This window comes from Schistocerca cancellata, chromosome 9 (genome assembly GCF_023864275.1).
Source record: "Schistocerca cancellata isolate TAMUIC-IGC-003103 chromosome 9, iqSchCanc2.1, whole genome shotgun sequence".
Lineage (NCBI taxonomy): Eukaryota > Metazoa > Arthropoda > Insecta > Orthoptera > Acrididae > Schistocerca > Schistocerca cancellata.
The window spans coordinates 464,081,448-464,153,536 of record NC_064634.1 but is presented as its reverse complement, the minus strand read 5'-3'; positions in this window follow the sequence as shown (position 1 = coordinate 464,153,536).

Sequence of the window (72,089 nt, the reverse complement as noted above, 5' to 3'; positions counted from 1 at the left end):
CTTGGAGCTTCTTATTGAAGATGAAACACAGAAATTGCATCAGGATTTAATATAGTCAGCATAATGCTGACTTACGTCCAGGGGGAGTAATGCTACAGACAGTCTGTATATGAGACGTTACTGAGAGGCCAGTATTAGATTGCAACGCACCACTGGGTGTTTACTGTAACCCTTGGAGCTTCACATTGACGATGAAACACAGAAATTGAATCGGGATTGAATATAGTAGGCACAATGCCGACTTACGTCCAGGGGGAGTAATGCTTCGAACACTCTGTATACGTGCCGTTACTCAGAGGCCAGTATTAGATTGCGACGCACCAATGAGTGTTTACTGTAACCCTTGGATCTTCATATTGACGATGAAACACAGAAATTGCATCGGGATTGAATGTAGTATTCACAATGCCGACTTATGTCCAGGGAGAGTAATGCTTCAAAGAGTCTGTATATGTGCCGTTACTGAGAGGCCAGTATTAGATTGCGACGCACCACTGGGTGTATACTGTAACCCTTGGAGCTTCATAAGGACGATGAAACACAGAAATTGCATCGGGATTGAATATAGTAGGCACAATGCCGACATCCGTCCAGGTGATGTAATGCTTCAAACTGTCTGTATATGTGCCGCTACTGAGAGGCCAGTATTAGATTTCGACGCACCACTGGGTCTTTACTGTAACCCTTGGAGCTTCATATTGACGATGAAACACAGAAATTGCATTGGGATTGAATATAGTAGGCACAATGCAGACTTACGTCCAAGGGGAGTAATGCTTCAAACAATCTGTGTATGTGCCATTACTGAGAGGCCAGTAGTAGATTGCGACGCACCACTGGGTGTTTACTGTAACCCTTGGAGCTTCATATTGACGATGAAACACAGAAATTGCATCGGGATTGAATATAGTAAGCACAATGCTGACTTACGTCCAGGGGGAGTAATGCTTCAAACAGTCTGTATACGTGCCGTCACTGGGAGGCCAGTATTAGATTGCGACGCACCAGTGGATGTTTACTGCAACCCTTGGAGCTTCATATTGACGATGAAACACAGAAATTGCATCGGGATTGAATATAGTAGGCACAATGCCGACTTACGTCCAGGGGGGTAATGCTTCAAACAGTCTGTATACGTGCCGTTACTGAGAGGCCAGTATTAGATTGCGACGCACCAATGGGTGATTACTGTAACCATAGGAGCTTCATATTGGCGATGAAACACAGAAATTGAATCGGGATTGAATATAGTAGGCACAATGCCGACTTACGTCCAGGGGGAGCAATGCTTCAAACAGTCTGTATATGTGCCGTTACTGAGAGCCAGTATTAGATTGCGACGCACCACTGGGTCTTTACTGTAACCCTTGGAGCTTCATATTGACGATGAAACACAGAAATTGCATCGGGATTGAATATAGTAGGCACAATGCAGACTTACGTGTAGGGGGAGTAATGCTTTAGACAGTCTGCATATGTGCCGTTACTGAGAGGCCAGCATTAGATTGCGACGCACCACTGGGTGTTTACCGTAACCCTTGGAGCTTCATATTGACGATGAAACACAGAAATTGCATCGGGATTAAATATAATAGGCACAATGCCGACTTACGTCCAGTGGGAGTAATGCTTCAAACAGACTGTATACATGCCGTTACTGACAGGCCAGTATTAGATTACGACGCACCTGTGGATGTTTACTGTAACCCTTGGAGCTTCATATTGACGATGAAACACAGAAATTGCATCGGGATTGAATATAGTAGGCACAATGCCGACTTACGTCCAGGGAGAGTAATGCTTCAAAGAGTCTGTATATGTGCCGTTACTGAGAGGCCAGTATTAGATTGCGACGCACCACTGGGTGTTTACTGTAACCCTTGCAGCTTCATATTAACGATGAAACACAGAAATTGCATCGGGATTTAATATAGTAGGCACAATGCCGACTTACGTCCAGGGGGAGTAATGCTTCAAACAGTCTCTATATGTGCCGTTACTGAGAGACCAGTATTAGATTGCGACGCACCAATGGGTGTTTACTGTAACCCTTGGAGCTTCATAAGGTCGATGAAACACAGAAATTGCATCGGGATTGAATATAGTAGGCACAATGCTGACCTACGTCCAGGGGGAGCAATGCTACAAACAGTCTGTATACGTGCCGTTACTGAGAGTCCAGTATTAGTTTGCGACGCACCTTTGGGTGTTTACTGTAACCCTTGGAGCTTCATATTGATGATGAAACACAGAAATAGCATCGGGATTGAATATAGTATGCACAATGCCGATTTACGTCCAGGGGGAGTAATTCTTCAAACAGTCTGTATATGTGCCGTTACTGAGAGGCCAGTATTAGATTGTGACGCACCACAGAGTGTTTACTGTAACACTTGGAGCTTCATATTCAAGATGAAACACAGAAATTGCATCAGGAATTAATATAGTCAGCATAATGCTGACTTACGTCCAGGGGGAGTAATGTTTCAGACAGTCTGTATATGTGACGTTACTGAGAGGCCAGTATTAGATTGCGACGCACCACTGGGTGTTTACTGTAACCCTTGGAGCTAAATATTGACGATGTAACACAGAAATTGCAACGGGATTGAATATAGTAGGCACAATGCCGACTTACGTCCAGGGGAAATAATGCTTCAAACAGTCTGTATATGTGCCGTTACTGAGAGGCAGGTATTAGAATGCAACGCACTACTGGGTGGTTACTGTAACCCTTGGAGCTTCATATTGACGATGAAACACAGAAATCGCATCGGGATTGAATATAGTAGCCACAATGCTGACTTACGTCCAGGGGGAGTAATACTTCAAACAGTCTGTAAACGTGCCGTCACTGGGAGGCCAGTTTTAGATTGCGACGCACCAGTGGACGTTTACTGCAACCCTTGGAGCTTCATATTGACAATGAAACACAGAAATTGCATCGGGATTGAATATAGTAGGCACAATGCCGACTTACGTCCAGGGGGGTAATGCTTCAAAACAGTCTGTATACGTGCCGTTACTGAGAGGCCAGTATTAGCTTGCGACGCACCAATGGGTGATTACTGTAACCCTAGGAGCTTCATATTGGCGATGAAACACAGAAATTGAATCGGGATTGAATATAGTAGGCACAATGCCGACTTACGTCCAGGGGGAGCAATGGTTCAAACAGTCTGTATATGTGCCGTTACTGAGAGCCAGTATTAGATTGCGACGCACCGCTGGGTCTTTACTGTAACCCTTGGAGCTTCATATTGACGATGAAACACAGAAATTGCATCGGGATTGAATATAGTAGGCACAATGCAGACTTACGTGTAGGGGGAGTAATGCTTTAGACAGTCTGTATATGTGCCGTTACTGAGAGGCCAGTATTAGATTGCGACGCACCACTGGGTGTTTACTGTAACCCTTGGAGCTTCATATTGACGATGAAACACAGAAATTGCATCGGGATTAAATATAGTAGGCACAATGCCGACTTACGTCCAGTGGGAGTAATGCTTCAAACAGTCTGTATACATGCCGCTACTGACAGGCCAGTATTAGATTTCGACGCACAAGTGGATGTTAACTGTAACCCTTGGAGCTTCATATTGACGATGAAACACAGAAATTGAATCGGGATTGAATATAGTAGGCACAATGCCGACGTACGTCCAGGGGGAGTAATGCTTCGAACACCCTGTATAGGTGTCGTTACTCAGAGGCCAGTATTAGATTGCGACGCACCAAAGAGTGTTTACTGTAACCCTTGGAGCTTCATATTGACGATGAAACACAGAAATTGCATCGGGATTGAATATAGTATGCACAATGCCGACTTACGTCCAAGGAGAGTAATGCTTCAAAGAGTCTGTATATGTGCCGTTACTGAGAGGCCAGTATTAGATTGCGACGCACCACTGGGTGTTTACTGTAACCTTTGGAGCTTCATATTGACGACGAAACACAGAAATTGAATCGGGATTGAATATAGTAGGCAAATTGCTGACTTATGTCTAGGGGGAGTAATGCTTCAAACAGTCTGTATATGTGCCGTTACTGATAGGCCAGTATTAGATTGTGACGCACCACTGGGTGTTTACTGTAACCCTTGCAGCTTCATATTAACGATGAAACACAGAAATTGCATCGGGATTGAATATAGTAGGCACAATGCCGACTTACGTCCAGGGGGAGCAATGCTTGAAAGAGTCTGTATACGTGCCGTTACTGAGAGGCCAGTATTAGATTGCGACGCACCAATGGGTGTTTGCTGTAACCCTTGGAGCTTCATAAGGACGATGAAACAACGAAATTGCATCGGGATTGAATATAGTAGGCACAATGCTGACTTACGTCCAGGGGAGCAATGCTACAAACAGTCTGTATACGTGCCGTTACTGAGAGTCCAGTATTAGATTGCGACGCACCATTGGGTGTTTACTGTAACCCTTGGAGCTTCATATTGATGATGAAACACAGAAATTGCATCGGGATTGAATATAGTAGGCACAATGCCGACTTACGTCCAGGGGGAGTAATGCTTCAAACAGTCTGTATATGTGCCGTTACTGAGAGGCCACTATTAGGTTGCGACGCACCACTGGGTGATTACTGTAACCCTTGGAGCTTCATATTGACGATGAAACACAGAAATTGCATCAGGATTTAATATAGTCAGCATATTGCTAACTTACGTCCAGGGGGAGTAATGCTTCAGACAGTCTGTATATGTGACGATACTGAGAGGCCAGTATTAGATTGCGACGCACCACTGGGTGTTTACTGTAACCCTTGCAGCCTCATATTGACGATGAAACACAGAAATTGCATCGGGATTGAATATAGTAGGCACAATGCCGACTTACGTCTAGGGGAAGTAATGCTTCAAACTGTCTGTGTATGTGCCGTTACTGAGAGGCCAGTAATAGATTGCGACGCACTACTGGGTGGTTAATGTAACCCTTGGAGCTTCATATTGACGATGAAACACAGAAATTGCATCTGGATTGAATATAGTAGGCACAATGCCGACTTACGTCCAGGAGGAGTAATGCTTCAAACAATCTGTATATGTGCCGTTACTGAGAGGCCAGTAGTAGATTGCGACGCACTACTGGGTGGTTACTGTAACCCTTGGAGCTTCATATTGACGATGAGAGACAGAATTTGCATCTGGATTGAATATAGTAGGCACAATGCCGACTTACGTCCAGGGGGAGTAATGCTTCAAACACTATGTATACGTGCCGTTACTGAGAGACCAGTATTAGATTGCGACGCACCAATGGGTGTTTACTGTAACCCTTGGAGCTTCATATTGACGTAGAAACACAGAAATTGCATCGGGATTGAATATAGTAGGCACAATGCCGACTTACGTCCAGGAGGAGTAACGCTTCAAACAGTCTGTATATGTGCCGCTACTGAGAGGCCAGTAGTAGATTCCGACGCACTACTGGGTGGTTAATGTAACCCTTGGAGTGTCATATTGACGATGAAACACAGAAATTGCATCTGGATTGTATACAGTAGGCACAATGCCTACTTACGCGTAGGAGGAGTAATGCTTCAAACAGTCTGTATATGTGCCGTTACTGAGAGGCCAGTAGTAGATTGCGACGCACTACTGGGTGGTTACTGTAACCCTTGGAGCTTCATATTGACGATGAAACACAGAAATTGCATCTGCATTGAATATAGTAGGCACAATGCCGACTTACGTCCAGGGGGAGTAATGCTTCAAACACTATGTATACGTGCCGTTACTGAGAGGCCAGTATTAGGTTGCGACGCACCAATGGGTGTTTACAGTAACCCTTGGAGATTCATATTGACGATGAAACACAGAAATTGCATCTGGATTGAATATAGTAGGCACAATGCCGACTTACGTCCAGGGGGAGTAATGCTTCAAACACTATGTATACGTGCCGTTACTGAGAGGCCAGTATTAGGTTGCGACGCACCAATGGGTGTTTACTGTAACCCTTGGAGCTTCATATTGACGATGAAACACAGAAATTGCATCTGGATTGAATATAGTAGGCACAATGCCGACTTACGTCCAGGAGGAGTAATGCTTCAAACAGTCTGTATATGTGCCGTTACTGAGAGGCCAGTAGTAGATTGCGACGCACTACTGGGTGGTTACTGTAACCCTTGGAGCTTCATATTGACGATGAAACACAGAAATTGCATCTGCATTGAATATGGTAGGCACAATGCCGACTTACGTCCAGGGGGAGTAATGCTTCAAACACTATGTATACGTGCCGTTACTGAGAGGCCAGTATTAGGTTGCGACGCACCAATGGGTGTTTACAGTAACCCTTGGAGATTCATATTGACGATGAAACACAGAAATTGCATCTGGATTGAATATAGTAGGCACAATGCTGATTTACGTCCAGGGGGAGTAATGCTTCAAACACTATGTATACGTGCCGTTACTGAGAGGCCAGTATTAGGTTGCGACGCACCAATGGGTGTTTACTGTAGCCCTTGGAGCTTCATATTGACGATGAATCACAGAAATTGCATCGGGATTGAATATAGTAGGCACAATGCCGACTTACGTCCAGGGGGAGTAATGCTTCAAACACTATGTATACGTGCCGTTACTGAGAGGCCAGTATTAGGTTGCGACGCACCAATGGGTGTTTACTGTAACCCTTGGAGCTTCATATTGACGATGAAACACAGAAATTGCATCTGGATTGAATATAGTAGGCACAATGCCGACTTACGTCCAGGAGGAGTAATGCTTCAAACAGTCTGTATATGTGCCGTTACTGAGAGGCCAGTAGTAGATTGCGACGCACTACTGGGTGGTTAATGTAACCCTTGGAGCTTCATATTGACGATGAAACACAGATATTGCATCTGGATTGAATACAGTAGGCACAATGCCGACTTACGTCCAGGAGGAGTAATGCTTCAAACAGTCTGTATATGTGCCGTCACTGAGAGGCCAGTAGTAGATTGCGACGCACCACTGGGTGGTTACTGTAACCCTTGGAGCTTCATATTGACGATGAAACACAGAAATTGCATCTGCATTGAATATAGTAGGCACAATGCCGACTTACGTCCAGGGGGAGTAATGCTTCAAACACTATGTATACGTGCCGTTACTGAGAGACCAGTATTAGATTGCGACGCACCAATGGGTGTTTACTGTAACCCTTGGAGCTTCATATTGACGATGAAACACAGAAATTGCATCTGCATTGAATATAGTAGGCACAATGCCGACTTACGTCCAGGGGGAGTAATGCTTCAAACACTATGTATACGTGCCGTTACTGAGAGGCCAGTATTAGGTTGCGACGCACCAATGGGTGTTTACTGTAACCCTTGGAGCTTCATATTGACGATGAATCACAGAAATTGCATCTGGATTGAATATAGTAGGCACAATGCCGACTTACGTCCAGGAGGAGTAATGCTTCAAACAGTCTGTATATGTGGGGTTACTGAGAGGCCAGTAGTAGATTGCGACGCACTACTGGGTGGTTACTGTAACCCTTGGAGCTTCATATTGACGATGAAACACAGAAATTGCATCTGCATTGAATATAGTAGGCACAATGCCGACTTACGTCCAGGGGGAGTAATGCTTCAAACACTATGTATACGTGCCGTTACTGAGAGACCAGTATTAGATTGCGACGCACCAATGGGTGTTTACTGTAACCCTTGGAGCTTCATATTGACGATGAAACACAGAAATTGCATCTGCATTGAATATAGTAGGCACAATGCCGACTTACGTCCAGGAGGAGTAATGCTTCAAACACTATGTATACGTGCCGTTACTGAGAGGCCAGTATTAGATTGCGACGCACCAATGGGTGTTTACTGTAACCCTTGGAGCTTCATATTGACGATGAAACACAGAAATTGCATCTGGATTGAATATAGTAGGCACAATGCCGACTTACGTCCAGGAGGAGTAATGCTTCAAACACTATGTATACGTGCCGTTACTGAGAGGCCAGTAGTAGATTGCGACGCACTACTGGGTGGTTACTGTAACCCTTGGAGCTTCATATTGACGATGAAACACAGAAATTGCATCTGCATTGAATATAGTAGGCACAATGCCGACTTACGTCCAGGGGGAGTAATGCTTCAAACACTATGTATACGTGCCGTTACTGAGAGACCAGTATTAGATTGCGACGCACCAATGGGTGTTTACTGTAACCCTTGGAGCTTCATATTGACGATGAAACACAGAAATTGCATCTGCATTGAATATAGTAGGCACAATGCCGACTTACGTCCAGGGGGAGTAATGCTTCAAACACTATGTATACGTGCCGTTACTGAGAGGCCAGTATTAGGTTGCGACGCACCAATGGGTGTTTACTGTAACCCTTGGAGCTTCATATTGACGATGAAACACAGAAATTGCATCTGGATTGAATATAGTAGGCACAATGCCGACTTACGTCCAGGAGGAGTAATGCTTCAAACAGTCTGTATATGTGCCGTCACTGAGAGGCCAGTAGTAGATTGCGACGCACTACTGGGTGGTTACTGTAACCCTTGGAGCTTCATATTGACGATGAAACACAGAAATTGCATCTGCATTGAATATAGTAGGCACAATGCCGACTTACGTCCAGGGGGAGTAATGCTTCAAACACTATGTATACGTGCCGTTACTGAGAGACCAGTATTAGATTGCGACGCACCAATGGGTGTTTACTGTAACCCTTGGAGCTTCATATTGACGATGAAACACAGAAATTGCATCTGCATTGAATATAGTAGGCACAATGCCGACTTACGTCCAGGGGGAGTAATGCTTCAAACACTATGTATACGTGCCGTTACTGAGAGGCCAGTATTAGGTTGCGACGCACCAATGGGTGTTTACTGTAACCCTTGGAGCTTCATATTGACGATGAAACACAGAAATTGCATCTGCATTGAATATAGTAGGCACAATGCCGACTTACGTCCAGGGGGAGTAATGCTTCAAACACTATGTATACGTGCCGTTACTGAGAGGCCAGTATTAGGTTGCGACGCACCAATGGGTGTTTACTGTAACCCTTGGAGCTTCATATTGACGATGAAACACAGAAATTGCATCTGGATTGAATATAGTAGGCACAATGCTGATTTACGTCCAGGGGGAGTAATGCTTCAAACACTATGTATACGCGCCGTTACTGAGAGGCCAGTATTAGGTTGCGACGCACCAATGGGTGTTTACTGTAGCCCTTGGAGCTTCATATTGACGATGAAACACAGAAATTGCATCGGGATTGAATATAGTAGGCACAATGCCGACTTACGTCCAGGGGGAGTAATGCTTCAAACACTATGTATACGTGCCGTTACTGAGAGGCCAGTATTAGGTTGCGACGCACCAATGGGTGTTTACTGTAACCCTTGGAGCTTCATATTGACGATGAAACACAGAAATTGCATCGGGATTGAATATAGTAGGCACAATGCCGACTTACGTCCAGGAGGAGTAATGCTTAAACAGTCTGTATTTGTGCCGTTACTGAGAGGCCAGTAGTAGATTGCGACGCACTACTGGGTGGTTAATGTAACCCTTGGAGCTTCTTATTGACGATGAAACACAGAAATTGCATCTGGATTGAATACAGTAGGCACAATGCCGACTTACGTCCAGGAGGAGTAATGCTTCAAACAGTCTGTATATGTGCCGTTACTGAGAGGCCAGTAGTAGATTGCGACGCACTACTGGGTGGTTACTGTAACCCTTGGAGCTTCATATTGACGATGAAACACAGAAATTGCATCTGCATTGAATATAGTAGGCACAATGCCGACTTACGTCCAGGGGGAGTAATGCTTCAAACACTATGTATACGTGCCGTTACTGAGAGGCCAGTATTAGGTTGCGACGCACCAATGGGTGTTTACTGTAACCCTTGGAGCTTCATATTGACGATGAAACACAGAAATTGCATCTGGATTGAATATAGTAGGCACAATGCCGACTTACGTCCAGGAGGAGTAATGCTTCAAACAGTCTGTATATGTGCCGTTACTGAGAGGCCAGTAGTAGATTGCGACGCACTACTGGGTGGTTAATGTAACCCTTGGAGCTTCATATTGACGATGAAACACAGATATTGCATCTGGATTGAATACAGTAGGCACAATGCCGACTTACGTCCAGGAGGAGTAATGCTTCGAACAGTCTGTATATGTGCCGTCACTGAGAGGCCAGTAGTAGATTGCGACGCACTACTGGGTGGTTACTGTAGCCCTTGGAGCTTCATATTGACGATGAAACACAGAAATTGCATCTGCATTGAATATAGTAGGCACAATGCCGACTTACGTCCAGGGGGAGTAATGCTTCAAACACTATGTATACGTGCCGTTACTGAGAGACCAGTATTAGATTGCGACGCACCAATGGGTGTTTACTGTAACCCTTGGAGCTTCATATTGACGATGAAACACAGAAATTGCATCTGCATTGAATATAGTAGGCACAATGCCGACTTACGTCCAGGGGGAGTAATGCTTCAAACACTATGTATACGTGCCGTTACTGAGAGACCAGTATTAGGTTGCGACGCACCAATGGGTGTTTACTGTAACCCTTGGAGCTTCATATTGACGATGAAACACAGATATTGCATCTGGATTGAATATAGTAGGCACAATGCCGACTTACGTCCAGGAGGAGTAATGCTTCAAACAGTCTGTATATGTGGGGTTACTGAGAGGCCAGTAGTAGATTGCGACGCACTACTGGGTGGTTAATGTAACCCTTGGAGCTTCATATTGACGATGAAACACAGAAATTGCATCTGGATTGAATATAGTAGGCACAATGCCGACTTACGTCCAGGAGGAGTAATGCTTCAAACAGTCTGTATATGTGCCGTTACCGAGAGGCCAGTAGTAGATTGCGACGCACTACTGGGTGGTTACTGTAACCCTTGGAGCTTCATATTGACGATGAAACACAGAAATTGCATCTGGATTGAATATAGTAGGCACAATGCCGACTTACGTCCAGGAGGAGTAATGCTTCAAACAGTCTGTATATGTGCCGTTACTGAGAGGCTAGTAGTAGATTGCGACGCACTAATGGGTGGTTAATGTAACCCTTGGAGCTTCATATTGACGATGAAACACAGAAATTGCATCGGGATTGAATATAGAAGGCACAATGCCGACTTACGTCCAGGAGGAGTAATGCTTCAAACAGTCTGTATATGTGCCGTTACTGAGAGGCCAGTAGTAGATTGCGACGCACTACTGGGTGATTACCGTAACCCTTGAAGCTTCATATTGACGATGAAACACAAAAATTGCATCTGGATTGAATATAGTAGGCACACTGCTGACTTACGTCCAGGGGGAGTAATGCTTCAAACACTATGTATACGTGCCGTTACTGAGAGACCAGTATTAGATTGCGACGCACTACTGGGTGGTTACTGTAACACTTGGAGCTTTATATTGACGATGAAACACAGAAATTGTATCGGGATTAAATATAGTATGCACAATGCCGACTTATGTCCAGGGAGAGTAATGCCTCAAACACTATGTATACGTGCCGTTACTGAGAGACCAGTATTAGCTTGCGACGCACCAATGGGTGTTTACTGTAAATCTTGGAGCTTGATATTGACGATGAAACACAGATATTGCATCGGGATTAAATATAGTATGCACAATGCCGACTTACGTCCAGGGGAAGTAATTCTTCAATCAGTCTGTATATGTGCCGTTACTGAGAGGCCAGTTTTAGATTGCGACGCACCACTGAGTGTTTACTGTAACACTTGGAGCTTCTTACTGAAGATGAAACACGGAAATTGCATCAGGATTTAATATAGTCAGCATAATGCTGACTTACGTCCACGGGGAGTAATGCTTCAGACAGTCTGTATATGTGACGTTACTGAGAGGCCAGTATTAGATTGCGACGCACCACTGGGTGTTTACTGTAACCCTTGGAGCTTCATATTGACGATGAAATACAGAAATTCCATCGGGATTGAATATAGTAGGCACAATGCTGACTTACGTCCAGGGGAAATAATGCTTCAAACAGTCTGTATATGTGCCGTTACTGAGAGGCCAGTATTAGATTGCGACGCACCAATGGGTGTTCACTGTAACCCTTGGAGCTTCATAAGGACGATGAAACACAGAAATTGCATCTGGATTAAATATACTAGGCACAAAGCCGACTTACGTCCAGGGGGAACAATGCTACAAACACTCTCTATACGTGCCGTTACTGAGAGTCCTGTATTAGATTGCGACGCACCACTGCGTGATTACTGTAACCCTTGGAGCTTCATATTGACGATGAAACACAGAAATTGCATCGGGATTGAATATAGTAGGCACAATGCCGACTTTCGTCCAGGGGGAGTAATGCTTCAAACAGTCTGTATACGTGCCGGTACTGAGTGGCCAGTATTAGATTGCGACGCACCACTGGGAGTTTACAGTAACCCTTGGAGCTTCATATTGACGATGAAACACAGAAATTGCATCGGGATTGATAATAGTAAGGACAATCCTGACTTACGTCCAGGGGGAGTGTTGCTTCAAACAGTCTGTATATGTGCCGTTACTGAGAGGCCAGTATTAGATTGCGACGCACCACTGGTTGGAGCTTCATATTGACGATAAAACATAGAAATTGCATCGGGATTGAATATAGTAGGCACAATGCCGACTTACGTCCAAAGGGAGTAATGCTTCAAACAGTCTGTATACATGCCGTTACTGACAGGCCAGAATTAGATTACGACGCACCAGTGGATGTTTACTGTAACCCTTTGAGCTTCATATTGACGATGAAACACAGAAATTGCATCTGCATTGAATATAGTAGGCACAATGCTGACTTACGTTCAGGGGCAGTAATGCTTCAAACAGTCTGTATATGTGCCCTCACTGAGAGGCCAGTATGAGATAGCGGCGCACCACTGGGTGTTTACTGTAACCCTTGGAGCTTCATATTGACGATGAAACACAGAAATTGCATCGGGATTGAATATAGTAGGCACAATGCCGACTTACGTCCAGGGGGAGTAATTCTTCAAACAGTCTGTATATGTGCCGTTACTGAGAGGCCAGTATTAGATTGCAACGCACCACTGGGTGTTTACTGTAACCCTTGGAGCTTCATATTGCCTATGAAACACAGAAATTGCATCGGGATTGAATATAGTCGACATAATGCTGACTTACGTCCAGGGGGAATAATGCTTCAATCAGACTGTATATGTGATGTTTTTGAGATTCCAGTATTAGATTTCGACGCACCACTGGGTGTTTACTGTAACCCTTGGAGCTTCATATTGACGATGAAACACAGAAATTGCATCGGGATTGAATATAGTAGGCACAATGCCGACTTACATCCAGGGGGAGTAATGCTTCAAAGAGTCTGTATATGTGCCGTTACTGAGAGGCCAGTATTAGATTGCGACGCACCACTAGGTGTTTACTGTAACCCTTGGAGCTTCATATTGACGATGAAACACAGAAATTGCATCGGGATTGAATATAGTAGGCACAATGCCGACATACGTCCAGGGGGAGTAATGCTTCGAACACTCTGTATACATGCCGTTACTCAGAGGCCAGTATTAGATTGCGACGCACCATTGGGTGTTTACTGTAACCCTTGGAGCTTCATATTGACGATGAAACACAGAAATTGCATCGGGATTGAATATAGTAGGCACAATGCCGACTTACGTCCAGGGGGAGTAATGCTTCAAACAGTCTGTATATGTGCCGTTACTGAGAGGCCATTATTAGGTTGCGACGCACCACTGGGTGATTACTGTAACCCTTGGAGCTTCATATTGACGATGAAACACAGAAATTGCATCGGGTTTGAATATAGTAGGCACAATGCTGACTTACGTCCAGTGGGAGTAATGCTTAAAACAGTCTGTATACGTGCCGTTACTAAGAGACCAGTATTAGATTGCGACGCACCAATGGGTGTTTACTGTAACCCTTGGAGCTTCATATTGACGATGAAACACAGAAATTGCGTCGGGATTGAATATAGTAGGCACAATGCCGACTGACGTCCAGGGGGAGTATTGCTTCAAAGAGTCTCTATACGTGACGTTACTGAGAGGCCAGTATTAGATTGCGACGCACCACTGGGTGTTTACTGTAACCCTTGGAGCTTCATAATGACGATGAAACACAGAAATTGCATCGGGATTGAATATAGTAGGCACAAAGCCAACTTACGTCCAGGGGGAGCAATGCTTCTAATAGTCTGTATACGTGCCGTTACTAAGTGGCCAGTATTAGATTGCGACGCACCAATGGGTGTTTACTGTAACCATTGGAGCTTCATATTGACGATGAAACACAGAAATTGCATCGGGATTGAATATAGTAGGCACAATGCCGACTTACGTCCAGGGGGAGCAATGCTTGAAACAGTCTGTATACGTGCCGTTACTAAGAGCCAAGTATTAGATTGCGACGCACCAATGGGTGTTTACTGTAACCCTTGGAGCTTCATATTGACGATGAAACACAGAAATTGCATCGGGATTGATCATAGTAGGCACAATGCCGACTTACGTCCAGGGGGAGTAATGCTTCAAATATTCTGTATATGTGCCGTTACTGAGAGGCCAGTATTAGATTGCAACGCACCACTGGGTGTTTACTGTAACCCTTGGAGCTTCATATTGACTATGAAACACAGAAATTGCATCGGGATTGAATATAGTCGGCATAATGCTGACTTACGTCCAGGGGGAATAATGCTTCAATCAGTCTGTATATGTGATGTTATTGAGAGGCTAGTATTAGATTGCGACGCACCACTGGGTGTTTACTGTAACCCTTGGAGCTTCATATTGACGATGAAACACAGAAATTGCATCGGGATTGAATATAGTAGGCACAATGCCGACTTACGTCCAGGGGGAGTAATGCTTCAAACAGTCTGTATATGTGCCGTTACTGAGAGGCCAGTATGAGATAGCGACGCACCACTGGGTGTTTACTGTAACCCTTGGAGCTTCATATTGACGATGAAACACAGAAATTGCATCGGGATTGAATATAGTAGGCACAATGCCGACTTACGTCCAGGGGGAGTAATTCTTCAAACAGTCTGTATATGTGCCGTTACTGAGAGGCCAGTATTAGATTGCAACGCACCACTGGGTGTTTACTGTAACCCTTGGAGCTTCATATTGACGATGAAACACAGAAATTGCATCGGGATTGAATATAGTAGGCACAATGCCGACTTACGTCCAGGGGGAGCAATGCTTGAAACAGTCTGTATACGTGCCGTTACTAAGAGCCAAGTATTAGATTGCGACGCACCAATGGGTGTTTACTGTAACCATTGGAGCTTCATATTGACGATGAAACACAGAAATTGCATCGGGATTGAATATAGTAGGCACAATGCCGACTTACGTCCAGGGGGAGCAATGCTTGAAACAGTCTGTATACGTGCCGTTACTAAGAGCCAAGTATTACATTGCGACGCACCAATGGGTGTTTACTGTAACCCTTGGAGCTTCATATTGACGATGAAACACAGAAATTGCATCGGGATTGATCATAGTAGGCACAATGCCGACTTACGTCCAGGGGGAGTAATGCTTCAAATATTCTGTATACGTGCCGTCACTGAGAGGCCAGTATTAGATTACGACGCACCAGTGAATGTCTATTGCTCCCTTGGAGCTTCATATTGACGATGAAACACAGACATTGCATCGGTATTTAATAGAGTAGGCACAATGCCGACTTACGTCCAGGGGGAGTGTTGCTTCAAACAGTCTGTATATGTGCCGTTACTGAGAGGCCAGTATTAGATTTCGACGAACCAGTGGACGTTTACTGTAACCCTTGGAGCTTCATATTGACGATGAAACACAGACATTGCATCGGTATTTAATATAGTAGGCACAATGCTGACTTACGTCCAGGGGGAGTAATGCTTCAAACAGTCTGTATACATGCCGTTACTGACAGACCAGTATTAGATTACGACGCACCATTGGATGTTTACTGTAACCCTTGGAGCCTCATATTGACGATGAAACACAGAAATTGCATCGGGATTGAATATAGTAGGCATAATGCCGACTTACGTCCAGAGGGAGTAATGCTTCAAACAGTCTGTATATGTGCCGTTACTGAGAGGCCAGTATTAGATTGCGACGCACCACTGCGTGATTACTGTAACCCTTGGAGCTTCATATTGACGATGAAACACAGAAATTGCATCGGGATTGAATATAGTAGGCACAATGCCGACTTACGTCCAGGGGGAGTAATGCTTCAAACAGTCTGTATATGTGCCGTTACTGAGAGGCCAGTATGAGATAGCGACGCACCACTGGGTGTTTGCTGTAACCCTTGGAGCTTCATATTGACGATGAAACACAGAAATTGCATCGGGATTGAATATAGTAGGCACAATGCCGACTTACGTCCAGGGGGAGTAATTCTTCAAACAGTCTGTATATGTGCCGTTACTGAGAGGCCAGTATTAGATTGCAACGCACCACTGGGTGTTTACTGTAACCCTTGGAGCTTCATATTGACTATGAAACACAGAAATTGCATCGGGATTGAATATAGTCGGCATAATGCTGACTTACGTCCAGGGGGAATAATGCTTCAATCAGTCTGTATATGTGATGTTATTGAGAGGCTAGTATTAGATTGCGACGCACCACTGGGTGTTTACTGTAACCCTTGGAGCTTCATATTGACGATGAAACACAGAAATTGCATCGGAATTGAATATAGTAGGCACAATGCCGACTTACGTCCAGGGGGAGTAATGCTTCAAACAGTCTGTGTATGTGCCGTTACTGAGAGGCCAGTATTAGATTGCGACGCACCACTAGGTGTTTACTGTAACCCTTGGAGCTTCATATTGACGATGAAACACAGAAATTGCATCGGGATTGAATATAGTAGGCACAATGCTGACTTACGTCCAGGAGGAGTAATGCTTCAAACAGTCTGTATATGTGCCGTTACTGAGAGGCCAGTATTAGACTGCGACGCACCACTGGGTGTTTACTGTAACCCTTGCAGCTTCATATTAACGATGAAACACAGAAATTGCATCGGGATTGAATATAGTAGGCACAATGCCGACCTACGTCCAGGTGAAGTAATGCTTCAAACAGTCTGCATATGTGCCGTTACTGAGAGACCAGTATTAGATTGCGACGCACCAGTGGACGTTTACTGTAACCCTTGAAGCTTCATATTGACGATGAAACACAGAAATTGGATCGGGATTGAATATACACTCCTGGAAATGGAAAAAAGGACATATTGACACCGGTGTGTCAGACCCACCATACTTGCTCCGGACACTGCGAGAGGGCTGTACAAGCAATGATCACACGCACGGCACAGCGGACACACCAGGAACCGCGGTGTTGGCCGTCGAATGGCGCTAGCTGCGCAGCATTTGTGCACCGCCGCCGTCAGTGTCAGCCAGTTTGCCGTGGCATACGGAGCTCCATCGCAGTCTTTAACACTGGTAGCATGCCGCGACAGCGTGGACGTGAACCGTATGTGCAGTTGACGGACTTTGAGCGAGGGCGTATAGTGGGCATGCGGGAGGCCGGGTGGACGTACCGCCGAATTGCTCAACACGTGGGGCGTGAGGTCTCCACAGTACATCGATGTTGTCGCCAGTGGTCGGCGGAAGGTGCACGTGCCCGTCGACCTGGGACCGGACCGCAGCGACGCACGGATGCACGCCAAGACCGTAGGATCCTACGCAGTGCCGTAGGGGACCGCACCGCCACTTCCCAGCAAATTAGGGACACTGTTGCTCCTGGGGTATCGGCGAGGACCATTCGCAACCGTCTCCATGAAGCTGGGCTACGGTCCCGCACACCGTTAGGCCGTCTTTCGCTCACGCCCCAACATCGTGCAGCCCGCCTCCAGTGGTGTCGCGACAAGCGTGAATGGAGGGACGAATGGAGACGTGTCGTCTTCAGCGATGAGAGTCGCTTCTGCCTTGGTGCAAATGATGGTCGTATGCGTGTTTGGCGCCGTGCAGGTGAGCGCCACAATCAGGACTGCATACGACCGAGGCACACAGGGCCAACACCCGGCATCATGGTGTGGGGAGCGATCTCCTACACTGGCCATACACCACTGGTGATCGTCGAGGGGACACTGAATAGTACACGGTACATCCAAACCGTCATCGAACCCATCGTTCTACCATTCCTAGACCGGCAAGGGAACTTGCTGTTCTAACAGGACAATGCACGTCCGCATGTATCCCGTGCCACCCAACGTGCTCTAGAAGGTGTAAGTCAACTACCCTGGCCAGCAAGATCTCCGGATCTGTCCCCCATTGAGCATGTTTGGGACTGGATGAAGCGTCGTCTCACGCGGTCTGCACGTCCTGCACGAACGCTTGTCCAACTGAGGCGCCAGGTGGAAATGGCATGGCAAGCCGTTCCACAGGACTACATCCAGCATCTCTACGATCGTCTCCATGGGAGAATAGCAGCCTGCATTGCTGCGAAAGGTGGATATACACTGTACTAGTGCCGACATTGTGCATGCTCTGTTGCCTGTTTCTATGTGCCTGTGGTTCTGTCAGTGTGATCATGTGATGTATCTGACCCCAGGAATGTGTCAATAAAGTTTCCCCTTTCTGGGACAATGAATTCACGGTGTTCTTATTTCAAATTCCAGGAGTGTAGTAGGAACAATGCCGACATACGTCCAGTGGCAGTAATGCTACAACAGTCTGTATATGTGCCGTTCATGAGAGGCCAGTATTAGATTGCGATGCACCACTGGGTGTTTACTAAAACCCTTGGAGCTTCATATTGACGATGAAACACAGAAATTACATCGGAATTGAATATAGTAGGCACAATGCCAACTTACGTCCAGGGGGAGAAATGCTTGAAAGAGTCTGCATACGTGCCGTTCCTGAGAGGCCAGTATTAGATTGCGACGACCCACTGGGTGTTTACTGTAACCCTTGGAGCTTCATATTGAGGATGAAAAACAGAAATTGCATCGGGATTGAATATAGTAGGCACAATGCCGACTTACGTCCAGGGGGAGTAATGCTTCGAACACTCTGTATACGTGCCGTTACTCAGAGGCCAGTATTAGATTGCGACGCACCAATAGGTGTTAACTGTAACCCTTGGAGCTTCATATTGACGATGAAACACAGAAATTGCATTGGGATTGAATATAGTATGCACAAAGCCGACTTACGTCCAGGGGGAGCAATGCTTCCAACAGTCTGTATACGTGCCGTTACTGAGAGACCAGTATTAGATTGCGACGCACCATTGGGTGTTTACTGTAACCCTTGGAGCTTCATATTGACGATGAAACACAGAAATTGCATCAGGATTGAATATAGTAGGCACAATGCCGACTTACGTCCAGGGGGAGTAATGCTTCAAACAGTCTGTATATGTGCCGCTACTGAGAGGCCAGTATTAGGTTGCGACGCACCACTGGGTGATTACTGTAACCCTTGGAGCTTCATAATGACGATGAAACACAGAAATTGCATCGGGATTGAATATAGTAGGCACAATGCTGACTTACGTCCAGGGGGAGTAATGCTTCAGTCTGTATACGTGCCATTACTAAGAGACCAGTATTAAATTGCGACGCACCAATGGGTGTTTACTGTAACACTTGGAGCTTCATATTGACGATGAAACACAGAAATTGCATCGGAATTGAATATAGTAGGCACAATGCCGACCTACGTCCAGGGGGAGCAATGCTTGAAACAGTCTGTATACGTGCCGTTACTAAGAGCCCAGTATTAGATTGCGACGCACCAATGGGTGTTTACTGTAACCCTTGGAGCTTCATATTGACGATGAAACACAGAAATTGCATCGGGATTGAATATAGTAGGCACAATGCCGACTTACGTCCAGGAGGAGTAACGCTTCAAACAGTCTGTATATGTGCCGTTACTGAGAGGCCAGTAGTAGATTGCGACGCACTACTGGGTGGTTAATGTAACCCTTGGAGTGTCATATTGACGATGAAACACAGAAATTGCATCTGGATTGTATACAGTAGGCACAATGCCTACTTACGTCCAGGAGGAGTAATGCTTCAAACAGTCTGTATATGTGCCGTTACTGAGAGGCCAGTAGTAGATTGCGACGCACTACTGGGTGGTTACTGTAACCCTTGGAGCTTCATATTGACGATGAAACACAGAAATTGCATCTGCATTGAATATAGTAGGCACAATGCCGACTTACGTCCAGGGGGAGTAATGCTTCAAACACTATGTATACGTGCCGTTACTGAGAGGCCAGTATTAGGTTGCGACGCACCAATGGGTGTTTACTGTAACCCTTGGAGATTCATATTGACGATGAAACACAGAAATTGCATCTGGATTGAATATAGTTGGCACAATGCCGACTTACGTCCAGGGGGAGTAATGCTTCAAACACTATGTATACGTGCCGTTACTGAGAGGCCAGTATTAGGTTGCGACGCACCAATGGGTGTTTACTGTAACCCTTGGAGCTTCATATTGACGATGAAACACAGAAATTGCATCTGGATTGAATATAGTAGGCACAATGCCGACTTACGTCCAGGAGGAGTAATGCTTCAAACAGTCTGTATATGTGCCGTTACTGAGAGGCCAGTAGTAGATTGCGACGCACTACTGGGTGGTTACTGTAACCCTTGGAGCTTCATATTGACGATGAAACACAGAAATTGCATCTGCATTGAATATAGTAGGCACAATGCCGACTTACGTCCAGGGGGAGTAATGCTTCAAACACTATGTATACGTGCCGTTACTGAGAGGCCAGTATTAGGTTGCGACGCACCAATGGGTGTTTACTGTAACCCTTGGAGATTCATATTGACGATGAAACACAGAAATTGCATCTGGATTGAATATAGTAGGCACAATGCTGACTTACGTCCAGGGGGAGTAATGCTTCAAACACTATGTATACGTGCCGTTACTGAGAGGCCAGTATTAGGTTGCGACGCACCAATGGGTGTTTACTGTAACCCTTGGAGCTTCATATTGACGATGAAACACAGAAATTGCATCGGGATTGAATATAGTAGGCACAATGCCGACTTACGTCCAGGAGGAGTAATGCTTCAAATAGTCTGTATATGTGCCGTTACTGAGAGGCCAGTAGTAGATTGCGACGCACTACTGGGTGGTTAATGTAACCCTTGGAGCTTCATATTGACGATGAAACACAGAAATTGCATCTGGATTGAATACAGTAGGCACAATGCCGACTTACGTCCAGGAGGAGTAATGCTTCAAACAGTCTGTATATGTGCCGTTACTGAGAGGCCAGTAGTAGATTGCGAAGCACTACTGGGTGGCTACTGTAACCCTTGGACCTTCATATTAACGATGAAACACAGAAATTGCATCTGCATTGAATATAGTAGGCACAATGCCGACTTACGTCCAGGGGGAGTAATGCTTCAAACACTATGTATACGTGCCGTTACTGAGAGGCCAGTATTAGGTTGCGACGCACCAATGGGTGTTTACTGTAACCCTTGGAGCTTCATATTGACGATGAAACACAGAAATTGCATCTGGATTGAATATAGTAGGCACAATGCCGACTTACGTCCAGGAGGAGTAATGCTTCAAACAGTCTGTATATGTGCCGTTACTGAGAGGCCAGTAGTAGATTGCGACGCACTACTGGGTGGTTAATGTAACCCTTGGAGCTTCATATTGACGATGAAACACAGATATTGCATCTGGATTGAATACAGTAGGCACAATGCCGACTTACGTCCAGGAGGAGTAATGCTTCAAACAGTCTGTATATGTGCCGTCACTGAGAGGCCAGTATTAGATTGCGACGCACTACTGGGTGGTTACTGTAACCCTTGGAGCTTCATATTGACGATGAAACACAGAAATTGCATCTGCATTGAATATAGTAGGCACAATGCCGACTTACGTCCAGGGGGAGTAATGCTTCAAACAGTCTGTATATGTGCCGTTACTCAGAGACCAGTATTAGATTGCGACGCACCAATGGGTGTTCACTGTAACCCTTGGAGCTTCATAAGGACGATGAAACACAGAAATTGCATCGGGATTAAATATACTAGGCACAAAGCCGACTTACGTCCAGGGGGAACAATGCTACAAACAATCTGTATACGTGCCGTTACTGAGAGTCCTGTATTAGATTGCGACGCACCATTGGGTGTTTACTGTAACCCTTGGAGCTTCATATTGACGATGAAACACAGAAATTGCATCGGGATTGAATATTGTAGGCACAATGCCGACTTACGTCCAGGGGGAGTAATGCTTTAAACAGTCTGTATGTGTGCCGTTACTGAGAGGCCACTATTAGGTGCGACGCACCACTGGGTGATTACTGTAACCCTTGGAGCTTCATATTGACGATGAAACACAGAAATTGCATCGGGATTGAATATAGTAGGCACAATGCCGACTTACGCCCAGGGGGAGTAATGCTTCAGACAGTCTGTATATGTGCCGTTACTGAGAGGCCAGTATTAGATTGCGACGCACCTTTGGGTGTTTACGGTAACCCTTGGAGCTTCATATTGACGATGAAACACAGAAATTGCATCGGGATTGAATATAGTAGGCACAATGCCGATTTTCGTCCAGGGGGAGTAATGCTTCAAACAGTCTGTATACGTGCCGGTACTGAGTGGCCAGTATTAGATTGCGACGCACCACTGGGAGTTTACTGTAACCCTTGGAGCTTCATATTGACGATGAAACACAGAAATTACATCGGGATTGATAATAGTAAGGACAATCCTGACTTACTTCCAGGGGGAGTGTTGCTTCAAACAGTCTGTATATGTGCCGTTACTGAGAGGCCAGTATTAGATTGCGACGCACCACTGGTTGGAGCTTCATATTGACGATAAAACATAGAAATTGCATCGGGATTGAATATAGGAGGCACAATGCCGACTTACGTCCAAAGGGAGTAATGCTTCAAACAGTCTGTATACATGCCCTTACTGACAGGCCAGTATTAGATTACGACGCACCAGTGGATGTTTACTGTAACCCTTTGAGCTTCATATTGACGATGAAACACAGAAATTGCATCTGCATTGAATATAGTAGGCACAATGCCGACTTACGTCCAGGGGCAGTAATGCTTCAAACAGTCTGTATATGTGCCGTCACTGAGAGGCCAGTAAGAGATAGCGACGCACCACTGGGTGTTTACTGTAACCCTTGGAGCTTCATATTGACGATGAAACACAGAAATTGCATCGGGATTGAATATAGTAGGCACAATGCCGACTTACGTCCAGGGGGAGTAATTCTTCAAACAGTCTGTATATGTGCCGTTACTGAGAGGCCAGTATTAGATTGCAACGCACCACTGGGTGTTTACTGTAACCCTTGGAGCTTCATATTGGCTATGAAACACAGAAATTGCATCGGGATTGAATATAATCGACATAATGCTGACTTACGTCCAGGGGGAATAATGCTTCAATCAGACTGTATATGTGTTGTTATTGAGAGGCCAGTATTAGATTTCGACGCACCACTGGGTGTTTACTGTAACCCTTGAAGCTTCATATTGACGATGAAACACAGAAATTGGATCGGGATTGAATATACACTCCTGGAAATGGAAAAAAGGACATATTGACACCGGTGTGTCAGACCCACCATACTTGCTCCGGACACTGCGAGAGGGCTGTACAAGCAATGATCACACGCACGGCACAGCGGACACACCAGGAACCGCGGTGTTGGCCGTCGAATGGCGCTAGCTGCGCAGCATTTGTGCACCGCCGCCGTCAGTGTCAGCCAGTTTGCCGTGGCATACGGAGCTCCATCGCAGTCTTTAACACTGGTAGCATGCCGCGACAGCGTGGACGTGAACCGTATGTGCAGTTGACGGACTTTGAGCGAGGGCGTATAGTGGGCATGCGGGAGGCCGGGTGGACGTACCGCCGAATTGCTCAACACGTGGGGCGTGAGGTCTCCACAGTACATCGATGTTGTCGCCAGTGGTCGGCGGAAGGTGCACGTGCCCGTCGACCTGGGACCGGACCGCAGCGACGCACGGATGCACGCCAAGACCGTAGGATCCTACGCAGTGCCGTAGGGGACCGCACCGCCACTTCCCAGCAAATTAGGGACACTGTTGCTCCTGGGGTATCGGCGAGGACCATTCGCACCGTCTCCATGAAGCTGGGCTACGGTCCCGCACACCGTTAGGCCGTCTTCCGCTCACGCCCCAACATCGTGCAGCCCGCCTCCAGTGGTGTCGCGACAGGCGTGAATGGAGGGACGAATGGAGACGTGTCGTCTTCAGCGATGAGAGTCGCTTCTGCCTTGGTGCCAATGATGGTCGTATGCGCGTTTGGCGCCGTGCAGGTGAGCGCCACAATCAGGACTGCATACGACCGAGGCACACAGGGCCAACACCCGGCATCATGGTGTGGGGAGCGATCTCCTACACTGGCCGTACACCACTGGTGATCGTCGAGGGGACACTGAATAGTGCACGGTACATCCAAACCGTCATCGAACCCATCGTTCTACCATTCCTAGACCGGCAAGGGAACTTGCTGTTCCAACAGGACAATGCACGTCCGCATGTATCCCGTGCCACCCAACGTGCTCTAGAAGGTGTAAGTCAACTACCCTGGCCAGCAAGATCTCCGGATCTGTCCCCCATTGAGCATGTTTGGGACTGGATGAAGCGTCGTCTCACGCGGTCTGCACGTCCTGCACGAACGCTTGTCCAACTGAGGCGCCAGGTGGAAATAGCATGGCAAGCCGTTCCACAGGACTACATCCAGCATCTCTACGATCGTCTCCATGGGAGAATAGCAGCCTGCATTGCTGCGAAAGGTGGATATACACTGTACTAGTGCCGACATTGTGCATGCTCTGTTGCCTGTGTCTATGTGCCTGTGGTTCTGTCAGTGTGATCATGTGATGTATCTGACCCCAGGAATGTGTCAATAAAGTTTCCCCTTTCTGGGACAATGAATTCACGGTGTTCTTATTTCAATTTCCAGGAGTGTAGTAGGAACAATGCCGACATACGTCCAGTGGCAGTAATGCTACAACAGTCTGTATATGTGCCGTTCATGAGAGGCCAGTATTAGATTGCGACGCACCACTGGGTGTTTACTAAAACCCTTGGAGCTTCATATTGACGATGAAACACAGAAATTACATCGGAATTGAATATAGTAGGCACAATGCCAACTTAGGTCCAGGGGGAGCAATGCTTGAAAGAGTCTGCATACGTGCCGTTCCTGAGAGGCCAGTATTAGATTGCGACAACCCACTGGGTGTTTACTGTAACCCTTGGAGCTTCATATTGAGGATGAAACACAGAAATTGCATCGGGATTGAATATAGTAGGCACAATGCCGACTTACGTCCAGGGGGAGTAATGCTTCGAACACTCTGTAAACGTGCCGTTACTCAGAGGCCAGTATTAGATTGCGACGCACCAAAAGGTGTTTACTGTAACCCTTGGAGCTTCATATTGACGATGAAACACAGAAATTGCATCGGGATTGAATATAGTAGGCACAATGCCGACTTACGTCCAGGGGGAGTAATGCTTCGAACACTCTGTATACGTGCCGTTACTCAGAGGCCAGTATTAGATTGCGACGCACCAATAGGTGTTAACTGTAACCCTTGGAGCTTCATATTGACGATGAAACACAGAAATTGCATTGGGATTGAATATAGTATGCACAAAGCCGACTTACGTCCAGGGGGAGCAATGCTTCCAACAGTCTGTATACGTGCCGTTACTGAGAGACCAGTATTAGATTGCGACGCACCATTGGGTGTTTACTGTAACCCTTGGAGCTTCATATTGACGATGAAACACAGAAATTGCATCAGGATTGAATATAGTAGGCACAATGCCGACTTACGTCCAGGGGGAGTAATGCTTCAAACAGTCTGTATATGTGCCGTTACTGAGAGGCCAGTATTAGGTTGCGACGCACCACTGGGTGATTACTGTAACCCTTGGAGCTTCATAATGACGATGAAACACAGAAATTGCATCGGGATTGAATATAGTAGGCACAATGCTGACTTACGTCCAGGGGGAGTAATGCTTCAAACAGTCTGTATACGTGCCATTACTAAGAGACCAGTATTAAATTGCGACGCACCAGTGGGTGTTTACTGTAACACTTGGAGCTTCATATTGACGATGAAACACAGAAATTGCATCGGGATTGAAAATAGTAGGCACAATGCCGACTTACGTCCAGGGGGAGCAATGCTTGAAACAGTCTGTATACGTGCCGTTACTAAGAGCCCAGTATTAGATTGCGACGCACCAATGGGTGTTTACTGTAACCCTTGGAGCTTCATATTGACGATGAAACACAGAAATTGCATCGGGATTGAATATAGTATGCACAATGCCGACTTACGTCCAGGGGGAGTAATGCTTCAAACAGTCTGTATACGTGCCGTTACTGAGAGCCCAGTAGTAGATTGCGACGCACCACTGGGTGTTTACTGTAACCCTTGGAGCTTCATATTGAGGATGAAACACAGATATTGCATCGGGATTGAATATAGTAAGCACAATGCCGACTTACGTCCAGGGGGAGTAATGCTTCAAACACTCTGTATACGTGCCGTTACTGAGAGGCCAGTATTAGATTGCGACGCACCAATGGGTGTTTACTGTAACCCTTGGAGCCTCATATTGACGATGAAACACAGAGATTGCATCGGGATTTAATATAGTAGGCACAATGCCAACTTACGTCCAGGGAGAGTAATGCTTCAAAGAGTCTGTATACGTGCCGTTACTGAGAGGCCAGTATTAGATTGCGACGCACCAGTGTATGTTTATTGCACCCTTGGAGCTTCATATTGACGATGAAACACAGACATTGCATCGGTATTTAATATAGTAGGCACAATGCTGTCTTACGTCCAGGGGGAGTAATCCTTCAAACAGTCTGCATACATGCCGTTACTGACAGGCCAGTATTAGATTACGACGCACCAGTGGATGTTTACTGTAACCCCTGGAGCTTCATATTGACGATGAAACACAGAAATTGCATCGGGATTGAATATAGTAGGCACAATGCCGACTTACGTCCAGGGGGAGTAATGCTTCAAACAGTCTGTATATGTGCCGTTACTGAGAGGCCAGTATTAGATTGCGACGCACCACTGGGTGATTACTGTAACCCTTGGAGCTTCATATTGACAATGAAACACAGAAATTGCATCGGGATTGATCATAGTAGGCACAATGCCGACTTACGTCCAGGGGGAGTAATGCTTCAAATATTCTGTATACGTGCCGTTACTGAGAGACCAGTATTAGACTACGACGCACCAGTGAATGTTTATTGCACCCTTGGAGCTTCATATTGACGATGAAACACAGACATTGCATCGGTATTTAATATAGTAGGCACAATGCTGTCTTACGTCCAGGGGGAGTAATCCTTCAAACAGTCTGCATACATGCCGTTACTGACAGACCAGTATTAGATTACGACGCACCAGTGGATGTTTACCGTAACCCTTGGAGCTTCATATTGACGATGAAACACAGAAATTGCATCGGGATTGAATATAGTAGGCACAATGCCGACTTACGTCCAGGGGGAGTGTTGCTTCAAACAGTCTGTATATGTGCCGTTACTGAGAGGCCAGTATTAGATTTCGACGAACCAGTGGATGTTTACTGCAACCCTTGGAGCTTCATATTGACGATGAAACACAGAGATTGCATCGGGATTTAATATAGTAGGCACAATGCCGACTTACGTCCAGGGAGAGTAATGCTTCAAAGAGTCTGTATACGTGCCGTTACTGAGAGGCCAGTATTAGATTGCGACGCACCACTGGGAGTTTACTGTAACCCTTGGAGCTTCATATTGACGATGAAACACAGATATTGCATCGGGATTGATCATAGTAGGCACAATGCCGACTTACGTCCAGGGGGAGTAATGCTTCAAATATTCTGTATACGTGCCGTTACTGAGAGACCAGTATTAGACTACGACGCACCAGTGAATGTTAATTGAACCCTTGGAGCTTCATATTGACGATGAAACACAGAAATTGCATCGGGATTGAATATAGTAGGCACAATGCCGACTTACGTCCAGGGGGAGTAATGCTTCAAACAGTCTGTATATGTGCCGTTACTGAGAGGCCAGTATTAGATTGCGACGCACCACTGGGTGATTACTGTAACCCTTGGAGCTTCATATTGACAATGAAACACAGAAATTGCATCGGGATTGAATATAGTAGGCACAATGCCGACTTACGTCCAGGGGGAGTGTTGCTTCAAACAGTCTGTATATGTGCCGTTTCTGAGAGGCCAGTATTAGATTTCGACGAACCAGTGAATGTTTACTGTAACCCTTGGAGCTTCATATTGACGATGAAACACAGAAATTGCATCGGGATTGAATATTGTAGGCACAATGCCGACTTACGTCCAGGGGGAGTAATGCTTCAAACAATCTGTATACGTGCCGTCACTGAGAGGCCAGTATTAGATTTCGACGCACCAGTGGATGTTTATTGCACCCTTGGAGCTTCAGATTGACGATGAAACACAGACATAGCATCGGGATATAATATAGTAGGCACAATGCCGACTTACGTCCAGGGGGAGTAATGCTTCGAACAGTCTGTATACATGCCGTTACTGACAGGCCAGTACTAGATTACGACGCACCAATGGATGTTTACTGTAACCCTTGGAGCTTCATATTGACGATGAAACACAGAAATTGCATCGGGATTGAATATAGTAGGCACAATGCCGACTTACGTCCAGGGGGAGCAATGCTTCAAACAGTCTGTATATGTGCCGTTACTGAGAGGCCAGTATTAGGTGGCGACGCACCACTGGGTGATTACTGTACCCCTTGGAGCTTCATATTGACGATGAAACACAGAAATTGCATCGGGATTGAATATAGTAGGCACAATGCTGACTTACGTCCAGGGGGAGTAATGCTTCAAAGAGTCTGTATACGTGCCGTTACTGAGAGGCCAGTATTAGATTGCGACGCACCACTGGGTGTTTACTGTAACCTTTGGAGCTTCATAATGACGATGAAACACAGAGATTGCATCGGGATTGAATATAGTAAGCACAATGCTGGCTTACATCCAGGGTGAGTAATGCTTCAAACAGTCTGTATATGTGATGTTACTGAGAGGCCAGTATTAGATTGCGACGCACCACTGGGTGTTTACTGTAACTCTTGGAGCTTCATATTGACGATGAAACACAGAAATTGCATCGGGATTGAATATAGTAGGCACAATGCCGACTTACGTCCAGGGGGAGTAATGCTTCAAACAGTGTGTATATGTGCCGTTACTGAGAGACCAGTATTAGATTGCGACGCACCAGTGGATATTTACTGTAACCCTTGGAGCTTCATATTGACGATGAAACATAGAAATTGCATCGGGATTGAATATAGTACTCACAATGCCGACTTATGTCCAGGAGGAGCAATGCTTGAAACTGTCTGTATACGTGCCGTTACTGTGAGGCCAGTATTAGATTACGACGCACCAGTGGATGTTTACTGTAACCCTTGGAGCTTCATATTGACGATGAAACACAGAAATTGCATCGGGATTGAATATAGTGGGCACATTGCCGACTTACGTCCAGGGGCAGTGTTGCTTCAAACAGTCTGTATATGTGCCGTTACTGACAGGCCAGTATTAGATTTCGACGAACCAGTGGATGTTTACTGTAACCCTTGGAGCTTCATATTGACGATGAAACACAGAAATTGCATCGGGATTGAATATAATAGGCACAATGCCGACTTACGTCCAGGGGGAGTAATGCTTCCAACATTCTGTATACGTGCCGTCACTGAGAGGCCAGTATTATATTTCGACGCACCAGTGGATGTTTATTGCACCCTTGGAGCTTCATATTGACGATGAAACACAGACATAGCATCGGGATATAATATAGTAGGCACAATGCCGACTTACGTCCAGGGGGAGTAATGCTTCGAACAGTCCGTATACATGCCGTTACTGACAGGCCAGTATTAGATTGCGACGCACCAGTGAATGTTTATTGCACCCTTGGAGCTTCATATTGACGATGAAACACAGAAATTGCATCGGGATTGAATATAGTAGGCACAATGCCGACTTACGTCCAGGGGGAGTAATGCTTCAAACAGTCTGTATATGTGCCGTTACTGAGAGACCAGTATTAGATTGCGACGCACCACTGGGTGATTACTGTAACCCTTGGAGCTTCATATTGACAATGAAACACAGAAATTGCATCGGGATTGATCATAGTAGGCACAATGCTGACTTACGTCCGAGGGGAGTAATGCTTCAAATATTCTGTATACGTGCCGTTACTGAGAGACCAGTATTAGACTACGACGCACCAGTGAATGTTTATTGCACCCTTGGAGCTTCATATTGACGATGAAACACAGACATTGCATCGGTATTTAATATAGTAGGCACAATGCTGTCTTACGTCCAGGGGGAGTAATCCTTCAAACAGTCTGCATACATGCCGTTACTGACAGGCCAGTATTAGATTACGACGCACCAGTGGATGTTTACTGTAACCCTTGAAGCTTCATATTGACGATGAAACACAGAAATTGCATCGGGATTGAATATAATAGGCACAATGCCGTCTTACGTCCAGGGGGAGTAATACTTCCAACATTCTGTATACGTGCCGTCACTGAGAGGCCAGTATTAGATTTCGACGCACCAGTGGATGTTTATTGCACCCTTGGAGCTTCATATTGACGATGAAAAACAGACATAGCATCGGGATATAATTTACTAGGCACAATGTCGACTTACGTCCAGGGGGAGTAATGCATCGAACAGTCTGTATACATGCCATTACTGACAGGCCAGTATTTGATTACGACGCACCAGTGGATGTTTACTGTAACCCTTGGAGCTTCATATTGCCGATGAAACACAGAAATTGCATCGGGATTGAATATAGTAGGCACAATGCCGACTTACGTCCAGGGGGAGTAATGCTTCAAGCAGTCTGTATACGTGCCGTTACTGAGAGCCCAGTAGTAGATTGCGACGCACCACTGGGTGTTTACTGTAACCCTTGGAGCTTCATATTGAGGATGAAACACAGAAATTGCATCGGGATTGAATATAGTAGGCACAATGCCTACTTACGTCCAGGGGGAGTAATGCTTCAAACACTCTGTATACGTGCCGTTACTGAGAGGCCAGTATTAGATTGCGACGCACCAATGGGTGTTTACTGTTACCCTTGGAGCCTCATATTGACGATGAAACACAGAGATTGCATCGGGATTTAATATAGTAGGCACAATGCCGACATACGTCCAGGGAGAGTAATGCTTCAAAGAGTCTGTATACGTGCCGTTACTGAGAGGCCAGTATTAGATTGCGACGCACCACTGGGTGTTTACTGTAACCCTTGGAGCTTCATATTGACGATGAAACACAGATATTGCATCGGGATTGATCATAGTAGGCACAATGCCGACTTACGTCCAGGGGGAGTAATGCTTCAAATATTCTTTATACGTGCCGTTACTGAGAGACCAGTATTAGACTACGACGCACCAGAGAATGTTTATTGCACCCTTGGAGCTTCATATTGACGATGAAACACAGAAATTGCATCGGGATTGAATATAGTAGGCACAATGCCGACTTACGTCCAGGGGGAATGTTGCTTCACACAGACTGTATACATGCCATTTCTGACAGGCCAGTTTTAGATTACGACGCACCAGTGAATGTTTACTGTAAGCCTTGGAGCTTCATATTGACGATGAAACACAGAAATTGCATCGGGATTGAATATAGTCGGCACAATGCCGACTTACGTCCAGGGGGAGCAATGCTTCAAACAGTCTGTATATGTGCCGTTACTGAGAGGCCAGTATTAGGTGGCGACGCACCACTGGGTGATTACTGTACCCCTTGGAGCTTCATATTGACGATGAAACACAGAAATTGCATCGGGATTGAATATAGTAGGCACAATGCTGACTTACGTCCAGGGGGAGTAATGCTTCAAAGAGTCTGTATACGTGCCGTTACTGAGAGGCCAGTATTAGATTGCGACGCACCACTGGGTGTTTACAGTAACCCTTGGAGCTTCATAATGACGATGAAACACAGAAATTGCATCGGGATTGAATATAGTAAGCACAATGCTGGCTTACATCCAGGGAGAGTAATGCTTCAAACAGTCTGTATATGTGATGTTACTGAGAGGCCAGTATTAGATTGCGACGCACCACTGGGTGCTTAATGTAACTCTTGGAGCTTCATATTGACGATGAAATACAGAAATTGCATCGGGATTGAATATAGTAGGCACAATGCCGACTTACGTCCAGGGGGAGTAATGCTTCCAACATTCTGTATACGTGCCGTCACTGAGAGGCCAGTATTAGATTTCGACGCACCAGTGGATGTTTATTGCACCCTTGGAGCTTCATATTGACGATGAAACACAGACATAGCATCGAGATATAATATAGTAGGCACAATGCCTACTTACGTCCAGGGGGAGTAATGCTTCGAACAGTCCGTATACATGCCGTTACTGACAGGCCAGTATTAGATTGCGACGCACCAGTGAATGTTTATTGCACCCTTGGAGCTTCATATTGACGATGAAACACAGTCATTGCAGCGGTATTTAATGTAGTAGGCACAATGCTGTCTTACGTCGAGGGGGAGTAATCCTTCAAACAGTCTGCATACATGCCGTTACTGACTGGCCAGTATTAGATTACGACGCACCAGTGGATGTTTACTGTAACCCTTGGAGCTTCATATTGACGATGAAACACAGAAATTGCATCGGGATTGAATATAATAGGCACAATGCCGACTTACGTCCAGGGGGAGTAATACTTCCAACATTCTGTATACGTGCCGTCACTGAGAGGCCAGTATTAGATTTCGACGCACCAGTGGATGTTTATTGCACCCTTGGAGCTTCATATTGACGATGAAACACAGACATAGCATCGGGATATAATATACTAGGCACAATGTCGACTTACGTCCAGGGGGAGTAATGCTTCGAACTGTCTGTATACATGCCGATACTGACAGGCCAGTATTAGATTACGACGCACCAGTGGATGTTTACTGTAACCCTTGGAGCTTCATATTGACGATGAAACACAGAAATTGCATCGGGATTGAATATAGTAGGCACAATGCCGACTTACGTCCAGGGGGAGTAATGCTTCCAACAGTCTGTATACGTGCCGTTACTGAGAGCCCAGTAGTAGATTGCGACGCACCACTGGGTGTTTACTGTAACCCTTGGAGCTTCATATTGAGGATGAAACACAGATATTGCATCGGGATTGAATATAGTAGGCACAATGCCTACTTACGTCCAGGGGGAGTAATGCTTCAAACACTCTGTATACGTGCCGTTACTGAGAGGCCAGTATTAGATTGCGACGCACCAATGGGTGTTTACTGTTACCCTTGGAGCCTCATATTGACGATGAAACACAGAGATTGCATCGGGATTTAATATAGTAGGCACAATGCCGACATACGTCCAGGGAGAGTAATGCTTCAAAGAGTCTGTATACGTGCCGTTACTGAGTGGCCAGTATTAGATTGCGACGCACCACTGGGTGTTTACTGTAACCCTTGGAGCTTCATATTGACGATGAAACACAGATATTGCATCGGGATTGATCATAGTAGGCACAATGCCGACTTACGTCCAGGGGGAGTAATGCTTCAAATATTCTGTATACGTGCCGTTACTGAGAGACCAGTATTAGACTACGACGCACCAGTGAATGTTTATTGCACCCTTGGAGCTTCATATTGACGATGAAACACAGAAATTGCATCGGGATTGAATATAGTAGGCACAATGCCGACTTACGTCCAGGGGGAATGTTGCTTCAAACAGACTGTATACATGCCGTTACTGACAGGCCAGTATTAGATTACGACGCACCAGTGAATGTTTACTGTAACCCTTGGAGCTTCATATTGACGATGAAACACAGAAATTGCATCGGGATTGAATATAGTCGGCACAATGCCGACTTACGTCCAGGGGGAGCAATGCTTCAAACAGTCTGTATATGTGCCGTTACTGAGAGGCCAGTATTAGGTGGCGACGCACCACTGGGTGATTACTGTACCCCTTGGAGCTTCATATTGACGATGAAACACAGAAATTGCATCGGGATTGAATATAGTAGGCACAATGCTGACTTACGTCCAGGGGAGTAACGCTTCAAAGAGTCTGTATACGTGCCGTTACTGAGAGGCCAGTATTAGATTGCGACGCACCACTGGGTGTTTACTGTAACCCTTGGAGCTTCATAATGACGATGAAACACAGAAATTGCATCGGGATTGAATATAGTAAGCACAATGCTGGCTTACATCCAGGGAGAGTAATGCTTCAAACAGTCTGTATATGTGATGTTACTGAGAGGCCAGTATTAGATTGCGACGCACCACTGGGTGCTTAATGTAACTCTTGGAGCTTCATATTGACGATGAAACACAGAAATTGCATCGGGATTGAATATAGTAGGCACAATGCCGACTTACGTCCAGGGGGAGTAATGCTTCCAACATTCTGTATACGTGCCGTCACTGAGAGGCCAGTATTAGATTTCGACGCACCAGTGGATGTTTATTGCACCCTTGGAGCTTCATATTGACGATGAAACACAGACATAGCATCGAGATATAATATAGTAGGCACAATGCCGACTTACGTCCAGGGGGAGTAATGCTTCGAACAGTCCGTATACATGCCGTTACTGACAGGCCAGTATTAGATTGCGACGCACCAGTGAATGTTTATTGCACCCTTGGAGCTTCATATTGACGATGAAACACAGACATAGCATCGGGATATAATATACTAGGCACAATGTCGACTTACGTCCAGGGGGAGTAATGCTTCGAACAGTCTGTATACATGCCGTTACTGACAGGCCAGTATTAGATTACGACGCACCAGTGGATGTTTACTGTAACCCTTGGAGCTTCATATTGACGATGAAACACAGAAATTGCATCGGGATTGAATATAGTAGGCACAATGCCGACTTACGTCCAGGGGGAGTAATGCTTCCAACAGTCTGTATACGTGCCGTTACTGAGAGCCCAGTAGTAGATTGCGACGCACCACTGGGTGTTTACTGTAACCCTTGGAGCTTCATATTGAGGATGAAACACAGATATTGCATCGGGATTGAATATAGTAGGCACAATGCCTACTTACGTCCAGGGGGAGTAATGCTTCAAACACTCTGTATACGTGCCGTTACTGAGAGGCCAGTATTAGATTGCGACGCACCAATGGGTGTTTACTGTTACCCTTGGAGCCTCATATTGACGATGAAACACAGAGATTGCATCGGGATTTGATATAGTAGGCACAATGCCGACATACGTCCAGGGAGAGTAATGCTTCAAAGAGTCTGTATACGTGCCGTTACTGAGAGGCCAGTATTAGATTGCGACGCACCACTGGGTGTTTACTGTAACCCTTGGAGCTTCATATTGACGATGAAACACAGATATTGCATCGGGATTGATCATAGTAGGCACAATGCCGACTTACGTCAAGGGGGAGTAATGCTTCAAATATTCTGTATACGTGCCGTTACTGAGAGACCAGTATTAGACTACGACGCACCAGTGAATGTTTATTGCACCCTTGGAGCTTCATATTGACGATGAAACACAGAAATTGCATCGGGATTGAATATAGTAGGCACAATGCCGACTTACGTCCAGGGGGAATGTTGCTTCAAACAGACTGTATACATGCCGTTACTGACAGGCCAGTATTAGATTACGACGCACCAGTGAATGTTTACTGTAACCCTTGGAGCTTCATATTGACGATGAAACACAGAAATTGCATCGGGATTGAATATAGTCGGCACAATGCCGACTTACGTCCAGGGGGAGCAATGCTTCAAACAGTCTGTATATGTGCCGTTACTGAGAGGCCAGTATTAGGTGGCGACGCACCACTGGGTGATTACTGTACCCCTTGGAGCTTCATATTGACGATGAAACACAGAAATTGCATCGGGATTGAATATAGTAGGCACAATGCTGACTTACGTCCAGGGGGAGTAATGCTTCAAAGAGTCTGTATACGTGCCGTTACTGAGAGGCCAGTATTAGATTGCGACGCACCACTGGGTGCTTAATGTAACTCTTGGAGCTTCATATTGATGATGAAACACAGAAATTGCATCGGGATTGAATATAGTAGGCACAATGCCGACTTACGTCTAGGGGGAGTAATGCTTCAAACAGTGTGTATATGTGCCGTTACTGAGAGACCAGTATTAGATTGCGACGCACCAGTGGATATTTACTGTAACCCTTGGAGCTTCATATTGACGATGAAACATAGAAATTGCGTCGGGATTGAATATAGTACTCACAATGCCGACTTATGTCCAGGAGGAGCAATGCATGACACTGTCTGTATACGTGCCGTTACTGAGAGGCCAGTATTAGATTGCCACGAACCACTGGACGTTTACTGTAACCCTTAGAGCTTCATATTGAGGATGAAACACAGAAATTGCATCGGGATTGATTATAGTAGGCACAATGCCGACTTACGTCCAGCGGGAGTAATGCTTCAAACAGTCTGTATATGTGCCGTTACTGAGAGGCCAGTATTAGTTTGAGACGCTCCCCTGGGTGTTTACTGTAACCCTTGGAGCTTCACATTGACGATGAAACACAGAAATTGCATCGGGATTGAATATAGTACGCACAATGCCGACTTACGTCCAGGGAGAGTAATTCTTCAGACAGTCGGTATATGTGCCGTTACTGAGGGGCCAGTATTAGATTTCGACGAACCAGTGGATGTTTACTGTAACCCTTGGAGCTTTATATTGACGATGAAACACAGAAATTGCATCGGGATTGAATATAGTAGGCACAATGCCGACTTACGTCCAGGGGGAGTAATGCTTCAAATATTCTGTATACGTGCCGTCACTGAGAGGCCAGTATTAGATTACGACGCACCAGTGGATGTTTATTGCACCCTTGGAGCTTCATATTGACGATGACACACAGACATAGCATCGGGATTTAATATAGTAGAGCACAATGCTGACTTACGTCCAGGGGGAGTAATGCTTCGAACAGTCTGTATACATGCCGTTACTGACAGGCCAGTATTTGATTACGACGCACCAGTGGATGTTTACTGTAACCCTTGGAGCTTCATATTGACGATGAAACACAGATATTGCATCGGGATTGTATATAGTAGGCACAATGCCGACTTACGTCCAGGGGGAGTAATGCTTCAAACAGTCTGTATATGTGCCGTTACTGAGAGCCCAGTAATAGATTGCAACGCACCACTGGGTGTTTACTGTAACCCTTGGAGCTTCATATTGAGGATGAAACACAGATATTGCAATGGGATTGAATATAGTAAGCACAATGCCGACTTACGTCCAGGGGGAGTAATGCTTCAAACACTCTGTATACGTGCCGTTACTGAGATGCCAGTATTAGATTGCGACGCACCAATGGGTGTTTACTGTAACCCTTGGAGCCTCATATTGACGATGAAACACAGAGATTGCATCGGGATTGAATATAGTAGGCACAATGCCGACTTACGTCCAGGGGGAGTAATGCTTCAAAGAGTCTGTATACGGGCCGTTACTGAGAGGCCAGTATTAGATTGCGACGCACCACTGGGTGTTTACTGTAACCCTTGGAGCTTCATATTGAAGATGAAACACAGAAATTGCATCGGGATTGAATATAGTTGGCACAATGCCGACTTTCGTCCAGGGGGAGTAATGCTTCAAACAGTCTGTATACGTGCCGGTACTGAGTGGCCGGTATTTGATTGCGACGCACCACTGGGTGTTTACTGTAACCCTTGGAGCTTCATATTGACGATGAAACACTGAAATTGCATCGGGATTGAATATAGTAAGCACAATCCTGACTTACGTCCAGGGGGAGTGTTGCTTCAAACAGTCTGTATATGTGCCGTTACTGAGAGGCCAGTATTAGATTGCGACGCACCACTGGTTGGAGCTTCATATTGACGATAAAACATAGAAATTGCATCGGGATTGAATATAGTAGGCACAATGCCGACTTACGTCCAAAGGGAGTAATGCTTCAAACAGTCTGTATACATGCCGTTACTGACAGGCCAGTATTAGATTACGACGCACCAGTGGATGTTTACTGTAACCCTTGGAGCTTCATATTGACGATTAAACACAGAAATTGCATCGGGATTGAATATAGTAGTCACAATGCCGACTTACGTCCAGGGGGAGTAATGCTTCAAACAGTCTGTATACGTGCCGTTACTGAGAGCCCAGTAGTAGATTGCGACGCACCACTGGGTGTTTACTGTAACCCTTGGAGCTTCATATTGAGGATGAAACACAGATATTGCATCGGGATTGAATATAGTAGGCACAATGCCTACTTACGTCCAGGGGGAGTAATGCTTCAAACACTCTGTATACGTGCCGTTACTGAGAGGCCAGTATTAGATTGCGACGCACCAATGGGTGTTTACTGTTACCCTTGGAGCCTCATATTGACGATGAAACACAGAGATTGCATCGGGATTTAATATAGTAGGCACAATGCCGACATACGTCCAGGGAGAGTAATGCTTCAAAGAGTCTGTATACGTGCCGTTACTGAGAGGCCAGTATTAGATTGCGACGCACCACTGGGTGTTTACTGTAACCCTTGGAGCTTCATATTGACGATGAAACACAGATATTGCATCGGGATTGATCATAGTAGGCACAATGCCGACTTACGTCCAGGGGGAGTAATGCTTCAAATATTCTTTATACGTGCCGCTACTGAGAGACCAGTATTAGACTACGACGCACCAGTGAATGTTTATTGCACCCTTGGAGCTTCATATTGACGATGAAACACAGAAATTGCATCGGGATTGAATATAGTAGGCACAATGCCGACTTACGTCCAGGGGGAATGTTGCTTCACACAGACTGTATACATGCCATTTCTGACAGGCCAGTTTTAGATTACGACGCACCAGTGAATGTTTACTGTAACCCTTGGAGCTTCATATTGACGATGAAACACAGAAATTGCATCGGGATTGAATATAGTCGGCACAATGCCGACTTACGTCCAGGGGGAGCAATGCTTCAAACAGTCTGTATATGTGCCGTTACTGAGAGGCCAGTATTAGGTGGCGACGCACCACTGGGTGATTACTGTACCCCTTGGAGCTTCATATTGACGATGAAACACAGAAATTGCATCGGGATTGAATATAGTAGGCACAATGCTGACTTACGTCCAGGGGGAGTAATGCTTCAAAGAGTCTGTATACGTGCCGTTACTGAGAGGCCAGTATTAGATTGCGACGCACCACTGGGTGTTTACTGTAACCCTTGGAGCTTCATAATGACGATGAAACACAGAAATTGCATCGGGATTGAATATAGTAAGCACAATGCTGGCTTACATCCAGGGAGAGTAATGCTTCAAACAGTCTGTATATGTGATGTTACTGAGAGGCCAGTATTAGATTGCGACGCACCACTGGGTGCTTAATGTAACTCTTGGAGCTTCATATTGACGATGAAACACAGAAATTGCATCGGGATTGAATATAGTAGGCACAATGCCGACTTACGTCCAGGGGGAGTAATGCTTCCAACATTCTGTATACGTGCCGTCACTGAGAGGCCAGTATTAGATTTCGACGCACCAGTGGATGTTTATTGCACCCTTGGAGCTTCATATTGACGATGAAACACAGACATAGCATCGGGATATAATATACTAGACACAATGTCGACTTACGTCCAGGGGGAGTAATGCTTCGAACAGTCTGTATACATGCCGATACTGACAGGCCAGTATTAGATTACGACGCACCAGTGGATGTTTACTGTAACCCTTGGAGCTTCATATTGACGATGAAACACAGAAATTGCATCGGGATTGAATATAGTAGGCACAATGCCGACTTACGTCCAGGGGGAGTAATGCTTCCAACAGTCTGTATACGTGCCGTTACTGAGAGCCCAGTAGTAGATTGCGACGCACCACTGGGTGTTTACTGTAACCCTTGGAGCTTCATATTGAGGATGAAACACAGATATTGCATCGGGATTGAATATAGTAGGCACAATGCCTACTTACGTCCAGGGGGAGTAATGCTTCAAACACTCTGTATACGTGCCGTTACTGAGAGGCCAGTATTAGATTGCGACGCACCAATGGGTGTTTACTGTTACCCTTGGAGCCTCATATTGACGATGAAACACAGAGATTGCATCGGGATTTAATATAGTAGGCACAATGCCGACATACGTCCAGGGAGAGTAATGCTTCAAAGAGTCTGTATACGTGCCGTTACTGAGAGGCCAGTATTAGATTGCGACGCACCACTGGGTGTTTACTGTAACCCTTGGAGCTTCATATTGACGATGAAACACAGATATTGCATCGGGATTGATCATAGTAGGCACAATGCCGACTTACGTCCAGGGGGAGTAATGCTTCAAATATTCTGTATACGTGCCGTTACTGAGAGACCAGTATTAGACTACGACGCACCAGTGAATGTTTATTGCACCCTTGGAGCTTCATATTGACGATGAAACACAGAAATTGCATCGGGATTGAATATAGTAGGCACAATGCCGACTTACGTCCAGGGGGAATGTTGCTTCAAACAGACTGTATACATGCCGTTACTGACAGGCCAGTATTAGATTACGACGCACCAGTGAATGTTTACTGTAACCCTTGGAGCTTCATATTGACGATGAAACACAGAAATTGCATCGGGATTGAATATAGTCGGCACAATGCCGACTTACGTCCAGGGGGAGCAATGCTTCAAACAGTCTGTATATGTGCCGTTACTGAGAGGCCAGTATTAGGTGGCGACGCACCACTGGGTGATTACTGTACCCCTTGGAGCTTCATATTGACGATGAAACACAGAAATTGCATCGGGATTGAATATAGTAGGCACAATGCTGACTTACGTCCATGGGAGTAATGCTTCAAAGAGTCTGTATACGTGCCGTTACTGAGAGGCCAGTATTAGATTGCGACGAACCACTGGGTGTTTACTGTAACCCTTGGATCTTCATAATGACGATGAAACACAGAAATTGCATCGGGATTGAATATAGTAAGCACAATGCTGGCTTACATCCAGGGAGAGTAATGCTTCAAACAGTCTGTATATGTGATGTTACTGAGAGGCCAGTATTAGATTGCGACGCACCACTGGGTGCTTAATGTAACTCTTGGAGCTTCATATTGACGATGAAACACAGAAATTGCATCGGGATTGAATATAGTAGGCACAATGCCGACTTACGTCCAGGGGGAGTAATGCTTCCAACATTCTGTATACGTGCCGTCACTGAGAGGCCAGTATTAGATTTCGACGCACCAGTGGATGTTTATTGCACCCTTGGAGCTTCATATTGACGATGAAACACAGACATAGCATCGAGATATAATATAGTAGGCACAATGCCGACTTACGTCCAGGGGGAGTAATGCTTCGAACAGTCCGTATACATGCCGTTACTGACAGGCCAGTATTAGATTGCGACGCACCAGTGAATGTTTATTGCACCCTTGGAGCTTCATATTGACGATGAAACACAGTCATTGCAGCGGTATTTAATGTAGTAGGCACAATGCTGTCTTACGTCCAGGGGGAGTAATCCTTCAAACAGTCTGCATACATGCCGTTACTGACTGGCCAGTATTAGATTACGACGCACCAGTGGATGTTTACTGTAACCCTTGGAGCTTCATATTGACGATGAAACACAGAAATTGCATCGGGATTGAATATAATAGGCACAATGCCGACTTACGTCCAGGGGGAGTAATACTTCCAACATTCTGTATACGTGCCGTCACTGAGAGGCCAGTATTAGATTTCGACGCACCAGTGGATGTTTATTGCACCCTTGGAGTTTCATATTGACGATGAAACACAGACATAGCATCGGGATATAATATACTAGGCACAATGTCGACTTACGTCCAGAGGGAGTAATGCTTCGAACAGTCTGTATACATGCCGTTACTGATAGGCCAGTATTAGATTACGACGCACCAGTGGATGTTTACTGTAACCCTTGGAGCTTCATATTGACGATGAAACACAGAAATTGCATCGGGATTGAATATAGTAGGCACAATGCCGACTTACGTCCAGGGGGAGTAATGCTTCCAACAGTCTGTATACGTGCCGTTACTGAGAGCCCAGTAGTAGATTGCGACGCACCACTGGGTGTTTACTGTAACCCTTGGAGCTTCATATTGAGGATGAAACACAGATATTGCATCGGGATTGAATATAGTAGGCACAATGCCTACTTACGTCCAGGGGGAGTAATGCTTCAAACACTCTGTATACGTGCCGTTACTGAGAGGCCAGTATTAGATTACGACGCACCAATGGGTGTTTACTGTTACCCTTGGAGCCTCATATTGACGATGAAACACAGAGATTGCATCGGGATTTAATATAGTAGGCACAATGCCGACATACGTCCAGGGAGAGTAATGCTTCAAAGAGTCTGTATACGTGCCGTTACTGAGAGGCCAGTATTAGATTGCGACGCACCACTGGGTGTTTACTGTAACCCTTGGAGCTTCATATTGACGATGAAACACAGATATTGCATCGGGATTGATCATAGTAGGCACAATGCCGACTTACGTCCAGGGGGAGTAATGCTTCAAATATTCTGTATACGTGCCGTTACTGAGAGACCAGTATTAGACTACGACGCACCAGTGAATGTTTATTGCACCCTTGGAGCTTCATATTGACGATGAAACACAGAAATTGCATCGGGATTGAATATAGTAGGCACAATGCCGACTTACGTCCAGGGGGAATGTTGCTTCAAACAGACTGTATACATGCCGTTACTGACAGGCCAGTATTAGATTACGACGCACCAGTGAATGTTTACTGTAACCCTTGGAGCTTCATATTGACGATGAAACACAGAAATTGCATCGGGATTGAATATAGTCGGCACAATGCTAACTTACGTCCAGGGGGAGCAATGCTTCAAACAGTCTGTATATGTGCCGTTACTGAGAGGCCAGTATTAGGTGGCGACGCACCACTGGGTGATTACTGTACCCCTTGGAGCTTCATATTGACGATGAAACACAGAAATTGCATCGGGATTGAATATAGTAGGCACAATGCTGACTTACGTCCAGGGGGAGTAATGCTTCAAAGAGTCTGTATACGTGCCGTTACTGAGAGGCCAGTATTAGATTGCGACGCACCACTGGGTGTTTACTGTAACCCTTGGAGCTTCATAATGACGATGAAACACAGAAATTGCATCGGGATTGAATATAGTAAGCACAATGCTGGCTTACATCCAGGGAGAGTAATGCTTCAAACAGTCTGTATATGTGATGTTACTGAGAGGCCAGTATTAGATTGCGACGCACCACTGGGTGCTTAATGTAACTCTTGGAGCTTCATATTGATGATGAAACACAGAAATTGCATCGGGATTGAATATAGTAGGCACAATGCCGACTTACGTCTAGGGGGAGTAATGCTTCAAACAGTGTGTATATGTGCCGTTACTGAGAGACCAGTAATAGATTGCGACGCACCAGTGGATATTTACTGTAACCCTTGGAGCTTCATATTGACGATGAAACATAGAAATTGCGTCGGGATTGAATATAGTACTCACAATGCCGACTTATGTCCAGGAGGAGCAATGCTTGACACTGTCTGTATACGTGCCGTTACTGAGAGGCCAGTATTAGATTGCCACGAACCACTGGACGTTTACTGTAACCCTTAGAGCTTCATATTGAGGATGAAACACAGAAATTGCATCGGGATTGAATATAGTAGGCACAATGCCGACTTACGTCCAGCGGGAGTAATGCTTCAAACAGTCTGTATATGTGCCGTTACTGAGAGGCCAGTATTAGTTTGAGACGCTCCCCTGGGTGTTTACTGTAACCCTTGGAGCTTCACATTGACGATGAAACACAGAAATTGCATCGGGATTGAATATAGTAGGCACAATGCCGACTTACGTCCAGGGGGAGTAATGCTTCAAATATTCTGTATACGTGCCGTCACTGAGAGGCCAGTATTAGATTACGACGCACCAGTGGATGTTTATTGCACCCTTGGAGCTTCATATTGACGATGACACACAGACATAGCATCGGGATTTAATATAGTAGAGCACAATGCCGACTTACGTCGAGGGGGAGTAATGCTTCGAACAGTCTGTATACATGCCGTTACTGACAGGCCAGTATTTGATTACGACGCACCAGTGGATGTTTACTGTAACCCTTGGAGCTTCATATTGACGATGAAACACAGATATTGCATCGGGATTGTATATAGTAGGCACAATGCCGACTTACGTCCAGGGGGAGTAATGCTTCAAACAGTCTGTATATGTGCCGTTACTGAGAGCCCAGTAATAGATTGCAACGCACCACTGGGTGTTTACTGTAACCCTTGGAGCTTCATATTGAGGATGAAACACAGATATTGCAATGGGATTGAATATAGTAAGCACAATGCCGACTTACGTCCAGGGGGAGTAATGCTTCAAACAGTCTGTATATGTGATGTTATTGAGAGGCCAGTATTAAATTGCGACGCACCACTGGGTGTTTACTGTAACCCTTGGAGCTTCATATTGAGGATGAAACACAGAAATTGCATCGGGATTGAATATAGTAGGCACAATGCCGACCTACGTCCAGGTGAAGTAATGCTTCAAACAGTCTGCATATGTGCCGTTACTGAGAGACCAGTATTAGATTGCAACGCACCAGTGGATGTTTACTGTAACCCTTGAAGCTTCATATTGACGATGAAACACAGAAATTGGATCGGGACTGAATATAGTAGGCACAATGCCGACTTACGTCCAGGGGCAGTAATGCTACAACAGTCTGTATATGTGCCGTTCCTGAGAGGCCAGTATTAGATTGCGACGCACCACTGGGTGTTTACTGTAACTCTTGGAGCTTCATATTGACGATGAAACACAGAAATTACATCGGAATTGAATATAGTAGGCACAATGCCGACTTACGTCTAGGGGGAGCTATGCTTGAAAGAGTCTGTATACAAGCCGTACCTGAGAGGCCAGTATTAGATTGCGACGACACACTGGGTGTTTACTGTAACCCTTGGAGCCTTATATTGACGATGAAACACAGAAATTGCATCGGGATTGAATATAGTAGGCACAATGCCGACTTACGTCCAGGGAGAGTAATGCTTCAAAGAGTCTGTATACGTGCCGTTACTGAGAGGCCAGTATTAGATTGCGACGCACCACTGGGTGTTTACTGTAACCCTTGGAGCTTCATATTGACGATGAAACACAGAAATTGCATCGGGATTGATCATAGTTGGCACAATGCCGACTTACGTCCAGGGGGAGTAATGCTTCAAATATTCTGTATACGTGCCGTCACTGAGAGGCCAGTATTAGATTATGATGCACCAGTGAATGTTTATTGCACCCTTGGAGCTTCATATTGACGATGAAACACAGACATTGCATCGGTATTTAATATAGTAGGCACAATGCCGACTTACGTCCAGGGGGAGTGTTGCTTCAAACAGTCTGTATATGTGCCGTTACTGTGAGGCCAGTATTAGATTTCGACGAACCAGTAGATGTTTACTGTAACCCTTGGAGCTTCATATTGACGATGAAACACAGAAATTGCATCGGGATTGAATATAGTGGGCACAATGCCGACTTACGTCCAGGGGGAGTAATACTTCCAACATTCTGTATACGTGCCGTCACTGAGAGGCCAGTATTAGATTTCGACGCACCAGTGGATGTTTATTGCACCCTTGGAGCTTCATATTGACGATGAAACACAGACATAGCATCGGGATATAATTTACTAGGCACAATGTCGACTTACGTCCAGGGGGAGTAATGCTTCGAACAGTCTGTATACATGCCGTTACTGACAGGCCAGTATTTGATTACGACGCACCAGTGGATGTTTACTGTAACCCTTGGAGCTTCATATTGCCGATGAAACACAGAAATTGCATCGGGATTGAATATAGTAGGCACAATGCCGACTTACGTCCAGGGGGAGTAATGCTTCAAACAGTCTGTATACGTGCCGTTACTGAGAGCCCAGTAGTAGATTGCGACGCACCACTGGGTGTTTACTGTAACCCTTGGAGCTTCATATTGAGGATGAAACACAGATATTGCATCGGGATTGAATATAGTAGGCACAATGCCTACTTACGTCCAGGGGGAGTAATGCTTCAAACACTCTGTATACGTGCCGTTACTGAGAGGCCAGTATTAGATTGCGACGCACCAATGGGTGTTTACTGTTACCCTTGGAGCCTCATATTGACGATGAAACACAGAGATTGCATCGGGATTTAATATAGTAGACACAATGCCGACATACGTCCAGGGAGAGTAATGCTTCAAAGAGTCTGTATACGTGCCGTTACTGAGAGGCCAGTATTAGATTGCGACGCACCACTGGGTGTTTACTGTAACCCTTGGAGCTTCATATTGACGATGAAACACAGATATTGCATCGGGATTGATCATAGTAGGCACAATGCCGACTTACGTCCAGGGGGAGTAATGCTTCAAATATTCTGTATACGTGCCGTTACTGAGAGACCAGTATTAGACTACGACGCACCAGTGAATGTTTATTGCACCCTTGGAGCTTCATATTGACGATGAAACACAGAAATTGCATCGGGATTGAATATAGTAGGCACAATGCCGACTTACGTCCAGGGGGAATGTTGCTTCAAACAGACTGTATACATGCCGTTACTGACAGGCCAGTATTAGATTACGACGCACCAGTGAATGTTTACTGTAACCCTTGGAGCTTCATATTGACGATGAAACACAGAAATTGCATCGGGATTGAATATAGTAGGCACAATGCCGACTTACGTCCAGGGGGAGCAATGCTTCAAACAGTCTCTATATGTGCCGTTACTGAGAGGCCAGTATTAGGTGGCGACGCACCACTGGGTGATTACTGTACCCCTTGGAGCTTCATATTGACGATGAAACACAGAAATTGCATCGGGATTGAATATAGTAGGCACAATGCTGACTTACGTCCAGGGGGAGTAATGCTTCAAAGAGTCTGTATACGTGCCGTTACTGAGAGGCCAGTATTAGATTGCGACGCACCACTGGGTGTTTACTGTAACCCTTGGAGCTTCATAATGACGATGAAACACAGAAATTGCATCGGGATTGAATATAGTAAGCACAATGCTGGCTTACATCCAGGGAGAGTAATGCTTCAAACAGTCTGTATATGTGATGTTACTGAGAGGCCAGTATTAGATTGCGACGCACCACTGGGTGCTTAATGTAACTCTTGGAGCTTCATATTGACGATGAAACACAGAAATTGCATCGGGATTGAATATAGTAGGCACAATGCCGACTTACGTCCAGGGGGAGTAATGCTTCAAACAGTGTGTATATGTGCCGTTACTGAGAGGCCAGTATTAGATTGCAACGCACCACTGGGTGTTTACTGTAACCCTTGGAGCTTCATATTGGCTATCAAACACAGATATTGCATCGGGATTGAATATAGTCGGCATAATGCTGACTTACGTCCAGGGGGAATAATGCTTCAATCAGTCTGTATATGTGATGTTATTGAGAGGCCAGTATTAAATTGCGACGCACCACTGGGTGTTTACTGTAACCCTTGGAGCTTCATATTGAGGATGAAACACAGAAATTGCATCGGGATTGAATATAGTAGGCACAATGCCGACTTACGTCCAGGGGGAATGTTGCTTCAAACAGACTGTATACATGCCGTTACTGACAGGCCAGTATTAGATTACGACGCACCAGTGAATGTTTACTGTAACCCTTGGAGCTTCATATTGACGAGGAAACACAGATATTGCATCGGGATTGAATATAGTCGGCACAATGCCGACTTACGTCCAGGGGGAGCAATGCTTCAAACAGTCTGTATATGTGCCGTTACTGAGAGGCCAGTATTAGGTGGCGACGCACCACTGGGTGATTACTGTACCCCTTGGAGCTTCATATTGACGATGAAACACAGAAATTGCATCGGGATTGAATATAGTAGGCACAATGCTGACTTACGTCCAGGGGGAGTAATGCTTCAAAGAGTCTGTATACGTGCCGTTACTGAGAGGCCAGTATTAGATTGCGGCGCACCACTGGGTGTTTACTGTAACCCTTGGAGCTTCATAATGACGATGAAACACAGAAATTGCATCGGGATTGAATATAGTAAGCACAATGCTGGCTTACATCCAGGGAGAGTAATGCTTCAAACAGTCTGTATATGTGATGTTACTGAGAGGCCAGTATTAGATTGCGACGCACCACTGGGTGCTTAATGTAACTCTTGGAGCTTCATATTGACGATGAAACACAGAAATTGCATCGGGATTGAATATAGTAGGCACAATGCCGACTTACGTCCAGGGAGAGTAATTCTTCAGACAGTCGGTATATGTGCCGTTACTGAGGGGCCAGTATTAGATTTCGACGAACCAGTGGATGTTTACTGTAACCCTTGGAGCTTTATATTGACGATGAAACACAGAAATTGCATCGGGATTGAATATAGTAGGCACAATGCCGACTTACGTCCAGGGGGAGTAATGCTTCGAACAGTCTGTATACATGCCGTTACTGACAGGCCAGTATTTGATTACGACGCACCAGTGGATGTTTACTGTAACGCTTGGAGCTTCATATTGACGATGAAACACAGAAATTGCATCGGGATTGTATATAGTAGGCACAATGCCGACTTACGTCCAGGGGGAGTAATGCTTCAAACAGTCTGTATATGTGCCGTTACTGAGAGCCCAGTAATAGATTGCAACGCACCACTGGGTGTTTACTGTAACCCTTGGAGCTTCATATTGAGGATGAAACACAGATATTGCAATGGGATTGAATATAGTAAGCACAATCCTGACTTACGTCCAGGGGGAGTGTTGCTTCAAACAGTCTGTATATGTGCCGTTACTGAGAGGCCAGTATTAGATTGCGACGCACCACTGGTTGGAGCTTCATATTGACGATAAAACATAGAAATTGCATCGGGATTGAATATAGTAGGCACAATGCTGACTTACGTCCAGGGGGAATAATGCTTCAATCAGTCTGTATATGTGATGTTATTGAGAGGCCAGTATTAAATTGCGACGCACCACTGGGTGTTTACTGTAACCCTTGGAGCTTCATATTGACGATGAAACACAGAAATTGCATCGTGATTGAATATAGTAGGCACAATGCCGACTTACGTCCTGGGGGAGTAATGCTTCAAACAGTCTGTATTTGTGCCGTTACTGAGAGGCCTGTATTAGATTGCGAAGCTCCACTAGGTGTTTACTGTAACCCTTGGAGCTTCATATTGACGATAAAACACAGAAGTTGCATCGGGATTGAATATAGTAGGCACAATGCTGACTTACGTCCAGGAGGAGTAATGCTTCAAACAGTCTGTATATGTGCCGTTCCTGAGAGGCCAGTATTAAATTGCGACGCACCACTGGGTGTTTACTGTAACCCTTGGAGCTTCATATTGAGGATGAAACACAGAAATTGCATCGGGATTGAATATAGTAGGCACAATGCCGACCTACGTCCAGGTGAAGTAATGCTTCAAACAGTCTGCATATGTGCCGTTACTGAGAGACCAGTATTAGATTGCAACGCACCAGTGGATGTTTACTGTAACCCTTGAAGCTTCATATTGACGATGAAACACAGAAATTGGATCGGGATTGAATATAGTAGGCACAATGCCGACTTACGTCCAGGGAGAGTAATGCTTCAAAGAGTCTGTATACGTGCCGTTACTGAGAGGCCAGTATTAGATTGCGACGCACCACTGGGTGTTTACTGTAACCCTTGGAGCTTCATATAGACGATGAAACACAGAAATTGCATCGGGATTGATCATAGTTGGCACAATGCCGACTTACGTCCAGGGGAAGTAATGCTTCAAATATTCTGTATACGTGCCGTCACTGAGAGGCCAGTATTAGATTATGATGCACCAGTGAATGTTTATTGCACCCTTGGAGCTTCATATTGACGATGAAACACAGACATTGCATCGGTATTTAATATAGTAGGCACAATGCCGACTTACGTCCAGGGGGAGTAATGCTTCGAACAGTCTGTATATGTGCCGTTACTGTGAGGCCAGTATTAGATTTCGACGAACCAGTAGATGTTTACTGTAACCCTTGGAGCTTCATATTGACGATGAAACACAGAAATTGCATCGGGATTGAATATAGTAGGCACAATGCCGACTTACGTCCAGTGGGAGTAATGCTTCAAACATTTTGTATACGTGCCGTCACTGAGAGGCCAGTATTAGATTTCGACGCACCAGTGGATGTTTACTGTAACCCTTGGAGCTTCATACTGACGATGAAACACATAAATTGCATAGGGACTGAATATAGTAGGCACAATGCCGACTTACGTCCAGGGGGCGCAATGCTTCAAACAGTCTGTATATGTGCCGTTACTGAGAGGCCAGTATTAGGTGGCGACGCACCACTGGGTGATTCCTGTACCCCTTGGAGCTTCATATTGACGATGAAACACAGAAATTGCATCGGGATTTAATATAGTAGGCACAATGCCGACTTACGTCCAGGGGGAGTAATGCTTCGAACAGTCTGTATATGTGCCGTTAGTGACAGACCAGTATTAGATTACGACGCACCAGTGGATGTTTACTGTAACCCTTGGAGCTTCATATTGACGATGAAACACAGAAATTGCATCGGGATTGAATATAGTAGGCACAATGCCGACTTACGTCCAGGGGGAGTGTTGCTTCAAACAGTCTGTATATGTGCCGTTACTGAGAGGCCAGTATTAGATTTCGACGAACCAGTGGATGTTTACTGTAACCCTTGGAGCTTCATATTGACGATGAAACACAGAAATTGCATCGGGATTGAATATAGTAGGCACAATGCCGACTTACATCCAGGGGGAGTTATTCTTCAAACAGTCTGTATATGTGCCGTTACTGAGAGGCCAGTATTAGATTGCGACTCACCACTAGGTGTTTACTGTAACCCTTGGAGCTTCATATTGACGATAAAACACAGAAATTGCATCGGGATTGAATATAGTAGGCACAATGCTGACTTACGTCCAGGAGGAGTAATGCTTCAAACAGTCTGTATATGTGCCGTTACTGAGAGGCCAGTATTAGATTGCGACGCACCACTGGGTGTTTACTGTAACCCTTGCAGGTTCATATTAACGATGAAACACAGAAATTGCATCGGGATTGAATATAGTAGGCACAATGCCGACCTACGTCCAGGTGAAGTAATGCTTCAAACAGTCTGCATATGTGCCGTTACTGAGAGACCAGTATTAGATTGCAACGCACCAGTGGATGTTTACTGTAACCCTTGAAGCTTCATATTGACGATGAAACACAGAAATTGGATCGGTATTGAATATAGTAGGCACAATGCCGACTTACGTCCAGGAGCAGTAATGCTACAACAGTCTGTATATGTGCCGTTCCTGAGAGGCCAGTATTAGATTGCGACGCACCACTGGGTGTTTACTGTAACCCTTGGAGCTTCATATTGACGATGAAACACGGAAATTACATCGGAATTGAATATAGTAGGCACAATGCCGACTTACGTCCAGGGGGAGCTATGCTTGAAAGAGTCTGTATACGTGCCGTTCCTGAGGGGGCAGTATTAGATTGCGACGACCCACTGGGTGTTTACTGTAACCCTTGGATCTTCATATTGAGGATGAAACACAGAAATTGCATCGAGATTGAATATAGTAGGCACAATGCCGACTTACGTCCAGGGGGAGTAATGCTTCGAACACTCTGTATATGTGCCGTTCCTCAGAGGCCAGTATTAGATTGCGACGCACCAATAGGTGTTTGCTGTAACCCTTGGAGCTTCATATTGACGATGAAACACAGAAATTGCATCGGGATTGAATATAGTAGGCACAATGACGACTTACGTCCAGGGGGAGTAATGCTTCAAACAGTCAGTATACGTGCCGTTACTGAGAGGCCAGTATTAGATTGCGACGCACCACTGAGTGTTTACTGTAACCCTTGGAGCTTCATAATGACGATGAAACAAAGAAATTGCATCGGGATTGAATATAGTATGCACAAGGCCGACTTACGTCCGGAGGGAGCAATGCTTCCAACAGTCTGTATACGTGCCGTTAATGAGAGTCCAGTATTAGATTGCGACGCACCATTGGGTGTTTACTGTAACCCTTGGAGCTTCATATTGACGATGAAACACAGAAATTGCATCGGGATTGAATATAGTAGGCACAATTCCGACCTACGTCCAGGTGAAGTAATGCTTCAAACAGTCTGCATAAGTGCCGTTACTGAGAGACCAGTATTAGATTGCAACGCACCAGTGGATGTTTACTGTAACACTTGAAGCTTCATATTGACGATGAAACACAGAAATTGGATCGGGATTGAATATAGTAGGCACAATGCCGACTTACGTCCAGGGGCAGTAATGCTACAACAGTCTGTATATGTGCCGTTCCTGAGAGGCCAGTATTAGATTGCGACGCACCACTGGGTGTTTACTGTAACCCTTGGAGCTTCATATTGACGATGAAACACAGAAATTACATCGGAATTGAATATAGTAGGCACAATGCCGACTTACGACCAGGGGGAGCTATGCTTGAAAGAGTCTGTATACGTGCCGTTCCTGAGAGGCCAGTATTAGATTGCGACGACCCACTGGGTGTTTACTGTAACCCTTGGATCTTCATATTGAGGATGAAACACAGAAATTGCATCGGGATTGAATATAGTAGGCACAATGCCGACTTACGTCCAGGGGGAGTAATGCTTCAAACAGTCAGAATACGTGCCGTTACTGAGAGGCCAGTATTAGATTGCGACGCACCACTGGGTGTTTACGGTAACCCTTGGAGCTTCATATTGACGATGAAACACAGAAATTGCATCGGGATTGAATATAGTATGCACAATGCCGACTGACGTCCAGGGGGAGTAATGCTTCAAACAGTCTGTATATGTGCCGTTACTGAGAGGCCAGTATTAGGTTGCGACGCACCACTGGGTGATTACTGTAACCCTTGGAGCTTCATATTGACGATGAAACACAGAAATTGCATCGGGATTGAATATAGTATGCACAATGCCGACTTACGTCCAGGGGGAGCAATGCTTCCAACAGTCTGTATACGTGCCGTTACTGAGAGTCCAGTATTAGACTGCGACGCACCATTGGGTGTTTACTGTAACCCTTGGAGCTTCATATTGACGATGAAACACAGAAATTGCATCGGGATTGAATATAGTAGGTACAATGCCAACTTACGTCCTGGGGGAGTAATGCTTCAAACAGTCTGTATATGTGCCGTTACTGAGAGGCCAGTATTAGGTTGCGACGCACCACTGGGTGATTACTGTAACCCTTGGAGCTTCATATTGACGATGAAACACAGAAATTGCATCGGGATTGAATATAGTAGGCACAATGCCGACTGACGTCCAGGGGGAGTAATGCTTCAAACAGTCTTTATATGTGCCGTTACTGAGAGGCCAGTATTAGGTTGCGACGCACCACTGGGTGATTACTGTAACCCTTGGAGCTTCATAATGACGATGAAACACAGAAATTGCATCGGGATTGAATATAGTATGCACAATGCCGACTGACGTCCAGGGGGAGTAATGCTTCAAACAGTCTGTATATGTGCCGTTACTGAGAGGCCAGTATTAGGTTGCGACGCACCACTGGGTGATTACTGTAACCCTTGGAGCTTCATAATGACGATGAAACACAGAAATTGCATCGGGATTGAATATAGTATGCACAATGCCGACTGACGTCCAGGGGGAGTAATGCTTCAAACAGTCTGTACATGTGCCGTTACTGAGAGGCCAGTATTAGGTTGCGACGCACCACTGGGTGATTACTGTAACCCTTGGAGCTTCATAATGACGATGAAACACAGAAATTGCATCGGGATTGAATATAGTATGCACAATGCCGACTTACGTCCAGGGGGAGCAATGCTTCCAACAGTCTGTATACGTGCCGTTACTGAGAGTCCAGTATTAGACTGCGACGCACCATTGGGTGTTTACTGTAACCCTTGGAGCTTCATATTGACGATGAAACACAGAAATTGCATCGGGATTGAATATAGTATGCACAATGCCGACTGACGTCCAGGGGGAGTAATGCTTCAAACAGTCTGTATATGTGCCGTTACTGAGAAGCCAGTATTAGGTTGCGACGCACCACTGGGAGATTACTGTAACCCTTGGAGCTTCATAATGACGATGAAACACAGAAATTGCATCGGGATTGAATATAGTATGCACAATGCCGACTTACGTCCAGGGGGAGCAATGCTTCCAACAGTCTGTATACGTGCCGTTACTGAGAGTCCAGTATTAGACTGCGACGCACCACTGGGTGATTACTGTAACCCTTGGAGCTTCATAATGACGATGAAACACAAAAATTGCATCGGGATTGAATATAGTATGCACAATCCCGACTTACGTCCAGGGGGAGCAATGCTTCCAACAGTCTGTATACGTGCCGTTACTGAGAGTCCAGTATTAGACTGCGACGCACCATTGGGTGTTTACTGTAACCCTTGGAGCTTCATATTGACGATGAAACACAGAAATTGCATCGGGATTGAATATAGTATGCACAATGCCGACTGACGTCCAGGGGGAGTAATGCTTCAAACAGTCTGTATATGTGCCGTTACTGAGAGCCCAGTATTAGGTTGCGACGCACCACTGGGTGATTACTGTAACCCTTGGAGCTTCATATTGACGATGAAACACAGAAATTGCATCGGGATTGAATATAGTATGCACAATGCCGACTGACGTCCAGGGGGAGTAATGCTTCAAACAGTCTGTATATGTGCCGTTACTGAGAGGCCAGTATTAGGTTGCGACGCACCACTGGGTGATTACTGTAACCCTTGGAGCTTCATAATGACGATGAAACACAGAAATTGCATCGGGATTGAATATAGTATGCACAATGCCGACTGACGTCCAGGGGGAGTAATGCTTCAAACAGTCTCTATATGTGCCGTTACTGAGAGGCCAGTATTAGATTGCGACGCACCACTGGGTGTTTACTGTAACCCTTGGAGCTTCATAATGACGATGAAACACAGAAATTGCATCGGGATTGAATATAGTATGCACAATGCCGACTTACGTCCAGGGCTAGCAATGCTTCCAACAGTCTGTATACGTGCCGTTACTGAGAGTCCAGTATTAGACTGCGACGCACCATTGGGTGTTTACTGTAACCCTTGGAGCTTCATATTGACGATGAAACACAGAAATTGCATCGGGATTGAATATAGTATGCACAATGCCGACTGACGTCCAGGGGGAGTAATGCTTCAAACAGTCTGTATATGTGCCGTTACTGAGAGGCCAGTATTAGGTTGCGACGCACCACTGGGTGATTACTGTAACCCTTGGAGCTTCATAATGACGATGAAACACAGAAATTGCATCGGGATTGAATATAGTATGCACAATGCCGACTTACGTCCAGGGGGAGCAATGCTTCCAACAGTCTGCATACGTGCCGTTACTGAGAGTCCAGTATTAGACTGCGACGCACCATTGGGTGTTTACTGTAACCCTTGGAGCTTCATATTGACGATGAAACACAGAAATTGCATCGGGATTGAATATAGTAGGTACAATGCCGACTTACGTCCTGGGGGAGTAATGCTTCAAACAGTCTGTATATGTGCCGTTACTGAGAGGCCAGTATTAGGTTGCGACGCACCACTGGGTGATTACTGTAACCCATGGAGCTTCATATTGACGATGAAACACAGAAATTGCATCGGGATTGAATATAGTAGGCACAATGCCGACTGACGTCCAGGGGGAGTAATGCTTCAAACAGTCAGTATACGTGCCGTTACTGAGAGGCCAGTATTAGATTGCGACGCACCACTGGGTGTTTACTGTAACCCTTGGAGCTTCATATTGACGATGAAACACGGAAATTACATCGGAATTGAATATAGTAGGCACAATGCTGCCTTACGTCCAGGGGGAGCTATGCTTGAAAGAGTCTGTATACGTGCCGTTCCTGAGAGGCCAGTATTAGATTGCGACGACCCACTGGGTGTTTACTGTAACCCTTGGTGCTTCATATTGAGGATGAAACACAGAAATTGCATCGGGATTGAATATAGTAGGCACAATGCCGACTTACGTCCAGGGGGAGTAACGCTTCAAACAGTCAGTATACGTGCCGTTACTGAGAGGCCAGTATTAGATTGCGACGCACCACTGGGTGTTTACTGTAACCCTTGGAGCTTCATAATGACGATGAAACACAGAAATTGCATCGGGATTGAATATAGTAGGCACAATGCCGACTTACGTCCAGGGGGAGTAATGCTTCAAACAGTCTGTATACGTGCCGTTACTGAGAGCCCAGTAGTAGATTGCGACGCACCACTGGGTGTTTACTGTAACCCTTGGAGCTTCATATTGAGGATGAAACACAGATATTGCATCGGGATTGAATATAGTAAGCACAATGCCGACTTACGTCCAGGGGGAGTAATGCTTCAAACACTCTGTATACGTGCCGTTACTGAGAGGCCAGTATTAGATTGCGACGCACCAATGGGTGTTTACTGTAACCCTTGGAGCTTCATATTGACGATGAAACACAGAGATTGCATCGGGATTTAATATAGTAGGCACAATGCCGACTTACGTCCAGGGAGAGTAATGCTTCAAAGAGTCTGTATACGTGCCGTTACTGAGAGGCCAGTATTAGATTGCGACGCACCAGTGAATGTTTATTGCACCCTTGGAGCTTCATATTGACGAAGAAACACAGACATTGCATCGGTATTTAATATAGTAGGCACAATGCTGTCTTACGTCCAGGGGAGTAATCCTTCAAACAGTCTGCATACATGCCGTTACTGACAGGCCAGTATTAGATTACGACGCACCAGTGGATGTTTACTGTAACCCTTGGAGCTTCATATTGACGATGAAACACAGAAGATGCATCGGGATTGAATATAGTAGGCACAATGCCGACTTACGTCCAGGGGGAGTAATGCTTCAAACAGTCTGTATATGTGCCGTTACTGAGAGGCCAGTATTAGATTGCGACGCACCACTGGGTGATTACTGTAACCCTTGGAGCTTCATATTGACAATGAAACACATCAATTGTATCGGGATTGATCATAATAGGCACAATGCCGACTTACGTCCAGGGGGAGTAATGCTTCAAATATTCTGTATACGTGCCGTTACTGAGAGACCAGTATTAGACTACGACGCACCAGTGAATGTTTATTGCACCCTTGGAGCTTCATATTGACGATGAAACACAGACATTGCATCGGTATTTAGTATAGTAGGCACAATGCTGTCTTACGTCCAGGGGGAGTAATCCTTCAAACAGTCTGCATACATGCCGTTACTGACAGGCCAGTATTAGATTACGACGCACCAGTGGATGTTTACCGTAACCCTTGGAGCTTCATATTGACGATGAAACACAGAAATTGCATCGGGATTGAATATAGTAGGCACAATGCCGACTTACGTCCAGGGGGAGTGTTGCTTCAAACAGTCTGTATATGTGCCGTTACTGAGAGGCCAGTATTAGGTTTCGACGAACCAGTGGATGTTTACTGTAACCCTTGGAGCTTCATATTGACGATGAAACACAGAAATTGCATCGGGATTGAATATAATAGGCACAATGCCGACTTACGTCCAGGGGGAGTAATGCTCCCAACATTCTGTATACGTGCCGTCACTGAGAGGCCAGTATTAGATTTCGACGCACCAGTGGATGTTAATTGCACCCTTGGAGCTTCATATTGACGATGAAACACAGAAATTGCATCGGGATTGAATATAGTAGGCACAATGCCGACTTACGTCCAGGGGGAGTAATGCTTCGAACAGTCTGTATACATGCCGTTACTGACAGGCCAGTATTAGATTACGACGCACCAGTGGATGTTTACTGTAACCCTTGGAGCTTCATATTGACGATGATACACAGAAATTGCATCGGGATTGAATATAGTAGGCACAATGCCGACTTACGTCCAGGGGGAGTAATGCTTCAAACAGTCTGTATACGTGCCGTTACTGAGAGCCCAGTAGTAGATTGCGACGCACCACTGGGTGTTTACTGTAACCCTTGGAGCTTCATATTGAGGATGAAACACAGATATTGCATCGGGATTGAATATAGTAGGCACAATGCCGACTTACGTCCAGGGGGAGTAATGCTTCAAACAATCTGTATACGTGCCGTCACTGAGAGGCCAGTATTAGATTTCGACGCACCAGTGGATGTTTATTGCACCATTGGAGCTTCATATTGACGATGAAACACAGAAATTGCATCGGGATTGAATATAGTAGGCACAATGCTGACTTACGTCCAGGGGGAGTAATGCTTCAAAGAGTCTGTATACGTGCCGTTACTGAGAGGCCAGTATTAGATTGCGACGCACCACTGGGTGTTTACTGTAACCCTTGGAGCTTCATAATGACGATGAAACACAGAAATTGCATCGGGATTGAATATAGTAAGCACAATGCTGGCTTACATCCAGGGAGAGTAATGCTTCAAACAGTCTGTATATGTGATGTTACTGAGAGGCCAGTATTAGATTGCGACGCACCACTGGGTGTTTACTGTAACTCTTGGAGCTTCATATTGACGATGAAACACAGAAATTGCATCGGGATTGAATATAGTAGGCACAATGCCGACTTACGTCCAGGGGGAGTAATGCTTCAAACAGTGTGTATATGTGCCGTTACTGAGAGACCAGTATTAGATTGCGACGCACCAGTGGATATTTACTGTAACCCTTGGAGCTTCATATTGACGATGAAACATAGAAATTGCATCGGGATTGAATATAGTACTCACAATGCCGACTTATGTCCAGGAGGAGCAATGCTTGAAACTGTCTGTATACGTGCCGATACTGAGAGGCCAGTATTAGATTACGACGCACCAGTGGATGTTTACTGTAACCCTTCGAGCTTCATATTGACGATGAAACACAGAAATTGCATCGGGATTGAATATAGTAGGCACAATGCCGACTTACGTCCAGGGGCAGTGTTGCTTCAAACAGTCTGTATATGTGCCGTTACTGACAGGCCAGTATTAGATTTCGACGCACCAGTGGATGTTTATTGCACCCTTGGAGCTTCATATTGACGATGAAACACAGACATAGCATCGGGATATAATATAGTAGGCACAATGCCGACTTACGTCCAGGGGGAGTAATGCTTCGAACAGTCCGTATACATGCCGTTACTGACAGGCCAGTAGTAGATTGCGACGCACCAGTGAATGTTTATTGCACCCTTGGAGTTTCATATTGACGATGAAACACAGACATTGCAGCGGTATTTAATATAGTAGGCACAATGCTGTCTTACGTCCAGGGGGAGTAATCCTTCAAACAGTCTGCATACATGCCGTTACTGACAGGCCAGTATTAGATTACGACGCACCAGTGGATGTTTACTGTAACCCTTGGAGCTTCATATTGACGATGAAACACAGAAATTGCATCGGGATTGAATATAGTAGGCACAATGCCGACTTACGTCCAGGGGGAGTAATGCTTCAAACAGTCTGTATATGTGCCGTTACTGAGAGACCAGTATTAGATTGCGACGCACCACTGGGTGATTACTGTAACCCTTGGAGCTTCATATTGACAATGAAACACAGAAATTGCATCGGGATTGATCATAGTAGGCACAATGCCGACTTACGTCCGAGGGGAGTAATGCTTCAAATATTCTGTATTTGTGCCGTTACTGAGAGACCAGTATTAGACTACGACGCACCAGTGAATGTTTATTGCACCCTTGGAGCTTCATATTGACGATGAAACACAGACATTGCATCGGTATTTAATATAGTAGGCACAATGCTGTCTTACGTCCAGGGGGAGTAATCCTTCAAACAGTCTGCATACATGCCGTTACTGACAGGCCAGTATTAGATTACGACGCACCAGTGGATGTTTACTGTAACCCTTGGAGCTTCATATTGACGATGAAACACAGAAATTGCATCGGGATTGAATATAATAGGCACAATGCCGACTTACGTCCAGGGGGAGTAATGCTCCCAACATTCTGTATACGTGCCGTCACTGAGAGGCCAGTATTAGATTTCGACGCACCAGTGGATGTTAATTGCACCCTTGGAGCTTCATATTGACGATGAAACACAGAAATTGCATCGGGATTGAATATAGTAGGCACAATGCCGACTTACGTCCAGGGGGAGTAATGCTTCGAACAGTCTGTATACATGCCGTTACTGACAGGCCAGTATTAGATTACGACGCACCAGTGGATGTTTACTGTAACCCTTGGAGCTTCATATTGACGATGAAACACAGAAATTGCATCGGGATTGAATATAGTAGGCACAATGCCGACTTACGTCCAGGGGGAGTAATGCTTCAAACAGTCTGTATACGTGCCGTTACTGAGAGCCCAGTAGTAGATTGCGACGCACCACTGGGTGTTTACTGTAACCCTTGGAGCTTCATATTGAGGATGAAACACAGATATTGCATCGGGATTGAATATAGTAGGCACAATGCCGACTTACGTCCAGGGGGAGTAATGCTTCAAACAATCTGTATACGTGCCGTCACTGAGAGGCCAGTATTAGATTTCGACGCACCAGTGGATGTTTATTGCACCATTGGAGCTTCATATTGACGATGAAACACAGAAATTGCATCGGGATTGAATATAGTAGGCACAATGCTGACTTACGTCCAGGGGGAGTAATGCTTCAAAGAGTCTGTATACGTGCCGTTACTGAGAGGCCAGTATTAGATTGCGACGCACCACTGGGTGTTTACTGTAACCCTTGGAGCTTCATAATGACGATGAAACACAGAAATTGCATCGGGATTGAATATAGTAAGCACAATGCTGGCTTACATCCAGGGAGAGTAATGCTTCAAACAGTCTGTATATGTGATGTTACTGAGAGGCCAGTATTAGATTGCGACGCACCACTGGGTGTTTACTGTAACTCTTGGAGCTTCATATTGACGATGAAACACAGAAATTGCATCGGGATTGAATATAGTAGGCACAATGCCGACTTACGTCCAGGGGGAGTAATGCTTCAAACAGTGTGTATATGTGCCGTTACTGAGAGACCAGTATTAGATTGCGACGCACCAGTGGATATTTACTGTAACCCTTGGGGCTTCATATTGACGATGAAACATAGAAATTGCATCGGGATTGAATATAGTACTCACAATGCCGACTTATGTCCAGGAGGAGCAATGCTTGAAACTGTCTGTATACGTGCCGATACTGAGAGGCCAGTATTAGGTGGCGACGCACCACTGGGTGATTACTGTACCCCTTGGAGCTTCATATTGACGATGAAACACAGAAATTGCATCGGGATTGAATATAGTAGGCACAATGCTGACTTACGTCCAGGGGGAGTAATGCTTCAAAGAGTCTGTATACGTGCCGTTACTGAGAGGCCAGTATTAGATTGCGACGCACCACTGGGTGTTTACTGTAACCCTTGGAGCTTCATAATGACGATGAAACACAGAAATTGCATCGGGATTGAATATAGTAAGCACAATGCTGGCTTACATCCAGGGAGAGTAATGCTTCAAACAGTCTGTATATGTGATGTTACTGAGAGGCCAGTATTAGATTGCGACGCACCACTGGGTGCTTAATGTAACTTTTGGAGCTTCATATTGACGATGAAACACAGAAATTGCATCGGGATTGAATATAGTAGGCACAATGCCGACTTACGTCCAGGGGGAGTAATGCTTCAAACAGTGTGTATATGTGCCGTTACTGAGAGACCAGTATTAGATTGCGACGCACCAGTGGATATTTACTGTAACCCTTGGAGCTTCATATTGACGATGAAACATAGAAATTGCATCGGGATTGAATATAGTACTCACAATGCCGACTTATGTCCAGGAGGAGCAATGCTTGACACTGTCTGTATACGTGCCGTTACTGAGAGGCCAGTATTAGATTGCCACGAACCACTGGACGTTTACTGTAACCCTTAGAGCTTCATATTGAGGATGAAACACAGAAATTGCATCGGGATTGAATATAGTAGGCACAATGCCGACTTACGTCCAGCGGGAGTAATGCTTCAAACAGTCTGTATATGTGCCGTTACTGAGAGGCCAGTATTAGTTTGAGACGCTCCCCTGGGTTTTTACTGTAACCCTTGGAGCTTCACATTGACGATGAAACACAGAAATTGCATCGGGATTGAATATAGTACGCACAATGCCGACTTACGTCCAGGGAGAGTAATTCTTCAGACAGTCGGTATATGTGCCGTTACTGAGGGGCCAGTATTAGATTTCGACGAACCAGTGGATGTTTACTGTAACCCTTGGAGCTTTATATTGACGATGAAACACAGAAATTGCATCGGGATTGAATATAGAAGGCACAATGCCGACTTACGTCAAGGGGGAGTAATGCTTCAAATATTCTGTATACGTGCCGTCACTGAGAGGCCAGTATTAGATTACGACGCACCAGTGGATGTTTAATGCACCCTTGGAGCTTCATATTGACGATGAAACACAGACATAGCATCGGGATTTAATATAGTAGAGCACAATGCCGACTTACGTCCAGGGGGAGTAATGCTTCGAACAGTCTGTATACATGCCGTTACTGACAGGCCAGTATTTGATTACGACGCACCAGTGGATGTTTACTGTAACTCTTGGAGCTTCATATTGACGATGAAACACAGAAATTGCATCGGGATTGTATATAGTAGGCACAATGCCGACTTACGTCCAGGGGGAGTAATGCTTCAAACAGTCTGTATATGTGCCGTTACTGAGAGCCCAGTAATAGATTGCAACGCACCACTGGGTGTTTACTGTAACCCTTGGAGCTTCATATTGAGGATGAAACACAGATATTGCAATGGGATTGAATATAGTAAGCACAATGCCGACTTACGTCCAGGGGGAGCAATGCTTCAAACACTCTGTATACGTGCCGTTACTGAGATGCCAGTATTAGATTGCGACGCACCAGTGGATGTTAATTGCACCCTTGGAGCTTCATATTGACGATGAAACACAGAAATTGCATCGGGATTGAATATAGTAGGCACAATGCCGACTTACGTCCAGGGGGAGTAATGCTTCGAACAGTCTGTATACATGCCGTTACTGACAGGCCAGTATTAGATTACGACGCACCAGTGGATGTTTACTGTAACCCTTGGAGCTTCATATTGACGATGAAACACAGAAATTGCATCGGGATTGAATATAGTAGGCACAATGCCGACTTACGTCCAGGGGGAGTAATGCTTCAAACAGTCTGTATACGTGCCGTTACTGAGAGCCCAGTAGTAGATTGCGACGCACCACTGGGTGTTTACTGTAACCCTTGGAGCTTCATATTGAGGATGAAACACAGATATTGCATCGGGATTGAATATAGTAGGCACAATGCCGACTTACGTCCAGGGGGAGTAATGCTTCAAACAATCTGTATACGTGCCGTCACTGAGAGGCCAGTATTAGATTTCGACGCACCAGTGGATGTTTATTGCACCATTGGAGCTTCATATTGACGATGAAACACAGAAATTGCATCGGGATTGAATATAGTAGGCACAATGCTGACTTACGTCCAGGGGGAGTAATGCTTCAAAGAGTCTGTATACGTGCCGTTACTGAGAGGCCAGTATTAGATTGCGACGCACCACTGGGTGTTTACTGTAACCCTTGGAGCTTCATAATGACGATGAAACACAGAAATTGCATCGGGATTGAATATAGTAAGCACAATGCTGGCTTACATCCAGGGAGAGTAATGCTTCAAACAGTCTGTATATGTGATGTTACTGAGAGGCCAGTATTAGATTGCGACGCACCACTGGGTGTTTACTGTAACTCTTGGAGCTTCATATTGACGATGAAACACAGAAATTGCATCGGGATTGAATATAGTAGGCACAATGCCGACTTACGTCCAGGGGGAGTAATGCTTCAAACAGTGTGTATATGTGCCGTTACTGAGAGACCAGTATTAGATTGCGACGCACCAGTGGATATTTACTGTAACCCTTGGAGCTTCATATTGACGATGAAACATAGAAATTGCATCGGGATTGAATATAGTACTCACAATGCCGACTTATGTCCAGGAGGAGCAATGCTTGAAACTGTCTGTATACGTGCCGATACTGAGAGGCCAGTATTAGGTGGCGACGCACCACTGGGTGATTACTGTACCCCTTGGAGCTTCATATTGACGATGAAACACAGAAATTGCATCGGGATTGAATATAGTAGGCACAATGCTGACTTACGTCCAGGGGGAGTAATGCTTCAAAGAGTCTGTATACGTGCCGTTACTGAGAGGCCAGTATTAGATTGCGACGCACCACTGGGTGTTTACTGTAACCCTTGGAGCTTCATAATGACGATGAAACACAGAAATTGCATCGGGATTGAATATAGTAAGCACAATGCTGGCTTACATCCAGGGAGAGTAATGCTTCAAACAGTCTGTATATGTGATGTTACTGAGAGGCCAGTATTAGATTGCGACGCACCACTGGGTGCTTAATGTAACTTTTGGAGCTTCATATTGACGATGAAACACAGAAATTGCATCGGGATTGAATATAGTAGGCACAATGCCGACTTACGTCCAGGGGGAGTAATGCTTCAAACAGTGTGTATATGTGCCGTTACTGAGAGACCAGTATTAGATTGCGACGCACCAGTGGATATTTACTGTAACCCTTGGAGCTTCATATTGACGATGAAACATAGAAATTGCATCGGGATTGAATATAGTACTCACAATGCCGACTTATGTCCAGGAGGAGCAATGCTTGACACTGTCTGTATACGTGCCGTTACTGAGAGGCCAGTATTAGATTGCCACGAACCACTGGACGTTTACTGTAACCCTTAGAGCTTCATATTGAGGATGAAACACAGAAATTGCATCGGGATTGAATATAGTAGGCACAATGCCGACTTACGTCCAGCGGGAGTAATGCTTCAAACAGTCTGTATATGTGCCGTTACTGAGAGGCCAGTATTAGTTTGAGACGCTCCCCTGGGTGTTTACTGTAACCCTTGGAGCTTCACATTGACGATGAAACACAGAAATTGCATCGGGATTGAATATAGTACGCACAATGCCGACTTACGTCCAGGGAGAGTAATTCTTCAGACAGTCGGTATATGTGCCGTTACTGAGGGGCCAGTATTAGATTTCGACGAACCAGTGGATGTTTACTGTAACCCTTGGAGCTTTATATTGACGATGAAACACAGAAATTGCATCGGGATTGAATATAGAAGGCACAATGCCGACTTACGTCAAGGGGGAGTAATGCTTCAAATATTCTGTATACGTGCCGTCACTGAGAGGCCAGTATTAGATTACGACGCACCAGTGGATGTTTAATGCACCCTTGGAGCTTCATATTGACGATGAAACACAGACATAGCATCGGGATTTAATATAGTAGAGCACAATGCCGACTTACGTCCAGGGGGAGTAATGCTTCGAACAGTCTGTATACATGCCGTTACTGACAGGCCAGTATTTGATTACGACGCACCAGTGGATGTTTACTGTAACTCTTGGAGCTTCATATTGACGATGAAACACAGAAATTGCATCGGGATTGTATATAGTAGGCACAATGCCGACTTACGTCCAGGGGGAGTAATGCTTCAAACAGTCTGTATATGTGCCGTTACTGAGAGCCCAGTAATAGATTGCAACGCACCACTGGGTGTTTACTGTAACCCTTGGAGCTTCATATTGAGGATGAAACACAGATATTGCAATGGGATTGAATATAGTAAGCACAATGCCGACTTACGTCCAGGGGGAGTAATGCTTCAAACACTCTGTATACGTGCCGTTACTGAGATGCCAGTATTAGATTGCGACGCACCAATGGGTGTTTACTGTAACCCTTGGAGCCTCATATTGACGATGAAACACAGAGATTGCATCGGGATTGAATATAGTAGGCACAATGCCGACTTACGTCCAGGGGGAGTAATGCTTCAAAGAGTCTGTATACGGGCCGTTACTGAGAGGCCAGTATTAGATTGCGACGCACCACTGGGTGTTTACTGTAACCCTTGGAGCTTCATATTGACGATGAAACACAGAAATTGCATCGGGATTGAATATAGTTGGCACAATGCCGACTTTCGTCCAGGGGGAGTAATGCTTCAAACAGTCTGTATACGTGCCGGTACTGAGTGGCCGGTATTAGATTGCGACGCACCACTGGGTGTTTACTGTAACCCTTGGAGCTTCATATTGACGATGAAACACAGAAATTGCATCGGGATTGAATATAGTAAGCACAATCCTGACTTACGTCCAGGGGGAGTGTTGCTTCAAACAGTCTGTATATGTGCCGTTACTGAGAGGCCAGTATTAGATTGCGACGCACCACTGGTTGGAGCTTCATTTTGACGATAAAACATAGAAATTGCATCGGGATTGAATATAGTAGGCACAATGCCGACTTACGTCCAAAGGGAGTAATGCTTCAAACAGTCTGTATACATGCCGTTACTGACAGGCCAGTGTTAGATTACGACGCACCAGTGGATGTTTACTGTAACCCTTTGAGCTTCATATTGACGATGAAACACAGAAATTGCATCGGGATTGAATATAGTAGGCACAATGCCGACTTACGTCCAGCGGGAGTAATGCTTCAAACAGTCTGTATATGTGCCGTTACTGAGAGGCCAGTATGAGATAGCGACGCACCACTGGGTGTTTACTGTAACCCTTGGAGCTTCATATTGGCTATCAAACACAGATATTGCATCGGGATTGAATATAGTCGGCATAATGCTGACTTACGTCCAGGGGGAATAATGCTTCAATCAGTCTGTATATGTGATGTTATTGAGAGGCCAGTATTAAATTGCGACGCACCACTGGGTGTTTACTGTAACCCTTGGAGCTTCATATTGACGATGAAACACAGATATTGCATCGTGATTGAATATAGTAGGCACAATGCCGACTTACGTCCAGGGGGAGTAATGCTTCAAACAGTCTGTATATGTGCCGTTACTGAGAGGCCTGTATTAGATTGCGAAGCTCCACTAGGTGTTTACTGTAACCCTTGGAGCTTCATATTGACGATAAAACACAGAAATTGCATCGGGATTGAATTTAGTAGGCACAATGCTGACTTACGTCCAGGAGGAGTAATGCTTCAAACAGTCTGTATATGTGCCGTTCCTGAGAGGCCAGTATTAAATTGCGACGCACCACTGGGTGTTTACAGTAACCCTTGGAGCTTCATATTGAGGATGAAACACAGAAATTGCATCGGGATTGAATATAGTAGGCACAATGCCGACCTACGTCCAGGTGAAGTAATGCTTCAAACAGTCTGCATATGTGCCGTTACTGAGAGACCAGTATTAGATTGCAACGCACCAGTGGATGTTTACTGTAACCCTTGAAGCTTCATATTGACGATGAAACACAGAAATTGGATCGGGATTGAATATAGTAGGCACAATGCCGACTTACGTCCAGGGGCGGTAATGCTACAACAGTCTGTATATGTGCCGTTCCTGAGAGGCCAGTATTAGATTGCGACGACCCACTGGGTGTTTACTGTAACCCTTCGAGCCTCATATTGACGATGAAACACAGAAATTGCATCGGGATTGAATATAGTAGGCACAATGCCGACTTACGTCCAGGGAGAGTAATGCTTCAAAGAGTCTGTATACGTGCCGTTACTGAGTGGCCAGTATTAGATTGCGACGCACCACTGGGTGTTTACTGTAACCCTTGGAGCTTCATATTGACGATGAAACACAGAAATTACATCGGAATTGAATATAGTAGGCACAATGCCGACTTACGTCTACGGGGAGCTATGCTTGAAAGAGTCTGTATACGTGCCGTACCTGAGAGGCCAGTATTAGATTGCGACGACCCACTGGGTGTTTACTGTAACCCTTGGAGCCTCATATTGACGATGAAACACAGAAATTGCATCGGGATTGAATATAGTAGGCACAATGCCGACTTACGTCCAGGGAGAGTAATGCTTCAAAGAGTCTGTATACGTGCCGTTACTGAGAGGCCAGTATTAGATTGCGACGCACCACTGGGTGTTTACTGTAACCCTTGGAGCTGCATATTGACGATGAAACACAGACATTGCATCGGTATTTAGTATAGTAGGCACAATGCCGACTTACGTCCAGGGGGAGTGTTGCTTCAAACAGTCTGTATATGTGCCGTTACTGTGAGGCCAGTATTAGATTTCGACGAACCAGTAGATGTTTACTGTAACCCTTGGAGCTTCATATTGACGATGAAACACAGAAATTGCATCGGGATTGAATATAGTAGGCACAATGCCGACTTACGTCCAGGGGGAGTAATGCTTCAAACATTTTGTATACGTGCCGTCACTGAGAGGCCAGTATTAGATTTCGACGCACCAGTGGATGTTTATTGCACCCTTGGAGCTTCATATTGACGATGAAACACAGACATAGCATCGGGATTTAATATAGTAGGCACAATGCCGACTTACGTCCAGGGGGAGTAATGCTTCGAACAGTCTGTATACATGCCGTTACTGACAGGCCAGTATTAGATTACGACGCACCAGTGGATGTTTACTGTAACCCATGGAGCTTCATACTGACGATGAAACACATAATTTGCATAGGGACTGAATATAGTAGGCACAATGCCGACTTACGTCCAGGGGGCGCAATGCTTCAAACAGTCTGTATATGTGCCGTTACTGAGAGGCCAGTATTAGGTGGCGACGCACCACTGGGTGATTCCTGTACCCCTTGGAGCTTCATATTGACGATGAAACACAGAAATTGCATCGGGATTGAATATAGTAGGCACAATGCTGACTTACGTCCAGGAAGAGTAATGCTTCAAACAGTCTGTATATGTCCCGTTACTGAGAGGCCAGTATTACATTGCGACGCACCAATGGGTGTTTACTGTAACCCTTGGAGCTTCATATTGACGATGAAACACAGAAATTGCATCGGGATTGAATATAGTAGGCACAATGCCGACTTACGTCCAGGGGGAGTGTTGCTTCAAACAGTCTGTATATGTGCCGTTACTGAGAGGCCAGTATTAGATTTCGACGAACCAGTGGATGTTTACTGTAACCCTTGGAGCTTCATATTGACGATGAAACACAGAAATTGCATCGGGATTGAATATAGTAGGCACAATGCTGTCTTACGTCCAGGGGGAGTAGTGCTTCAAACAGTCTGTATATGTGCCGTTAGTGACAGACCAGTATTAGATTACGACGCACCAGTGGATGTTTACTGTAACCCTTGGAGCTTCATATTGACGATGAAACACAGAAATTGCATCGGGATTGAATATAGTAGGCACAATGCCGACTTACGTCCAGGGGGAGTGTTGCTTCAAACAGTCTGTATACATGCCGTTACTGACAGGCCAGTATTAGATTACGACGCACCAGTGGATGTTTACTGTAACCCATGGAGCTTCATACTGACGATGAAACACATAATTTGCATAGGGACTGAATATAGTAGGCACAATGCCGACTTACGTCCAGGGGGCGCAATGCTTCAAACAGTCTGTATATGTGCCGTTACTGAGAGGCCAGTATTAGGTGGCGACGCACCACTGGGTGATTCCTGTACCCCTTGGAGCTTCATATTGACGATGAAACACAGAAATTGCATCGGGATTGAATATAGTAGGCACAATGCTGACTTACGTCCAGGAAGAGTAATGCTTCAAACAGTCTGTATATGTCCCGTTACTGAGAGGCCAGTATTACATTGCGACGCACCAATGGGTGTTTACTGTAAACCTTGGAGCTTCATATTGACGATGAAACACAGAAATTGCATCGGGATTGAATATAGTACTCACAATGCCGACTTATGTCCAGGAGGAGCAATGCTTGACACTGTCTGTATACGTGCCGTTACTGAGAGGCCAGTATTAGATTGCCACGAACCACTGGACGTTTACTGTAACCCTTAGAGCTTCATATTGAGGATGAAACACAGAAATTGCATCGGGATTGAATATAGTAGGCACAATGCCGACTTACGTCCAGCGGGAGTAATGCTTCAAACAGTCTGTATATGTGCCGTTACTGAGAGGCCAGTATTAGTTTGAGACGCTCCCCTGGGTGTTTACTGTAACCCTTGGAGCTTCACATTGACGATGAAACACAGAAATTGCATCGGGATTGAATATAGTACGCACAATGCCGACTTACGTCCAGGGAGAGTAATTCTTCAGACAGTCGGTATATGTGCCGTTACTGAGGGGCCAGTATTAGATTTCGACGAACCAGTGGATGTTTACTGTAACCCTTGGAGCTTTATATTGACGATGAAACACAGAAATTGCATCGGGATTGAATATAGAAGGCACAATGCCGACTTACTTCAAGGGGGAGTAATGCTTCAAATATTCTGTATACGTGCCGTCACTGAGAGGCCAGTATTAGATTACGACGCACCAGTGGATGTTTATTGCACCCTTGGAGCTTCATATTGACGATGAAACACAGACATAGCATCGGGATTTAATATAGTAGAGCACAATGCCGACTTACGTCCAGGGGGAGTAATGCTTCGAACAGTCTGTATACATGCCGTTACTGACAGGCCAGTATTTGATTACGACGCACCAGTGGATGTTTACTGTAACTCTTGGAGCTTCATATTGACGATGAAACACAGAAATTGCATCGGGATTGTATATAGTAGGCACAATGCCGACATACGTCCAGGGGGAGTAATGCTTCAAACAGTCTGTATATGTGCCGTTACTGAGAGCCCAGTAATAGATTGCAACGCACCACTGGGTGTTTACTGTAACCCTTGGAGCTTCATATTGAGGATGAAACACAGATATTGCAATGGGATTGAATATAGTAAGCACAATGCCGACTTACGTCCAGGGGGAGTAATGCTTCAAACACTCTGTATACGTGCCGTTACTGAGATGCCAGTATTAGATTGCGACGCACCAATGGGTGTTTACTGTAACCCTTGGAGCCTCATATTGACGATGAAACACAGAGATTGCATCGGGATTGAATATAGTAGGCACAATGCCGACTTACGTCCACGGGGAGTAATGCTTCAAAGAGTCTGTATACGGGCCGTTACTGAGAGGCCAGTATTAGATTGCGACGCACCACTGGGTGTTTACTGTAACCCTTGGAGCTTCATATTGACGATGAAACACAGAAATTGCATCGGGATTGAATATAGTTGGCACAATGCCGACTTTCGTCCAGGGGGAGTAATGCTTCAAACAGTCTGTATACGTGCCGGTACTGAGTGGCCGGTATTAGATTGCGACGCACCACTGGGTGTTTACTGTAACCCTTGGAGCTTCATATTGACGATGAAACACAGAAATTGCATCGGGATTGAATATAGTAAGCACAATCCTGACTTACGTCCAGGGGGAGTGTTGCTTCAAACAGTCTGTATATGTGCCGTTACTGAGAGGCCAGTATTAGATTGCAACGCACCACTGGTTGGAGCTTCATTTTGACGATAAAACATAGAAATTGCATCGGGATTGAATATAGTAGGCACAATGCCGACTTACGTCCAAAGGGAGTAATGCTTCAAACAGTCTGTATACATGCCGTTACTGACAGGCCAGTGTTAGATTA